Source organism: Xenopus laevis, chromosome 8S (genome assembly GCF_017654675.1).
Source record: "Xenopus laevis strain J_2021 chromosome 8S, Xenopus_laevis_v10.1, whole genome shotgun sequence".
Lineage (NCBI taxonomy): Eukaryota > Metazoa > Chordata > Amphibia > Anura > Pipidae > Xenopus > Xenopus laevis.
In genome coordinates this window covers 89465031-89537119 of record NC_054386.1, presented here as the reverse complement: position 1 = coordinate 89537119, position 72089 = coordinate 89465031, and the positions used below count along the sequence as shown (strand labels likewise).

The following is a 72089-nucleotide window of genomic DNA, read 5'->3' as shown; positions in this document are numbered from 1 at the left end:
AGAGGTTTAAATGACTAAATTTAAGGGTAAAACTTGTTGCAGGGTTGCCAAGGCAGAAAACTGTAGAGCACGAGACTTTGAACAGAGCATTGTTTTCCCTTTCATTCAGTCACTCATTCACAAGGTATGCATTAAAAGGTGACGATGAATATTTAGCCTTTATTGTGTAAACGGTACTAGTGAAGTGAAATAGAATTTATTAGAAGCTAGACGTTTGTGTTCTTAAGAATAATGTACAGAAATTGGAGTATATAGCACCTTCCACCATACAGGAAAGCACAAAAAATGGTGTGCAGGGTCAAGGATTAATAGTAAATATTCAAAAGACAGAAAAGAATGACCCACAATTTGCACCACCCCATTAGTCATTCAGTGAATCCCATGACAGGAGGTAAAGCATAAAACATAACCTTTATTAAATTACTTAAAATCGATCAAGGTGAAAAATTCCCAAACAATTAAAAATACAAAAAGGAGGAGCACATCATATGCTGCATGTAGTCTCGTACCCCCAAAGCTCTAGAAATTGATCGTGTCCGGCCTATTAGGATCATCTAGAGCAAATCATTTGTGGGATAGACTGTATTATGTCCTGTACATAATAGCTAAAGACAACTACAGTGGTATTAAGTACCCGAAGGGTTAGTGCACTTGTATGTGCAGAGGTTGTTAAATGAGCAAAAACTGTGGGCAATGTTGCTATTGAACCCACACAGTAACCGCAACACCCTCTGTATGACAGAAATATAACAGCCAGAGGTCTGTCTTAGAGGGTTAAATAATCGGCGTTGCCCAAATATAACCACTGTCGTGTCTTTAGACTATCCTTTCACAGTACACACCCAGCGTTCCTGGTGGGTCCGTGGTAAGGTGAATTGCGACGCAAGAGGAACTTTCGTTTAAACTGATGTACTACCTGCCTAATTGAGCTAAAATAACTGAGAGGCGCCTGACGCGCGTTTCACTCGCTCTTGCAGCTTTGTCAAAGGCAATCTTAAGGGCAGTCAAAGGCTCATTTAACAACCTCTGCACATACAAGTGCACTAACCCTTCGGGTACTTAATACCACTGTAGTTGTCTTTAGCTATTATGTACAGGACATAATACAGTCTATCCCACAAATGATTTGCTCTAGATGATCCTAATAGGCCGGACAAGATCAATTTCTAGAGCTTTGGGGGTACGAGACTACATGCAGCATATGATGTGCTCCTCCTTTTTGTATTTTTAATTGTTTGGGAATTTTTCCCCTTGGTCGATTTTAAGTAATTTAATAAAGGTTACGTTTTATGCTTTACCTCCTGTCATGGGATTCACTGAATGACTAATGGGGTGGTGCAAATTGTGGGTCATTCTTTTCTGTCTTTTGATTGTTCTTAAGAATAACACATCTATAGTGAAAAACAGAACACTCTTTATAACACAATCCTGTCCACTTTTGGGCAAGTCAACCATCAAACGGGAAGCAGATGTATTCTACAAACTAAAGACATACAGGAGACTTGGAGTCATAAGAGTGAGAGTGAAGTGAAAAGGTGAAGAGGCAAAAAGGCTGCGGAAAGGTGAAAGTGGAGCAATTAGTCAGTGTGCAGATGCCATGACAGCAGATGCCTGAAGTTCACACGACAGGTGGTCAGCGGGTGCAGGTGGCAGAGCTTAAACACATGCATAACCCAGAGAGAAAGAGAACACACAGCAAGGAGACTCAAAACAGTAAGAAGATAGCAAAACATCTTCTTCATAGAATATTGAAAGTCAAAGCCAAGAGCTTCTGGTTACCAAGGCAAAAGCCCCACCCCTCTCCACTTAATTTCCCCCCACTTGACCTAACCCCATCAGCTCGCCTTCTCAATCACGGGGGATGTGCAAGGGTATAAGCCTAGTGTCTTGGTCCCCCCATCATTGTGCCCTGGACATGTGCCTCTTCTGCCTCCCCATAGTTCCAACCCTGATCCCGGCATCAGAATTCATGTTGTTGATTCCATATGGGAGTTGTTATTTCATATGGGACCTTTCAGGCTGCTCTGGTCCTTCAAACACAACACTTTAAAAACATCACTACTCTGCATTACTAAACATCAGCCCACGTTTTCAAGCACAGATACCAACTCTATTTTCTGGTTGTAGGGTCCCTTTAAAGACGAATGCTGTTAAATAATGCGACAATAGATTTCCATTATAATGCAGAGGCAGAGGCTCTCGTTGCTTTAGCCCAGATACTCCCTTCAATTTAGGAAAGTGGTTTGCATTCTGTGCTAACGTTGCAAATCCTCTGCTTATTTATCCATCAGCTTTACACTGCCCCTCATTTTCATGCCCCTGCTGCTGTAAAGCAATATTCCGTCCCAGAGCAGTTGTGGAAACCAACACAACTATACTTCTGTCCAATAAAACATTCATGGCATGTGTTTGCGTATCAGGTTCAGTTGCAGGCTCTTTTGCCTCCTGTTGCTCGGCATTCACTCGCGGCCTTCCCATATTAAACATTAACGCCCCTACTAAAGTTGATAGGGATTATATTCTTTGGGAGAATGTGCCAACTAGATGCTAAGTGTGCACAAGAGAGGAGACAAGGGGAAGCGCCATATGGAATGCGGAGGAACATTTTAACTGGAGAGCTTGTATTAAATACTCCAATTTGATTTACACAAAGAGAAAGTGCTTTGACTTTATGCTCTTTCCATAATGGATTGCACTGGGAATCATCTTACTTACATTTGGTGATTGTCACTGGCTGAGGTTTGCACTCAACACCAGCTCACGTATAAAGAGGAAAATAGTTAGTAAAGGCAAAATACAGCACATACGACTTAACATAATGGCTATAAGTTGAGCACAGAGAGAAAGGCCTTTTATTGCTTCATATAACTACTACCAGTTTGCTTGTTGGGTGCGAAGTCAAAGACAAAGGGTAAATTCACTAGGCCGAATTTTCACTGCAAAGGCTTTGCCACACTCCGTGCCACTTTGCCAGGCGCTAATTTGTCGGACTGGCCCACCGGGATACCAGGAAAACTCCCGGTGGGCCCAGGTGTCAGTGGGCCTCTTGTTTCTAAATATTTGGCCTTTTTCATGGTCATTCCCTATTTCTTTATGGGGAAAATGCTTAATAATGGGAGAATATTGTAAGTATATATAAAATACTAGGAGAATAAAGAGGTTGAGTGGGTAGAGGAGGAATAATAGTTTGGAAAGGTCCACTGTCAAAGTTTTCTGGTGGGCTCACGGTTTTAGGTTTTCCGGTGGTCCCAAGGTCTAAGGCTTTCTGGTGGGCCCCTTGCATCCCAGTCTGACACAGCTACCACTACACTAATTCACTAAAATGCGAAGTTGCGTCTCGAAAGCTGAATGCTGGCAAAGTTTCACAAGCGTTAATTTGTCAGCGCGAGCATTTCTTTCGCCAACGGTCGTTTCTGCCTAGTGAAACTTCATTCCTTCACTTACGCTTTGGTCAATTTGAATAGGACGGGTACATATAGGTCATATATATGTTTTTATTAGAGATGTTGGTGCAAATGCTTGAAGTGGCCACTTATATTACACATGTCCAAGGAAGCAAAATAAAGACAAAAGAGATCCTCTAATGCCCTAGACATGAGCCCACCCTAAAACAAATGTGGCATGCCCCTCAAATTGGTAAAAACAAATTGTTAATGCACAAATTTTTCTTAGTTAGAACTTTTGAAGGCAATCCCGCTTTAAAATATGAAAAAACACCAGTGTTTTCTAGAACTTTTATGACGTTCCGGCATACAGGATATGATGTCACTGATATAAGATTGAGGAGGATGAAGCTTCATCAGTTCGCCTGGTCTAAGGTGGCGAAGGAAACTCTGGCGAAATGGATAACGTTCTGTAATATTCGCACTTTAATGAATTTGCGGATTAACGATCGTTCACCTGAGCAAAAATTTGCTTGCTGATAGGGTGCAAAACTACGCTAGCAACAGTCTCTTTCGCTAGCGAATTATCCCGTGCACTTGTTAGTTAATTACCAATGGGATTTCTGGTGAATTTTCGCTTTGCCCTTTAGTAAATCTGCCCCCATGTCGGAAAAGCGTAAAGCCTTTTTTAACATGAGTTCCATATCTACGTTATGCAGACCATACTTTAAGCCTGTTGCTTTAGTTATGACTCAGCCATGGTGCAACTGAAGTGCTTCCATTTGTTGCAACAGTATAATGAACTCCTCTTTATCTGAAAACCTGAGACACTAGTGGCAGCTGGCAGAAAGGGTTTGTTTATATGGAGCTCATTATCTCAGCGTTACATGGGTAGAAAGAGGGAGGTGCTAATTTCTCAATACAAATGAATAGTTTGCATACAGAAGAATAAAAAGGCAGAATTCAGTTACAGCACAAATCTACCTCCAGATTTCCCTGGGGCTTCTCAGGAATTGGGTTTCCAGTGTATATTGGTCATGTCTTCCCATATAATGTTTCCTGAATTAACTCTTCCCTGTCCTTTAAAAACCAACTGCAGACAGCCACAGTTCCCTATACACACACACACAATGGCAACGTTGTATGGGAGTTTGAGCAGCTGATGGCCAATTGGAACTGCAGAACTTTGGGGCTATTTTCCTCCCTATGTCTCCATTTACTTGTCACCTTTAGGGTCACAATCTAAAACTTTACATTATGCTCCTCCAACTAATTTTTCTGTCCTTAATTATAGTTTTGCACACAACCCCATATCACCTATCCCTATTCATTCTCCTCTCCATAACTTTATATGAACTCTCCCCATAAATCATTCTAATTGTAGTTAAGCAATGCAAAGCCCTTATTGGTTCCACACAATTCCCCGGAGCCTCCATACATCCTCTTCCTATCAGTGCGGCTGAAATGACTAACCAATTAGAACACTTTTTTTTCTAATAGAATATCTAAAATGTTTAAATGTCCAGAGCACAAGTCACCATTATTATGATTGCCTTCAGTCTGCAGTAGGGTTAAAAGGGCCTGAGCCAGCAGTTACCCTGCCATCTCCATCAGAGCGTGCCGACATTTCCTAGCTGGGAAGTTCAGGTATCCTTAACATGTAACATTAGAACTTTGAACTTGATGGACCGATCATCCCAATGAACGATGAGCTATGGAAGCCACGGCTGTGTGTGTAGTGCTTCACAGCTGAAGGGGCCAATGTAGGTAACAAGATAATGGTAGGGCCAAGCTAGATGCGCAACTGCCAGTTTGGGTAAACACTTAGCAATGGCGATGGCAGCTTCTTAAGCTCACAATGGAATCGGATACAGGCTAAATGTGGCATGACTACCCAAGGATGCTATAGTCTTACCTGCTTGAGGCTTGTGGCCATTTTGGAACCTTAGTATTTTTTTTAAACTCAGGGCAGGATGACTTTTTTTTGCATAAATCTGTAGCATCATCAATATAAAGCCTATGCATTCTTCTAACTACAGTCTTATGATTCTTTTGCCATTTTCAGGTTTTCTGAAATGTCCATATTACACCTATAAGCCAGACTTTCAGTTCATTCGATTTCCTTCATTGACTATTCCCCGACCCCGTCAATGTAATAACGATGTCGGTAGAAACCTGCTGTTGCCAGAGGGTAAATGAGATAAAGGTCTTGTGCCTCTAAACTCAGTTTGGGAAATGCTCTTAATGTCACTTATTTCCACAATGTGCATACGTGGCCAGCATGCAATGCCATTGGTCTACAAGGAATAAGGCCGGCTTAAATTAGAGCATTATCCAACCAAGTGGCTATAATTTTCAGGAGTTTCCTGGCTCTTGTATATATATACATATATATATATTTTATATATGTATATACACACACAAACGCCAAAATTTATTTATTGGATTACCAAGGACATTTTCTTTTAAGAAAAAAATGATTTATTGATGATTTATGCACCTGGGACTGTCGTCAGGATTTGAAACAGAAAGTGAGCACATAACTTAAAGGAGAACTAAACCCCCTGCAATACCCACAACCCTACATAGTCCTTCCCTCCCTGCTTCCCCCCCCCCGCATAGGTGATTACCCCTGAAAGTGCCCCTAATTCATTGTCACGTATGGGTGCAGAGTAAGCGCAGCAGAGCTCATGGACGCCATCTTCTGGCTCTTTGGATTTCTTCGGGAATTGAGCGTCGTATTGGCACATGCGCAGTTGGAGACGTTTTCTGGTTCATAGCAACTGCGCATGCGCCAAAAGTGCTGGAAATTGCCGAAGGGAAGGAAGAAAACCCAAAGAGACGGATATTTTTCGCCTTACTTTAGATTGCTTTTTAGGGTGCGAACAAAGTCTTTGTATAATGGATGGCCATTTGAAATGGTTCGAGAGCTGTTTCCTTTACACATCAAGCATGTTAGGGGTCACCAGCAAAGTTTACATGAGAGGTAATTAGCAGAGGAGGAAGAGCATGCTTGGCTGAACGGTTCTTTGGACTTACTCACATCCTCCTCCCCACCTTTACAGAGATGTCTTATCAACCTCAAAGCAATGAAGATTTTATTTCGGCAGATAGGTGGCTGCAACCTTATATATCTCCTGCCTTCAGTTCCCTGGCAACGTAACTATTGCACTTAACGTCCTTACAGCTATTCCATCTTCCAGTGTCACATGATCTGCCGACACATTTGAGAGCATTCAATGGGTTAACCACTTAGCGTCTTGGCGTGTCACCAACATACACAGCTATACGTTTCAGTGTCCTCTTCCCTTTCCTACTTTCTTCAGTTTGAAATAGTCTATACATGACATGATGGCGCTCCCATGCGCCCATTAAACGCATCACACACTAAACGCCCCAATACACGGGCCGATAAAAGCTGCGACAGACCAAGTCAATAGTTTATTGGCCTGTGTGTGGGGCCATCTGACAGGATTCCCTGATTGATATCTGGCAGGTTAAAAGATCCCATCAGATCGCTGCCGCATCTGTGCATCTATGCGGTCCCGTGAGCCGACCGCCCGTATCGAATCCACTCTGATTCGATCGTTGGACCCTAGGGCACACGATCGGATCAGCCCCATATTGCCCACTTCAATGTGGGCATATCAGGGAGAGATCCGCTCATTTGGCGATATCGTCAAACGAGCGGATCTCTACGTCTATGGCCACCTTAAGGGGCACATTTATCAAGGGTCGATTTGAAAATTTCGAAATTTAAAATTCGAATTTTGAGTCTATTTTAGTGTAATTCAACTTGGGAATAGTCCAAATTTGAATCGAGTTTAAAAATACATTTCAATTTATTGTGTTCTGTCTCTTTAAAAATACATATTCGACTATTCATCATCTAAAACCTGCCGAATTGGTGTTTTAGCCTATGCGGGACCTCCTACAACCAATTAGGAGTCATTTGGTGGACTTTGAAAAAAAATGATTTATTTTTTTTTTGGCGCGAAAAGACTCGAATCGAGTTAGCAGCTTGATCCTATTAACCCGTTTTTAAAAATAATAATAATAATAAATATAATAATAAATACATTTTGGTTGTTTTTTTCCCCGAAGTGATATTCTGAGACAATTTGCAATTGGTTTTCATTATTTGTAGTTTTGAGTTATTTAGCTTTTTATTCAGCAGTTCTCCAGTTTTTCAGCAATCTGGTTGCTAGGGTCTGAATTACCCGAGTAACCATGCATTGATTTAAATGGGAGACAGGAATATGAATAGGAGAGGCCTGAATAGAAAGATGAGTGATAAAGAGTAGTATTAACAATAAATGTGTAGCCTTGCAGGGCATTTGTTTTTTAGATGGGGTCAGTGACTCCTATTTGAAAGCTGGAAAGAGTCAGAAGAAGAAGGCAAATCATTTAAAAAAAACGATATAAAATAAATAAGGAAGAGCAATAGAAAAGTTGCTTCGAACTGACCATTCTATAACACATACAGTACTTTCCAACATTTTGGAAACAAAAAGAGGGACAAAAAAAGTTGCCACGCCCACTTTAGTGACCACACCTCCTAATTACCAAGTTCATTTTACCAAATATGGCAGGTTATGAAAGTTTGAACATATTATTTCCATATATTACAGTCTTGCTGATGAAGGTGAATTGCCCTTTAAGCTGTGAGTCTAACCTGTTTATCTAAATTGCTACAATTACTTATTTGCTTATCTCAAAATTGTTACAAAAGTATCTCAGTTGCACCGGGTGGCTGTTCTGGGCTCGCTGCCAAAAGCCAATTAAGTTAGAAATTTTGTATAATTTTCTGGCTGATCAGTGCAGAGAAAGTCGGGACTTTTCAGTACAAATCCTTGACCGTGGATTGAGCTGTCAAAAGCATGACTGTCCTGCTGAAAACGGGACAGTTGGGAGGTATGCAACATACTACAAGCTAACTGAAAGGTGAACAACCCCTTTAAATAATACTGGTGGTGCTATTTCCTCTGTCTCCCTATTGCATGCTCACCAGAAGTACTTCAGTTTGTTTCTGTATCAACATATTTACATGAGACACAAACTCAGCCATGTATAGTCACTTATACAGTTGTGCCACCCAGTGGCTAAATATTTGGGATGCACTGAATGCACTATTTTGGATTCGGCCAAACCCCCAAATCCTTTGCGAAAGGTTCGGCCAATACCGAACCCAATCCTAATTTGCACATACAAATTAGGGGTGGGAAGGGGAAACTTTTTTACTTCCTTGCCCCTAATTTTCATATGCAAATTAGGATTCTGATTTGGTTCGGCCGGACAGAAGGATTTGGCCGAATCTGAATCCTGCTGAAAAAGGCAGAATCCCGAACCGAATCCTGGGTTCAGTGTATTCCTACTAAATATGCATTAGAAATTCAAAATGCTAGAAAGTAGTGATGGGCAAATAAATTCGCCTGCATCAAAAATGTTTTGGACGTGTTTCCGAAAAATTGTTTGCATCAAAATCGCCGCACGTCAACACTATTCGGACGCCCATTGACTTTAAAGCCAGCGTCAAAATTGACATTTCGGACGAGTGTCCAAAATTGGACGCGGGCGTCAATTTTAGTTTTTCACGATTTTTCGTGATGAGAAATTCGCCCATCACTGCTGGTAAGTGATGAGCGAAATTTTTCACGAGTTTTGCTGCAAAAATCACACCCATAGACTCCAATAGGTGAAAAAAATTGTTGCGCAACTAAAAAATGTATGCCCATAGATTTTTGGAGAAGCGAAATGGGTCAGGTTTGCCCATCACTAGAAACAAAAAAAACATGAGTTGTATGGGGGGGGACTAGGACTGCATTCATAGCATATATTACTTTGGGCTGTCAGGAAGCCATCATTTATATCAATACAATATGTCGCTTGCAAGATAATAAACTAGTAATAGAGTGTGTAACATCAACCCAGAGTATGGAGTCAGTGCAAAGATATAAGAGCACCGGTTTTCTTGGGGAGCAATTACAATTACTATATTGTTTTTTCTGGGGGGGGGCATTACTTTGTAGCATAATTCACATTGTTGCTCTGTTAGGGCACACAGGCAGATTCAGGGAGATTAGTTGCCCGGCGACAAATCTCCTTTTCTTCGGAGCGACTAATGTCCCTGAACTGCCTTCCCACCGGCTAAAATGTAAATCGCCAGCCGGATGGCACTCATAGCGATTCGTTTTCCGAAGTTTTCTCGTGAGGCAAGTTTGGTCGGCTTTTGAAAACAAAGCGTTCCGAGTGCCACCCATGCCGACGATTTACATTTTAAGCTGGCCATAGATGTTGAGATTTTTAAAAGATCAGATCCTGATTGTGAGACCACGATCTTCTCAGAACGATCGTACGAATTTACCATCAACTAAAAAGACCAATTTACCAGGAAAACAAAGGGGAGCTGCCTGCTTGGCCCTGCAAACATCGATAGATTGCACTGGGACCGACAAAGATTTTTTGACCTGGCCGATCAATTTCCCGACAGATGTCGGCCGAAAAATCGTAAGATGTACGATCGTTCGAATACTACTAACCACACAATAATTGGTCGGGCTTCCCTAAAATCGGTCGTTCGGCAAGAAGAATCGTCGCGTCTATGGGGAGCTTTAGCCGACTGGAAGGCAGTTCGGAGAGATTAGTCGCCCCAAAGAAGAGGAGATTTGTCGCCGGGCGACTAACCTCCCCAAATCTGCCTGTTAGCCCTGACCCTTAGAGGACAAGGCTCGGAGCGACTGTATTTAGATGTGCTTCTTCTCAAGTCTCCCTGATGAAGCCTGTTTAAATGACTATATTGTAGGAAGCCAAAGCCATTTCAGTGTGTTTGAGGGAATATTGCTATTCCAGCCTAAACAAACATCGAGACCCATTTTTGGTACATGTATGTGACTTCTTTTCTGTAAACCCCACTATTGCCCCTCTCTGCTGAGTTAAAGGAATTGTGCCTATACTGCCCTTAAAGGAATTGTTCAGTATAAAAATAAAAACTGGGTAAATAGACAGGCTGTGCAAAATAAAAAATGTTTCTAATATAGTTATTTGCCAAAAATGTAATGTATAAAGGCTGGAGTGACTGGATGTCTAACATAATAGCCAGAACACTACTTCCTGCTTTTCAGCTGATGAACAGAATCTACATGGGACTCCAGCAAGGAAAGGGACGCATTAGTAACATATTATTATTATGATCATCACATACTAATAAAAGGGAAAACATATGCTACTGCACTGTATAAGAGATGAGTCTAAACATTGAACACACAAATACTGACCAACAAAGGAGATAAATGTTTAATATGCAGAACAGTTCTGGTCTCCGTAACGTAAAGAATTCAGAGAAAGGTTATTGAATGAAGCTAGCCATATATGGACCAAAGTTTGCAGGAAAAGCATCTGCTCTAGAAAGTTACTTGGCAGGTGTATGGGCCCTAGATAATGGCCTCCTGGCTTATATTTGGCAAGGGATATAAACCCTGGCCCTATTATGATCCAAACATTGGCCCTAGGGGCAAACAATCAGATTTTGGACTTTTTTTTACTACATCCTCTGGATCAAGCGCAAGCTCAGCATGGACATACATGTTGTAAGCTCTTGTGCTTCCTTATTTTTTTTTTTTTGCTTTTGCAGCATAACGTTCAGGGCAGTCAAACTTGTGTTTCTTTGTGCAGTTTTGTAAATGTTCAATGTTTTCAGCAAACAGCCAAAAGTCGAACAAAAATACAACCAATACTTCAGCGCCATCTAGTGTTTTCAACTTAATACTGGTGCTTCCCGAGAGTCAAGTAGGCGCCCCACGAAAACATCACAGGGCACAATCAAGTTTTAGAGATCATTCACACCGGTGTTTTTTTTTTTTTTTTAAAAGTCCAGTTTACAACATGGGAAATATGGATATTGAGTTTTTTTTATGAATATTGGAATCAAAGAATGTTTAATAATTAGGGGAGTTTTAAGTTAGGGATGCACGGAATCCATTATTTTGGATTCGCCCGAACCCCCGAATCCTTCTTGAAAGATTCGGCCGAATACCAACCCGAATCCTAATTTGCATATGCAAATTAGGGTTGGGAAGGGGAAACCTTTTCTACTTCCTTGTTTTGTGACAAAAAGTCACGTGATTTCCCTCCCTGCCCCTTATTTACATACGCAAATTAGGATTCCGTTTGGCCGGGCAGAAGGATTCGGCCGAATCTGAATCCTACTGAAAAACGCCTAATCCTAGCTGAATCCCAAACCGAATCCTGGATTCGGTGCATCTCTAGTTTAAGTGATTGCTCGTGCAGGGACGGTTTTGGCAATTTAGCTCCAGACGACACTTTGTGACAAATTTCTGTATTTTTAACTGTACGTTCATTTTCCCCCCACCTCCCAGGAATGGTATAAAGATGAATGCAAGCTTAAGGGGGGGATCATGTCCGCACCTCATATGTAGGAAGGACAGAAGCATCCCTGAGCTCATGTGACTTCGCTACACAACCAATCAAACTTCTTGTTCATGTACCTGTGCTCCCCACTTAGTTCCTGTGCTCCAGAACCAGTCATACCTCTAATAGTTATAGAATTATCAGGATGATGCTTTGAACCAATCCACTCAGATTTTGCTAATGCTGGCGTGAGGACTGTGATTTTTGGAGATTCTCTATTCTTGAACTACAAGAATGCAGGGGTGTGAGAAAATAGAAAACAAACACCAAAAACATTGTTCTACCTCTATGAAGAGCAATCATATTCTCTTTCATTTCCCCTTTGGAGTACAGTCTTCAGATTCCGACTTTCCCAGAGATTGCTGTTGCTGAGATTATAACACGTTAAAGGGACACTTTAAATAATTAACTCTACAATATAAAATTTAATTCCTGAACCAGCAAGTGTATTTTTTTTAAGTTATAATATTGGTGTGTAGGTGCATCTCAGGTCATTTTGCCTGGTCATGGGCTTTCAGAAAGAGCCAGCACTTTAGGATGGAACTGCTTTCTGGCAGGCTGATGTTTCTCCTACTCAATGTAACTGAAGGAGTCATTTGAGAAATGGATTTCAGTGCAGAATTCTGCTGGAGCAGCACTATTAACTGATTCATTATAGAATTTTTTTTTCCCCATGACAGTATCCCTTTAAATTCAAACATTAGTTTCCATGGAGTGTAATTGGTTAATTTAATTTCTGCCTATGTAGAAGTGTGCCACTATTTCTCTTTGTGTGTTTGTTCTAAAAAAAAAAAAATAAAGAGATTTCTAAGCACTTAGAAATTCAGGGAATTGCACTTCTCACAAAAATGAGCAGATTCACAGCCAACAACTATTTTCCACCATTTCACATAGAAACGTGTCAATAACCAATCACAAAATCGGAGACTACAGGGGTCACTTCTTCCTTTCAGTGCCTTTAGCTACTAATGATACAAAAGATACTTCTAGAGACAAAGGGTAATGGTAAGTGAGATAATGGCAACATTTTTCACCTCCATTCACTCTCCATGGCCTGTGTGAAACAAAGAGATTGTTTTTGAAGGGTTATTAAACTTACAGTATATTGTATAGAAGTAATGAAAAGACTAACCCCGTTCAGAGTATCAATAATGAAAGTATCAAGAATGAGATTATTGGACCACTAAATATCTGCCTGAATTTTCTTGAGCTAAAAAAACTCAACATGAGGCAGCTGGGCAGGGAGTAACCCAACACATCTTTTCTTTCCTTTGACATATTTCAAATTACCTTGTAGTGTTTTAATGATCAATGTTCTGGTATTTTATTTCCCCCACTAATTTACTAATTCTCCCGTCTCTGTTTGACAGTTTGTTTTTGTTTCTTTTGTTTCAATGTGCCCACTTGTACAGGTATGGGATATGTAATCCAGAATGCTCATATCTTGGGGTATTCCGGATAAGGGGGCTTTCCGTAATTTAGATCTCCATACCTAAAGCCTACAAGCCTTAAGCCTACAAAAAAAAGCATTTAAACATTAATTGAACCCAGCAGGAATATTTGGTCTCCAATAAGGATTAATTATAACTTAGTTGGGATCAAATACAAACTACTGTTTTATTATTACAGAGAAAAAGGAAATTCATTTGACAATGATTTGATTAAAATGGAATCTATGTGAAGACAGCCTTTCCAATAATTCTACATTTTCTGGATACAGGGTCTCCGGATCCTTGTAGCGACAGCAATGTTTTTTAAGCTGAGCTGCTGCTGTGTGAAAGTGGGAAGCACAGGCGTATCAAGGTTTGAGCCCTGACTCTGACAGCGAAAATATTTAGTGTAAATCAGGAAAATGGGTTAAAAAGAACAGATTTTCATGCTGTATATGAAAACCAGACCAACATCAATAGTAAATGAGGTGCAAGGGTGACCGGAGCAGTAGAAAATACACAAGGCATATACATACAGGTCTTTAAAGGATAAGTAAACCTTTAAAATAAGTGAATGTAAAATTGATGAGGTTGCTATCCTAAGCACTTTTGCAATGTACATTCATTATTTATTATTTTCTCACTCCAAGATATTAAGGGATACATATACTGTTAATATGAATGAATTTTGTTACAACAGCGCCACCTGCTGGTCAGTTTCCGACCAGTCTGACCACCAAGTAGTCAAAGAAGTTGTCAGGAGAAAGAAAGAGGCTGCTCTCATGTTCTTCTACTTAGAAAAAAAAATTAAGCAGAAGAACATCAGAGCAGCCTCTTTCTTTCTCCTGACAACTTCCTTGACTACTTGGTGGTCAGACTGGTCGGAAACTGACCAGCAGGTGGCACTGTTGTAGTCTTATTAACAGTACATGTAACCCTTAATATCTTGGATTTAAAACAGAATAAATAATGAATGTTAATTACAAAAGTGCTTAGAATAGCACTCTCATCAATTTAACATTCACCTGTTTTAAAGGTTTACTTATCCTTTAACCCACTGGCTAAGGAGATCATAGTGGTGCTGGAATGACTATGCTGGATGAGGACATTTGATCAACTGCAACTTTATATACAGAAAATAAACAGATGCAACAACTGATATGAATCATGAACATGAACTGGATACATGTCAGGAAAAACAAGAGATTGAGAAATTAAAGACATGCCCATTCTTGGTGGCAGAATTCAGAAGTCTGGATCATTTCTGCAACTTCTGCCCCATTGATTGTCCATATTCCCAATGATGTTTGCCTAGTGGCAAGATTTCCTTTCATACTTTCTATAGAGCTCCATTCTATCACACTTTTAAGGCAAATATCCCCCCTGGATGCTCACCTAAAACTTTCTTAAAGGGGACTCATCACCCAAAAAAAAATGATTCCAAATCCTATTTTATCGTGTTAGTCAATCAATATGAACTTTAATTACACTATATCAATTATTTGAATCTTGTTTCCTTCAGTCTGGGAGTTCATAATTATAGCAAGCAGGCAGGAGCCATTTTGTGGACACTGTTATTAAGACAAGCCTTGTATCATCTCAGAATCTTGTTTGTGCACCAGAATGGGGGGACCTGATGTCCATCCGCATGTCCTGGTTACACAATTAAATGGTTAAAAGAACTGGGGGAATGTGGGGAGAGCAGGGAAATCTAGGAAGTGCTGAATAGAAAGTGAAAGTAATTGCCTGCCCCGCCTCTATGCCTAAGGCATAGAGGAGGGGCAAACTATTTGATTGACAGATGAGAAATTGGATTTCACGTTTAATTGGAAAAGGACTTTTATTATACAGCTTTTTATGTCTGGGTGACAGGTCCCCTTTAATGAACTTTTATATTATTAGCAAATGTAGTGGGTTTGCTCCCATAGCATCCAGCAAACAAGATGAATGTTACCTGCAGAAGGAAACTTTATTACCTCGACATCTTTTCCTTACATCTCTGTACAGTCCGGTCACTAGGCACACACCATGCTAGCTCCTTTTAAAAGCATTATAGGCCTCAAAGGCTACAAAAGGAAGAGGGTAATGGAAAGAAGAGACAAAAATTAAATTTTAATGTATGGCAGAATATACAAGCAGCCAGTAACATGCTTATGAAAGTGCACTTGATTTTTCCATTAGACAAATAAAATGGAAGTTTGGAGGTGATTTATTTCAGGCAACCTCACAATTCAGAAATAACAGACCTAGGGAATGAGAAAGAAAGGGGGCAATTCTCAAGGGTAAGTTGCAACATACTGTCTCGAAAAAAAAAACAACTAAAAATGCAATGGTGTTTCAGAGAAAGCATCTGATCTGATATTTGGAGTAACATCTGCAGCTGATAAAGTCATCCCCATTCATGCTCTGAACAGTGATTGATTCACAGACAGAATAATCACTAGTGATTCAGTGAAAGAAAACATTCGAGACAAAGGCTACACAAGCAGTGCATGACAAATCGTACAAGTCTTTCATTCATCAACCACTGTAAAATGATTAATGGTCATTAAGGGTTATTAATGTAAACCTAGAGCCAGGAAAGCATCTCCTCCTTGTATTTCTGCGGATCAATGAACGGCTTGTCAATGGAGCGAATCATGAGTTCACCACAATAGGCGCATTCGGCTGCCACAATGTCGTCGATATCCGCCTTGATTTGTTCGCGGCTTTGCTGGATTTTGGCCAGATTTATAGTGTCCTCCTCCTTGGCCTGAGAGCGGCTCTTCGGAGGTTGCACGGCTGCTGCCAGCTTCTGCTGAAGGTCTTCCAGTTTAACCTGTCTGTACGCCGGCAGGTTGGGGACAACGACCTGCATGAGGCAGTCGTAGTGAAACATGTGACCACAAAGGAATAGATAGAAGGGGCGGTTGAGGAGCGGAAAGTCACAGAATGTGCACTTGTCTTGTGGATCCACCAGACCGTACTTGTTTCTCATTTCTTGCATGTCCTCTCGTATACGTTTGGCACTCAGGGTGGCATCTTCCATCTCCCTCTTCAGCTCCTCGATGTGTTTGTTGTAGTCTTCGAGGGAGTTGCAAATGGCCTCCTTGAAGTGGTCAATGGTTACAAAGTCAGGAAAGAATGGCAAGATATCCTCAATTTTCAGTAGGTGGCAGCTGGATAAGCAGGCCATGGCTTTTTTTACATCCTTCTCCTCCTGAACCACATGGCGAGCAATCTTCAGCCACAACTTCTTCTGAAGCTCCTCATCATCCACTGGTAAATCTGCACAAGACTTTGCCAGATCCACATCCACCTGAGAGTTTTAAAGAAAAAAAAACAAGAAGGAGTAATCTCCAATAGTGTTTACGTCTCGAGAAAAATAGAATATGCATCACATACACCATTAAAAAAACCAAACAACTGTCATATTACACAGGCCAAGAGGAGCTTTTCTAAAAGTTCCCTCCTATTTGCAATTCTCATCATATAAAATACCCCATTTACCTTCCTCACCAGTGCTCAAAGGGATTCTGTCATGATTTTGATGATGCAGTTTTTATTTCTAAATTAAATAATTCACTGCAAATAATTCACTCAACAATATAACATTTAGGGGCACATTTACAAAGCTCGAGTGAAGGATTCGAATTAAAAAAACTTCGAATTTCGAAGTGTTTTTTGGGCTACTTCGACCATCGAATGGGCTACTTCGACCTTCGACTACGACTACGAATCGAACGATTCGAACTAAAAATCGTTCGACTATTCGACCATTCGATAATCGAAGTACTGTCTCTTTAAGAAAAACTTCGACCCCCTACTTCGGCAGCTAAAAGCTACCGAAGTCAATGTTAGCCTATGGGGAAGGTCCCCATAGGCTTGCCTGAGTTTTTTTGATCGAAGGATATTCCTTCGATCGTTGTATTAAAATCCTTCGAATCGTTCGATCGTAGGATTAGCGCTAAATCGTTCGACTTCGATATTCGAAGTCGAACGATTTTAGTTCCTAGTCGAATATCGAGGGTTAATTAACCCTCGATATTCGACCCTTAGTAAATCTGCCCCTTAATTCCTGAACCAGCAAGTGTATTATTTTTAGTTGTAATATTGGTGTGTAGGTGCATCTCAGGTCATTTTGCCTGGTCATGTGCTTTCAGAAAGAGCCAGCACTTTAGGATGGAACTGCTTTCTGGCAGGCTGTTGTTTCTCCTACTCAATGTAACTGAATGTGTCGCAGTGGGACCTGGATTTTACTATTGAGTGCTGTTCTTAGATCTACCAGGCAGCTATTATCTTGTGTTAGAGAGCTGCTATCTGGTTACCTTCCCATTTTTCTGTTGTTAAGCTGCTAGGGGGGGGGGAAGGGAGGGGGTGATATCACTCCAACTTGCAGTGCAGCAGTAAAGAGTGACAGAGCACAAGTCACATGACTGGGGGCAGCTGGGACAATATGTCTAGTAGGGGATGCACCGAATCCACTTTTTTGGATTCAGCCGAACCCCCAAATCCTTCACGAAAGATTCAGCCAAATACTGAACCCGAACCCTAATTTGCATATGCAAATCAGGAGTGGGAAGGGGGAAAATGTTTTACTTCCTTGTTTTCTGACAAAAAGTCACGCAATTTCCCTCCCCGTCCCTAATTTGCATATGCAAATTAAGATTCGGATTTGGTTCGGCCGGGCTGAAAAAGGCCGAATCCTGGATTCGGTGCATCCCTAATGTCTATTTGTCTTGTAAAAAAGGGGAATACATCTCCTAAAGCAGCTCATAGTTCACATGTGAACTGGTACAATAATAAAGGCAGTGTGTTGGGAGTTTCCTTAACTGAGAAGGATCTAGGGTTTTTTGTAAATAAGTTCTGGGCAGTGTCAGTCTATGGCAACTAAAGCAAATAAAGTTCTGTCTTGCATAAAAAAGGGCATTAACTCAAGGGATGAAAACATAATTATGCCCCTTTATAGGTCCCTGGTAAGGCCTCATCTGGAGTATGCAGTGAGTTTTGGACTCCAGTCCTTAAGAGGGATATAAATGAGCTGGAGAGAGTGCAGAGACCTGCAACTAAACCGGTTAGAGGGATGGAAGACTTAAATTATGAGGGTAGACTGTGATGGTTTGGATTGTTTTCTCGCGCTTGCGAAGGGACATGATTACACTTTACAAGTACATTAGAGGACATTATAGACAAATGGCAGGGGATCTTTTTACCCATAAAGTGGATCACCGTACCAGAGGCCTCCCCTACAGACTAGAAGAAAAGAACTTTCATTTGAAGCAACGTAGGGGGTTCTTCACAGTCAGGACAGTGAGGTTGTGGAATGCACTGCCGGGTGATGTTGTGATGCTGATTCAGTTAATGCCTTTAAGAGGGACTTGGATGATTTCTTGGACAGACATAATATCCAAGGCTATTGTGATACTAAATTCTATAGTTAGTGTATGAGTATATAGTTTATGCGAGTGTATGGAGAGGTGTGTGTATGGATGCTGGGTTTCATTTGGAGGGGTTGAACTTGATGGACTTTGGTCTTTTTTCAACCAGATATAACTATGAAATAACAAAAAAATAATAATGAGGGACAAATAATTTCAATAGCAATTACATTTACATATAATTTAAAAAAAACAGAACATTTGTTAAAATGTATATTAAAAAAAACTGCTGTACTTTAACTGCTACTACCAAGATTGTGCGTAAAAAATGACATTATTTCCTGAGCTCCAGGATATTCATCTCGGACCCTGGTGTATAATGCCGGTCTATTGGTACTATGGAAAGGCCCCCTTTATGTGATAATGAGGCAACCACGTTTTGAGAATATTCCTCTTTGTCAATTTGATAAAGAGCTCAGAAGATGCAAAACAATGTTGTGCATTTCTTCTTCTAAAGGCAATTTTAATTTTCTAAAATAAGGAAGAGAGATGTCCAACCGGACCTACAAAAAGTAGACATTGAGGAACAGGCCCCAGGAGTTATGAGTGCACTGGCTTTTAAGAATTAACGTGGCAAATCATTGGTTCTCAATTAAATATCCACTAGTTCGTACAAGTTCAGGTCGGATCTCTTTGCCTATTTTAGTTTCATGCAAAGGTTATTGAATCTATATTTTGCTAGCAGTAATGGCTGTGCCGTATAAGGCATTTCTATTTGATTTCACTAATGGGACCCCGAGAGTAGCCTCCTTAAATGGCAGATCAGCAAGAAAGCTGCATGCAGTTTAAGGAAAATGTGTCTTGACTGCATAGAGTTTGGGCCTGGGGTTTATGATCAGTTGGGAATGTACAAATGCCCTGTTACACAAAGCTGAATTACCTTTAAAGCCAAGTCCACTGCCTCCTCGTACAGCTCCATAACTTTGTAGACATGGACACAGGCCCGGTGATGCCCGTGTTCTGCACAGAGACGTAGCGCATACTTCAGATCGTAGTGAATTCGGTTAGTGTTTGTTCCTGCTTTTTCCAGGTAAGAAAGAAGTGAATCGGATCGGAACTGGGCATAAAGAGAAAGCAAGTAGTTGTGGATGGCTTGTTCGGTTTCCTTCATCTTATAAACACAATATTCCATGTATCTTATTGCCTCGTTGATCTGAGTGCCTGCACTCTGACTGTAATTAACCAGAGCAGGAATGAGGTTCTTGGGATCCAGTTTTTTGCCCATCGAGATCCAGGCATCTACAACCTTGGTTGGAATGTGCTGCATCAGGACTGGGGAGAATTTATAAAACAGTTTCTCATCTTTGTACTTTGATAGGACGTTGAGGGCTTCGTTATAGTCATCATGCTGACAATGATGGGCAACCACTCTTTCGTAATCTTGCATTAAAACGGCAAAATACACCATGTGATCTGTATCTCCATGACTGGCTAAGAGATCATGTATTGAAGCCCGGTTGTTGAAGAGGCATTCTTTGTTCTTTGGGCTGTTCAGAAATGACTTAAAATCATCACGGGCCTTCAAATAAAGGCTTCTCTTTGATGCGTCGCTTTCTAGAATACCGAGGTGATTTAAATAGAGCTCAGTCAGCCATGTTGTTAGCAAAGTGACTTGAATTTTCTCTGAAGATTTCAAGTTGGACAGTTTCTTCTGCAGATACTCCATAAGTGCTTCTTCTTGTTTGGCTTCAATGAATTTAAGAGCTACTTCTTCAAAGTATTTTTGCGTGAGGGCATAACACTTGGCACTTTCTATATACTTCTTGCTCTGGAAGCAGTGCTCAGCCTCATTAGCTAGCACAGTGTCCATGCATTCAGGCCGATCCCTGCAGAATTCCTTTGCCAAGTCAAATTTGCCCATGCTCATATACATCTTCCAAACATCTCTCGGCTCTCGCTCCACATGGTATCGAAATACTGCCCTCTCTGTATGAATCCATATCTGACCTATATTGGGATCTTTTAACATCTTTTTCAATGGCCCAAACTTTTCTGTAAAAATATCTTCAAAAACCACTTGGCCATTAAGGATGCAAATTGCCTTTATCCTATCAGGAAGCAGAAGCAGAAAATGGAACTGAGTGAGCACAATAGACATAGGCTTTTCAGCACTGGATGGATACTCCCAGACCTGCACATCTGTTAGTATGGAGTCTGGGCGAGAGAAATCTAAGTTGCCATACAGGACTCCATTTCCCATCATCCAAGCAAAGGAACTGGGAATAGAACGAAGCTTCTGAGTATAAAAGGCAATCTCACTATAACCGAGAGTTCCTGGAAACTCCTGGATACTAGGAAGATCATCTACAGGCTGGTTAAAAAGAGGCGTAAACCCCTGTTGTTCAGTTCCCTCTGGTATTTTAGCAGCAAATTGGAATAGCCTTTTGGGAGTGGTTGCAATAACAGAAAACCTATTCTCATAACCTCGATTTATTTCCAGACAGCAAACTGGGGCAGGACCTGTCTCTTCCTCGAGTGTGTGAATGTTTCGGAAGTACTGGTCAGGGTTGGTGCTAAACAGGCCACCTTCACTGGCGGAAATATCTGCCTCAAATATCAGACCCTGAGCAGTCCCAACTAAAATCGGCCCAGTGCTTGTTTCATTGCCTAAAAGCTTGTTCCATCCAATGCTTTCAACCAAGTGGCCCCTCCAACGAGAAAGAACTCTCACTTTCTGAGCATTTCGATTCAGATAAAGGCATTCGCTGGTATTCAGAGCAATCAGGAGGTGAGACCCTATTAAAAAAAAAAAAAAAAAATCACATTTAAATGATTGTGTTTAATTCACGGTATATACCAATTTGCATTTTATTTACAGATAGAATGATATATTGGATACAATACAGACAAGAGAATATACCGTTTTAATGCCGAATAAAATTGGCCATACACATAAAGGCAGTTCTTTGCACAGTCCGTACACAAAGGGGCAGATTTATTAAGTAGGGATGCACCGAATCCAGGATTCGGCCTTTTTAAGCAGGATTCGACCAAATCCTTCTGCCTGGCCGAACTGTATCCTAAATTGCATATGTAAATTAGGGGTGGGGGAAATCACGTGACTTTGGTCACAAAACAAGGAAGTAAAAAATGGCTTCCCCTTCCCAACCCTAATTTGCATATGCAAATTAGGGTTCGGATTCGGTTCGGTATTCAGCTGAATCTTTCGCAAAGGATTCGGGGGGTTCGGCCGAGTGTAAAACAGTGGATTTGGTGCATCCCTATTATTAAGGAATGAATTGAAAATTCGACTTTTCTAATTTTTTTATGGTCAAAACTCTCAAATTCGAATTGTGAATTATCCAAACTCGATTTGCATTTTAATTTAAATTATTGATCATATTCTGGCCCTTTAAAAACTCAAAGTCGACTATTCGCCTGCTAAATCCTGCGGAGTTCATGTATATAGTGAATAAAGTACCCCCTGTTGTAAAATATAAGGATATTATAAGTTACCAAGGAGTTTCATGACCTGTTTTTATACAGGGCATGAAACTCCGAGGTTACTTCTAATATCCTTATATTTTGCAACAGGGGGTACTTTATTTATTATAATACACAAATTTCAGTGAGTCATGTGACAGAAATGTCAGAACTCACCGTTTATAACTGATGACATCAGAAATCACCGTTTATAAGGATATAATTTACAAGATATTCATGTCTTTTGTGTATTATAAGTCAATAAGAGAGGTCCAGGGACCAATTTGGACATGCTAGTAGCCGTCCTGACATTCAAGTTTTTTTTTTTTTTTTTTCAAGAAAAAACTCAAATCGAATTCAGTCGAATCTAATTCGCTCCGAGTTTTTGAGTTGTAAAATTAGTCAGAGTTTTAGACATTCGATTTTTTTTTATGAATAACCCCCCCAGTTGAATTGAGTAAATTCGAATTTAACAGAGTTTAAAAAACTCACATGAATTTGAAATTCGACCTTTAATAAATATGTCTCAAAAAGTGGTTGGCAAATATTAACCCATTCAAACTCTTTAATCCCAGTCTGACACGGCCACAAAAAATACATTCCTTTAGGCTGCCCACCGCCAGGCCTGGACTGGCAATCTGTTGGGTCTGGCAAATGCCAGAGGGGCTGCTATCAGGTGCCATAGAAAGTCAGTATTTAGAGGGCTGGTGGGGGATGTTTGGGCCTCAGTGTGGGCTGATTGGGCCTCTGTGTACCTGAAATGCCAGGGCCTATTTTAATTCTCAGTCCGGACCTGCCCACCGCAATTACATAACAACTGCAGTTCCTAAGGGTAAAGCTGTATGCTCTCAAGGCATTTCTCTATCTGCACGTCTATTCATTCACCCTTTCCAACACTGCAAAAAGATATTGGTTAGAACACAAGACAAAAATATGTTTGAAATGGAAACTAGCTGCATATTTCCCTACCTGTGGGATCCAAGAAAATCCTATGAACTTTGAAATCATCTTTTCGCCCTAGGTCCACTTGATTGGGCTGATCTGCTTTCATCAAATCAATTCTACAGGAATAAAAAAAGTTATTCATTTCTATCCTAAGATAATTCCAGGATTTGCTTTTTACAATAAGTACACACTTTACTAGGAAGTTATTTGTTTTAAAGGGGTTGTTCACCTTCAAATTAGCTTTTTGTGTGACAGAGACATTGCTATTCTCAGACAACTTGAAATTGGTTCTCATTTTTTTTTTTTTTTTGTTATTTAGCTTTTTGTTTAGCAGCTCTCCAGTTTGCCATTTCAGCAGCTATCTGATTGCTAGGGTCCAGTTAACCATAATAACCAGGCAGAATAGGAGAGAGTCTGAAAATAAATTTAAAAAAAAGTAACAATAACAGTAAAATTGTAAGCTCACAAAGAAATAGTTGTTTGGCTACTGGGGTCAGTGTCCCCCATTTAAAAGCTGGATAGCTGTAGAAGAGGAAGGCAAATAATTAATATATATATATATATATTGCTAGGAATAGGGAATTTTATAACACAATAAACGTTAACTTAAAGGTGAATAACCCTTTAAAATGAAAGCACAAAATCCAAAGACCAAAGAAAAGCACATCACTGTAGCGTTTATGACGTTTCACAGCATTTTTTACAAGCACACAATACTGCTCAACAAAATTCTAGGGCTATCAGTGGGGGACAGGGGTACTCCAGTCATGGGCCATAGGGAAGCCCAAAGGATGCAAAAGTATACTTTGTGAGTCAAAGGGTTTGTGGAGCAGAATTTGAACGTATCAGAGGTTAGGGTTTTGGCATTATAGGGCAGGGTCGAATAAACACAAGACTGTGACTATGGCTAAGCAGGGAATATTTCTTCATTGGGGACCCATTCTACTAGTTGTCAGAGCCAACCATCTAGGGGACCCCTAGAAAAGGAGTGCCCTGCTAACGCAGTAGTATGGGTTGCCATGAACAATGAAGGCAGTTCTGACTCTATATTTAACAAACAATATTCACAAAGGTCACCACTATATATTCTGTAATTCTTTTTTTTTTCATGCAGTTTCAGGTCCTCAAACACGAAAAAAGGAGATGGACTCAGTTTTGGTTCCTAAAATATGAGACTTAAAGGAATTGTTCAGGGTAAAAATAAAAACTGGGTAAATAGATTGTACTTGCAAAATAAAAAATGTTTAATAAATATATGTTTCTAATATAGCTAGTTAGCCAAAAATGTAATGTATAAATGCTGGACTGACTGGATGCGTAACATAACAGAACATTAGTTCCTGCTTTTCAGCTCTCTTGGTTTCCACTGATTACCAGGCAGTAACCAATCAGTGACTTGAAGGGAGGAGCAACATGGTCATAACTGCTGCTTTGAATCTGAGTTACATGCTAAGGATCAATTGCAAACTCACTGAACAGTTATGTCCCATGTGGCTCCCCTTCAAGTCGCTGACTAACTCAGAGTTAGAGAGCTGAAAAGCAGGAAGTAGTGTTCTGTTCTGTTCGACATCCAGTCACTCCAGCCTTTATATATTACATTTTTAGTTAACGAACTATATTAGAAACATGTTTTTATTTTGCACATACAATCCAGTTTTTAATTTTTACACTAAACTGTTCCTTTAAATGTAGCGACATGAAAGATTTCTGATTTAAGGTAAAACCACACAATAATTTTTAATCATTGCTCTTCTGATTTAGGATAAAACCACAAGATAATTTTTAACGATGGCTGACTTTCTTATACAGAACTGCACTACAAAAGTCCTTTTCTGCTGTGGGCTTCCCATTCTCTTGGTTGTTTGCATACCACCTTGAAACATTAAAAAGCTCATGTATCAGTCGGATTACACTGTGAATCAGAATATCAAATCAAAGATTTACCTAAGAATGGAGTCTTTTCCCAAGCTCATACATAGTTGATTGCTACACACAACCAGGCTGTTAATATTCTCTGGAGGGCTGAAATCAATCCTCTGCTTGTTAAATATGGGTGTTTCTTTCTCTAGACGAGCATTCACATAACCTGGAAATAATAAGTTATTCAAATTATAGTCTATTTTAAAAGAAAAAAAAAGGGTTTGTAAGAAAGATCAAATTACACTGAATCAGAAAACACATCCATAGCAAGTATGTATTTCTCATGATCTATGGTAACTCCCACTTATATGCATAAACACAAAACTGAATATCTCTTGTAGCAGCTGGTCCCCTCCAGAATGTAGGTAAATCTAAGCACTTAAAAGATGAGGAAATGGTTTATCAATTTCATAGGCACCTAATGAAAAACACCACGATCCCTATTGAGCAATGCTTTGCTGTGGCCCTGGGCTGTTCAAATGTGCGATTAATGAAAGATATTTTTTTCAGTATTATTTAGAATTTTACTCTACTATGCCTAAGTACCCACAAGTGACCCCTGAGAAAATCAAGAAAATAGCAGTGCAGTTCTCACTAAAATACAACTCCAGGTCGGTGCATTTTTCAAAAAGAGGAGCGCCGCCAGGTTACCGATTATAATCACTGGGGGGGGGGGGGGTGCCTAATGAACTGGCAATGGCTAGTGATTAACCCTTTCCTTCTCCTTTAAAAGAAGAAGGAAAGTCTTATCCGACCAAATGTTAGGCACCCCCAAGTGATTATATTTACTTACATAAAACCCCAGGCCTGTGCTCCTATCAGCAGAAAACTGCACCGGCCCGGGCTATTCCAGCGAGCACCACTGAGAGTGATTCTCTTCCAGCTTCTTCTATCTTCAAATTTCCTGGGGCAAACACATGCGCAGTAGAACGAAATAGTTTGCTTTTTTTGTTAAAGTTTGGCTTTTCGCTCGAATTTGTATGCGCAGCCACGAAAAGAAAGAAGAAGCCGGAAGAGGATCTCTCTGTGGTTCTCACTAGAATAACCCCGGGCAGGTGCAGTTTTCTGCTGATAGGAGCACAGACCCAGAGTGTCAGGTAAGTAAATACAGTGGTGTGAAAAACTATTTGCCCCCTTCCTGATTTCTTATTCTTTTGCATGTTTGTCACACAAAATGTTTCTTATCATCAAACACATTTAACTATTAGTCAAAGATAACACAAGTAAACACAAAATGCAGTTTTTAAATGAGGGTTTTTATTATTTAGGGAGAAAAGAAATCCAAACCTGTGTGAAAAAGTAATTGCCCCCTGAACCCAATAACTGGTTGGGCCACCAACTGCAATAACTGCAATCAAGTGTTTGCGATAACTTGCAACGAGTCTTTTACAGCGCTCTGGAGGAATTTTGGCCCACTCATCTTTGCAGAATTGTTGTAATTCAGCTTTATTTGAGGGTTTTCTAGCATGAACCGCCTTTTTAAGGTCATGCCACAACATCTCAATAGGATTCAGGTCAGGACTTTGACTAGGCCACTCCAAAGTCTTCATTTTGTTTTTCTTCAGCCATTCAGAGGTGGATTTGCTGGTGTGTTTTGGGTCATTGTCCTGCTGCAGCACCCAAGATCGCTTCAGCTTGAGTTGACGAACAGATGGCCGGACATTCTCCTTCAGGATTTTTTGGTAGACAGTAGAATTCATGGTTCCATCTATCACAGCAAGTCTTCCAGGTCCTGAAGCAGCAAAACAACCCCAGACCATCACACTACCACCACCATATTTTACTGTTGGTATGATGTTCTTTTTCTGAAATGCTGTGTTACTTTTACGCCAGATGTAACGGGACGCGCACCTTCCAAAAAGTTCAACTTTTGTCTCGTCGGTGCACAAGGTATTTTCCCAAAAGTCTTGGCAATCATTGAGATGTTTTTTAGCAAAATTGAGACGAGCCTTAATGTTCTTTTTGCTTAAAAGTGGTTTGCGCCTTGGAAATCTGCCATGCAGGCCGTTTTTGCCCAGTCTCTTTCTTATGGTGGAGTCGTGAACACTGACCTTAATTGAGGCAAGTGAGGCCTGCAGTTCTTTAGATGTTGTCCTGGGGTCTTTTGTGGCCTCTCGGATGAGTTGTCTCTGCGCTCTTGTGGTAATTTTGGTCGGCCGGCCACTCCTGGGAAGGTTCACCACTGTTCCATGTTTTTGCCATTTGTGGATAATGGCTCTCACTGTGGTTCGCTGGAGTCCCAAAGCTTTAGAAATGGCTTTATAACCTTTGAAATTGAACTCAGGTGTGATAAACCACAGTTAAGTTATTTTTTAACAAGGGGGCAATAACTTTTTCACACAGGCCCATGTAGATTTGGAGTTTTTTTCTCCCTTAATAAACGTAAACCTTCATTTAAAAACTGCATTTTGTGTTCAATTATGTTATCTTTGACTAATAGTTAACGGTTTTTGATGAGCAGAAACATTTAAGTGTGACAAACATGCAAAAGAATAAGAAATCAGGAAGGGGGCAAATAGTTTTTCACACCACTGTATCATCAAGTGGGATCTGACTTTCCTTCTCTTTTAAAGGAGACATTTTGTGTAAAAAATAAGAATGTACCAGTGTGTTATACTCTTTTAGATATAGAAGAATTGTGTTTAAAAAAAAAGTAGTGTTTCAGGCTGATTTGTTGAATATTTCTGCAAAAACCCTCATAATTCCTCCCTTCTCTTCCACTTCCTGCTCCCTGTATTCCCAGATTGTGCAGGGGAGCCGGCGGCTCTCAGCTCACTGCACTGTAGGACAGGAACCAATCAGCAGCTAGCAGGACCTGATAGGGAACTGAAGCATGTCTGTGCTTGTGTGACTGCAGGGCTGTGATTGGCTGTCCCTCTCCTTACTGTGCCTCTGGCAGGAACCGTTAGGACACACCCACCGAACATTTTAAACAGACAGGGACCAGAGAACATCTTTAGGGAGCTCCAATAAAGGGGCTAATTTTAAAAATAATGATAATTTTTAGCACCATGTAAAAGCAACACCATATATTCCTTATAATTGCCTACAAAATTAGAGTTTTTTCATTTATCCAATAAGTCTCCTTTAAAATATAGCAGTGAGCCAATGCAACATATTTCAATGTTTGATACATAAGGATGCAAACAGCTGTATATATACAATTATATGCCAATATATTTTACTGAAGATTTATAGCAACTTGACAGTTATTTTACGAACATTGCCATCCAACAGTTTCCACAATGAATCACTACAGAACACATGGGCCAATGAATCACTACAAACACATCCAAAGCCCAGATTAAAATCATGTGCTTATGATTGCGAGTGGAGCTCTTGAATAGTATGGGAACCATAAACGTCTCTGGGTGGGCTGGATTTGGCCCATGGGATTCCAGCTTGAAAATGCTAATTTAGGAAATACTGCTTGCTTATAAGGTCAACAGCCACAGGAGAGTAATCAACTGTGAAGTAATTAGGGATGCACCGAATCCAGGATTCGGTTCGGAATTTGCCCAGGATTTGGCCTTTTTCAGCAGGATTCTGATTTGCCCAAATCCTTGTGCCTGGCTGAACTGAATCAGAATCCTTATTTGCATATGCAAAACAAGGAAGTAAAAAATGTTTTCCCTTCCAAATTAGGATTCGGATTCGGTTCAGGGGTTCGGCCGAATCCAGAATAGTGGATTCTGCATCCGTAGTAGTAATGAAACCCTCCAAATTTACCGATACTACTGTCAACATAAAAAGGGTTTTCTTCTACAGATATGGAATCGATAAACCAAAGTCCTTGGGACCTGGGATTTTCTCATAATTTGAATCACCAAAAGTCTACTTTTGTATGACATCAAATGCACATCAGTCTGAGACTACATTATTGTTGCAGAATCTAAATATATTCCTGTTCAGCTGTCCCAGCGTAGGACTTCGTGAAGAAGGAACGATTCCCCACCCTTGCCCTCCTCTGGAATTTAAGGGGTGGTTCACCTTTAAGTTAACTTTAAGTATGTTATAGAATGGCTAATTCTAAGCAACTTTTGAATTGGTCTTCATTATTCATTCGTTTATATATTTTTTGTATTATTTGCCTTAATTTTCCGACTCTTTCCAGCTTTCAAATCCACCAAATCCACTATTTTGGATTCGGCCAAACCCCCGAATCCTTCGTGAAAAATTCAGACTAATACCAAACCGAATCCGAACTCTAATTTGTATATGCAAATTAGGGGTGGGAAAGGGAAAACATTTTTTACTTCCTTGTTTTGTTTCAAAAAGTCACGCGATTTCCCTCCACGCCAGTAATTTGCATATGCAAATTAGGATTCGGTTAGGCCAGGCAGAAGGATTCGGCCGAATCCGAATCCTGCTGAAAAAGGCCGAATCCCTATTTCAAATGGAGAGGCCTGAATAGAAAGAGGAGTAATAAAAATAAGCACTAACAGCACATTTGTAGCTTTAGAGAACATTTGTTTTTTAGATTGACCCCATCTAAAAAACAAATGTTCTATAAGGCTACAAATATATTGTTATTACTATTTTTTATTACTCTTTCTATTCAGGTCCTCTCCTTTTCATACTCCAGTTTCTTATTCAAATGAGTGCATGGTTGCTAGGGTAAACTGGTCTCTAGCAACCAGATGGCTGAAATTGCAAACTGGAGAGCTGCTGAATAACTCAAAAACCACAAATAATAAAAAAAAATGAAAACCAATTGCAAATTGTCTCGGAATATCAATCTCTACGTCATACTAAAAGTTCATTTAAAGGTGAACCACCGCTTTCAGGGAACAAAATTCAAGTTAGTAACAAAACTTGGATATCACTAGGGTTGCCACCTTTTCTGGAAGAAAATACAGGCCTTTCTATATATTATATATAATATATAGAAATATATAATATATATATTATATGCTGAAAGCTGCAGTTCAACTCTAATTTAAGATCCCATAGATCGATACAGACAGATAGAAAGACAGACAGACAGGTATATAATATTCTATACAAGGTCTATTGTACGAGTATCTACAGTTTATACTTCTGGTCGCCCCTGTGATACTTCTGGTCGCCCATGTGATGGCCTCTCTCTGCCCCGCACCCTTCTCACTAGCACTGACACTGGCCTCTGAACAGAGAGGAAAGTAAGCTGCATCCCTTCCCTCTGCCTTCCAGCCGCGTTCCTCTTTCTTCTATCAAGTCCCGTGCATGTGTATATTATCCTCGTTCCTCACCAGACAGCGGGATATCCGGGTTCCGGCCCTGGTTCGGGAAGCTAGCCTGGGACAAGTCATTCTCATACTGCTCTAAAATCGAAGCCATGGCAAGAACCTGGCCTGAGACTGAGAAGCTTTCAACCTGTCAGCTGCTACCCTACACTTCCGGTGTAACCCGCGTCACGTGATACCGCACAGCGCCCCGCTCGCTTCCGGTGCCTACACACGTGATGCTGTTATGGCTTGTGTCCTCGCAAAGGCACCAGGAAGTGGATTGTCGTGTAGTTATACGAGATGAGTCTCTTCAATAAGAAATAGAGAAGTCTCAGTTAATGAGTTTGGTGTCATGTTGGCAGAGTTGTCGATTGTGCTCGGGGTTGCCAGGTCTATTTGTCAAAATTCAGCTGTAAAATCAGCCCAGAACTAGCCAAGAGGCGCTTTAAATGTAGCCCCAAAATAGTACAATATGTGCAAGGAAACAAGGAAAAAAAAGTCTAAAACATAAATGAATATAAGTAAATATACACCTTTTTTACATTTCCACTATAGTTAGGGTTGCCACCTTTTCTGGAAAAGAATACCGGCCTTCCTATATGTTTATCTTTTTTCCCTATTAATAACATTGGGATCAGACATTATTTTTACCAGCCAGGCCTGTAAAATACCAGCCAGTTGGCAACCCTACCCCCACTCCTGTAACGCAGGGTTGCCAAGTCTAACTTTCAAAATCAGCTACAAAACCAGCCCAAAACTAGCCAAGAGGCACTTCAAAAGTAGCCCCAAAAATAGCACAATATGGGCAGTGAAAAAAAGTCTAAAATGAATATAAGTAAATATACGCCTTTTTCAAATTTCCACTACAGTTAGGGTTGCCACCTTTTCTGGAAAAAAATACCAGTCTTCCTATATATTTATCTTTTTTCCCTATTAATAACATTGGGATCAGCCAAAATTTTTACCGGCCAGGTGGCAACCCTAACTACAGTAGAACCCCCATTTTACAATTTTCAGGGGACCAGAAAAAAATGGTATAAAATTCAGGAAAATTTAAATCAGGGAAATGTAGTATGCATGATATATTGGTGGGTCCGCAAATCAACAATGGGGTTCTTATGTATTATGCAAATTTTTCCATGAAGCAAAATGGGACAGATTCACCCCTCACCAGGGGAGTAACTACAGAGTGGGGCCCAGGAGGAATAGGGGCCCCATAAGGCCCTTATACATTATACAATTTCAATCAATATAGTTATAACAGCTTAACCTCTAGATTTTTTGGTGGCCAGCAGATTTTTGCCCCAAAATTGTCTGAAAATTAGGAAAGTCACCAGAAAACCCATGAATGCTTAAGGGTAAGAACTCCACGGTGCGGCTCGAGCCGACACGTCATGCGAAGAAATGCATGTGACGTGTCGGATGCGTTTCGGCGCATGGCGACGAGTCGGCTCGAGCCGCACCGTAGAGTTCCACCCTTAGAGTGACAGGAAATTGGGGAACAGAGCTCAAAATCTAACTCCTGACTTTTACACAAATCAGTCCCATTGCATGCTGGGTATTGTAATTGACAAAAACTTCCATTACCCAACATGCCTTGGGAGGGGCATGCTTGGCACATTAGGGCAAGAAAAAACTTTGTACAAACCAGTCAAAGACCCGAAAAGTATCCCAAATCCGTACCTTGGCTAGTTTGTACTTTCAAAACCCGGCGGTACATTAAATTAGTAGCCCGATTTGGCACGAAAACCGCTAACCTGGCAACCCTGATTGTGTTGTATGGGGAAGCAGAGTCCCAGTTTATAAAGGGACAGTATATGCCTGCCCTGGCTTGCGCTTATCTTTCCATTTAAAGTTTTTAAAGGAGTGGTTCACCTTTAAGGTAACTATTATTATGTTATAGAATGGCCAATTCTAAGCAACTTTTCAATTGGTTTTCATTATTTGTTATAGTTATTTGGCTTTTTCTTGCAGCTTTCAAATGGGCGTCGCTTACTCCCTTTTAAAAAACAAATGGTCTGTAAAGCTATAGTGTTACTTTTTATTACCGATTCTTCTATTCAGCCCCTCTCCTATTCATATTCCAGTCTCTTATTCAAATGAATGCATGGTTGCTAGGGGAATTTGAACCCTAATAAGATTTAAGAGCTGCTAAATAACTTAAAAACAATCAATAATGAATTGTCTCAGAATATCACTCTCTATGTCATACTAAAAGTTATCTCAAAAGGTGAACAACCCCTTTAAAGATTTTTTTCTTGAGCTAAACAGAAACTGGTGTTTTTTAATGTTCTGCTTCGTGTAAGGTAGATAATTAGAATCCCAATGCTTATCATGATAAGCTTTTGTATAAGAAAATCTATGCATTTATTTACAGCCTAAATTCTGTTTATTTGGTCATGTTGATTAAAGGTATATATAAATAAAGTTTAGTGCCAAACCAGTGGCATGTTAGTGCAAACCTATGATGTACCTAGTGTGGTGTTTATATAAATGGCCTGTAAATGTCACTGTGCCCAGACTTATACTGTGCATACTTCCTGACAGCTTAAAAGTGAAAGTTACTGTTGTGTAATGCCTGCATGACTCTGCTAATAAAGCACTGTTATACTCTACTTATCCTCGGCTACCCAAAACATAACACCTAGATATTAATTGGCCCCACAGCATATTATTTTTCAGGCCCCCCAAACTGTCTAGAGGTTGAACTGTTTTACCAATATTTATTGAAATTGTATATGAATTCGGGCCTCACAGGAACCCTTTACATCCTGGGTCCCACTGCAGCCGCTGGGTCTGCTTCCTCTGTAGTTACACCCCTGGTGCAAACCAAGAAACAGTCCTCCACTTCATCCTGCTCTCTGTTTTGTCTGCACTCAGGGAAGCAGCATTTCAGGGTATTAATTGCAAATGCTGGCAGCTACGCTGTGGGCATCTCAATGTGGAGCGGTTTAAAAAGTAATACAGGTATGGTATGGTACCTGTTATCCAAAATGCTCAGGACCAGGGGTTTTAAGGATAAGGGGTATTTCAGTGATTTGGATCTCCATAGCTTAAAGGGATACTGTCATGGGAAAAAAAAAAAATTTCAAAATGAATCAGTTAATAGTGCTGCTCCAGTAGAATTCTGCACTGAAATACATTTCTCAAAAGAGCAAACAGATTTTTTTATATTCAATTTTGAAATCTAACATGGGGCTAGACATATTGTCAATTTCCCAGCTGCCCCAAGTCATGTGACTTGTGCTCTGATAAACTTCAATCACTCTTTACTGCTGTACTGCAAGTTGGAGTGATATCACCCCCCTCCCTTTTTCCCCCCAGCAGCCAAACAAAAGAACAATGGGAAACGAGATAACAGCTCCCTAACACAAGATAACAGCTGCCTGGTAGATCTAAGAACAGTAAAAACCCATGTCCCACTGAGATACATTCAGTTACATTGAGAAGGAAAACCAGCAGCCTGCCAGAAAGCATTTCTCTCCTAAAGTGCAGGCACAAGTCACATGACCAGGGGCAGCTGGGAAATTGACAAAATGTCTAGCCCCATATCAGATTTCAAAATTGAATATAAAAAAATCTGTTTGCTCTTTTGAGAAACGGATTCAGTGCAGAATTCTGCTGGAGTAGCACTATTAACTGATGCGTTTTGAAAAAAACATGTTTTCCGATGACAGGATCACTTTAAGTCTTGTGTTTTGTGTCCAAGGATTAATTATATCTTAGATATTAGAAGTACAAGATACTGTGTTATCAATACAGAGAAAAAGGAAATCATTTTTTGGAATTTGAATTAATAAAGTCAATGGGATATGAATGCGTAATTCAGAGCATTCTGTATAACAGGTTTCCAGATAACCGATTTCATACCTTTATTTCATATTTACATTGCCACTATAATGTGTAAAATTGGTTTGTAGAGTTTTGTAAATATATATCCCTTTGTCTTATGCGTTATTCTTCTAATGTTAATAAGTAGATCCTGAATTGTTTAGCCCAAATTTTACCCTTAAGGACACCAATCACCCAAAAGAATGCTTCCCCCACCTGAGGTGCAGGCTACTACAGCCCACACTCCAGTGGGGGGAAACAATAGTTAAAAAAAAGCCCCCTGTGAGCACTATTTTTTAGGCTTCACTTTGGACCAACCCTTTTGCACTTCCCCCAGGCAAGGGGGAGAAACTGCTCCGTTTGGGAACCTCTAATCTGTTCAGATGGGCATGGCTGACATAGAAATTATAGCAACTTCATGGCTCCATATGGCTGCAGTGAGTCAGGTAGAATCCTATCTGAATTTGAGCTGATTCGGGGTAATTTCACCTGAAAATAATATTCCTAAAATCTGTTACAATTGAATAGACAGCTGCAGAATTTCACTCTGAAGGATTGTGTCAAGCTCCAATCTCAATAAAAGGGCAAATGAATTAAAACAAATAAATTGTCTTTCTGATCACCTCTTTATCCGCTCATGAAATCTTCAGATGGTAATGGGCTTGTATGCTTCAATGCTTTAAAACAGCAGGTGGTGCTATATTTCATGCCACGCACTAATACTTGTCATACAGTCCTATCAGTTTCTGACCAAATGTGTGATCATCTGTGCAGATATGGCTTAAAAGGATTGTTGTGGTTGAAAATCTTCTTGTGGACCTTTAGCTCTCTGGTCACCAAAAGATATGACAATCTGATGTATGGGTCTATGACTAAAGTCCTTAGTTTTGTATCACTAAGGTAATAGGATATTAACGGCATTAACAATGTGTTCCCACCAAGCAGTATGACACTGAGGTGCCTGGAAACACATTCAAAATAGATTTTCCCATGCATCGTAACAGCAGTGTTCTGCTCTTTGAAAACATTTAACCTTGGGAATCATATTATTCCCATGCATAACTCCGGTAATGCAATAAATAATAAAGGCTACATGTCATGTACTTAATATTATAGGAAAAAACACAGATTGTTTATCTAAGAAAGGAATGAAAAGTCATTAAGTTGATTAACATTTACTGTTTTATCCCTTTATTATTCACATGTAACGAAAATCCTTAAACTGTTCTCTCTCTTTCCAGCAGGTGTCACCAAACTGTCAGTGATTTATAGGAAAGACACAGGGCTTGTTATACAGTTATGGCAAGTGGTTTCCACATGAGAACAATTACATAGTTTTCTTGATTCTGTGATTTATTATATAAAAATATATATATTTTTGCATGCTCTAAGACAGTAATCCCCAACCAGTAGCTCATGAGCAACATGTTGCTCGCCAATCCCTTGGATGTTGCTCCCAGTGGCCTCAAAGCAAGAGCTTATATTTTAATTACTTGCTTGAAGGCAAGTTTTTATTATGTATTTACTATGTAAAAACCAGGTGTATTGCCAAACTGACCCTCCGCCACATAGGAAATCACAGCCCTTATTTGGCACCCCAACGACAATTTTCATGCTTGTGTTGCTCCCCAACTCCTTTTACATCTGAATGTTGCTCACGGGTGAAAAAGGTTGGGGACCCCTGCTCTAAGCACACATACAAAGAGAAGAGGCCTTATTAACTGCGGGTCTTTGTTTATCCATATTAGTGGAAAAGCATATGACTGCTCCAGTGAGTTAAATTCATCAACAGACTCCTATAAAGAGTGCTCTCCAGTGGTCAAATTATCATGAACAATAGCAGAATGCTTCCATGGCCTTACCAAGCAACACCTTTTGGATGAAGTAGTCCTTTGAATGTGAGCAGCAGCCTCAAGAATTCATTCAATGTGCACTTTATAGAGTAGTGATCCCCAACCAGTAGCTCGTGAGTAACATGTTGCTCCCCAACCCCTTGGATGTTGCTCTCAGTGGCTTCAAAGCAGGTATTTATTTTTGAATTCCAGGCTTGGAGGAAACTTTTGGTTGAATAAAAAACAGTTGTATTGCCAAACAGAGCCTCTTGTAGGCTGCCAGTTCACATATAGGCAATCATTAGCATCCTCGGGAACTATTTTCATGCTTATGTTGCTCCCAAACCCTTCTTATATTTGAATGTGGCTCACAGGTGGAAAAGGTTGGGGATTCCTGGTATAGAGCAATTTGATTGGGCAGTTTGGGTTACTCCAGTCATATTTCCTGAACATTACTCCAGGCCCAGACTGGTAATGTGTATAGTCTGGCAGATGCCAGGTAGACTGGCTCCTTAGGAGCAGCTTTATAAAAAGGTGAAATACTACTTGCCACAGTTTGAGTGAGGGGAATTTTAAGTTTTCTATTCATTTGTATGGAATTTTTGTGGGAATATTTATTAAGGCAATAACTCTCACTTTCACCCTTTGAAGCACATATACAAGTGAATGTAGAGCTGTAAAATTTCCCTCTGGTGAACTGTGCTGAGCTCTTTTTCACCTGGTAAATATGCCCTAAGGCTAATGCCACATTGGCCTGCTGAAATACGCAATGCGAGAAATAGCCTCTTGTCCTGCCTGCATTCTGAACCAGCCAGGGTGCAGGCAAATTCAGTGTATTTTGGCACAAGAATGCAAACTCTCATGTTTTGGCCCCAAAATCCACTATGTGTGCCTGCACTTGGGCCGACACAGTGGTTCTGGGTTCAGGCAGGACAGGAGGCTAATGCCAATGTAAGGGTGATTCTAGGCCTGTTTATTTCAGCAGGCTGATTTTCAGTCCCATGTGGCCTTAGAGTACTAGAAAGGCCATTGGAATATCAGTTTGTGCATAGTTTCAATGGGTCCACCTTGCAAACCAAATTGATCAAAGTTAAGTGTTCTGTTTGGGAAATCCAGCCTGCAGTGACTCATATTAGAGTGTGTGGGAAGTCATTAGTCATGTCACAGAGACCTTCCTCCCACTTTCCTCCATATTCACTCATCTGATCAATGAATCTACCAAATGTGTGTGCAAAGGAATGTCTCCAGGGCGCACACCTATTGGGGCACTTGCATTGAAAGCTGATGAGTTGATATTGTTTTTTCCATGACAAAGACACTACTTTGTGTCTGTATTTATGTATAATTTAAGTTATTGTCATATTTTGTTTGCCGCTATTGAGTAGTGGGGATCAAACCACAGGGATTTGCCTACAGTTGTGTCCCATTATAGATTGCAATGGAAAGAGCAGCGAGTGGCCCTGGACCTCACTTGTTGCCTGAAAATGCTCCGGATCATCTGTTTGTGCTTACAGTCGAAGTCAATAGTGACCAAAGGCAATTCTCAGTGTTTTGTTTGCTTCTCCCCAGTAGGTATGATCAAGCCCTCTTTGAGCAATGACACACAGAACAAGTCTGAGTGGTTCCTCCACACAAAGGTTAGTAGCTCTGGGGGCCGACATCAAAAGGTTTAAAACCACCACTATTCACTTGCATCGAAGATGCCTGCAAACATGGGTGCCATGTGAAGAACCAGACACCCACTCAATTTACTTTGTACATAACATCATTATTAATCTCTATAATACATGTTGGCTTTTTTAATTTTCTTGATTTTTTTATTCTTTGTTGCAGGAATGATATTTTGTATTTATATTTGTAGCTCAGTCCAGGTCCAGCAGCTCTGTGGAGCCTGCCACTGTCTGCCATGGGCTTTCTTCGGTCTCTAACTGACCTAATGAGCTCTATATAAACTTGCCCTCGTTGACTGGCTTATCTCCCCCTACTCTCATTTAATTCTAGTAGCACTTGCCTGGGTGCTTCAGACAATACAATTGCAGATAAGGAAGCATTTATCTTGCACTGTGCACTCTCCGAGTTTAGTACAGTATCTCAGTCATTAAACCTATAAGAAAAAAAATTCTAAAGTTAAATAAGGGTCAGTCCACACGAGCAGATTAGTCACCCTAGCGACAAATCACCTCTTCTTCGGGGCGACAATCTCCTGCCTCACGAGGAAACTTCGGGCGACTTCGGAAAACGAAGTGCCGCGTGTGCATTGCCTCAGATGATTTTCATTTTAGCCGGCGAAGGGCAGGGGAAAGGCAGTTCGGGGAGATTTTCACCCCGAAGAAGAGGCGATGTCGCTGGGGTGACTAAGCTCCCCGAATCTGCTCGTGTGGACTGACACAAAGGGTAGTGTCAGACGGGGAGATTAGTCGCCCAGCGACAAATCTTCTCTTCTTCGGACGACTAATCTCCCTGAAATGCCTTCCCGCTGGCAAGAATACAAATCGCCGGCGGGGTGGCAAACAAATCGCTTTGCATTTCCGAATTTGGACTTTAGGACTTCAGGACTTTAATTTTGGTTGTTTTCGTGACTTCGGATCTTTTCGCTGCTTTGGGACTTTGGCTGTTCGGGACTTCCGCATTCGGCAACCTGCGCTCGTAAGGGGGGCCCGGCTCTTTCAAAAATGCAGCACTGACGGTCCCCCCTTCAGGCCCGGGCCCGGGACACTTGTCCCCCCCTGATGGCAGCCCTGGATACAGGTAAAATTCTATTGTTTCTACCTGTATATCTGACAGTTCAGCTCTACAGGTGTGTATTGAAATGAATGATCTTTCTTGTTATGTCTATGGCCACCTTTAAGCAGCTCTGTGTTGTGGTACATTTGTGTTACTAAAGTCAAAGAATATCGTGTGACAAAATGCAAAGCACGATTTTAACTGGAAATCCCAGAAATCATTGTTGAGTATATCGCATGCTGGTGATTATTGCACAAAAACACTCTCCTCTGTGCCACAGCAGAAGATCATGTCCATTGATGTCTGAGTTTTGAGGAGGTAATTTAATTTGTGTGTCCGATAAAAACCTTTATACACAGGCTGACCTGTACAGTGCTCATGGGCTGAATGAATACTATACACATGTATTAACCATTTTTCTATTGCTTTCTGTATTTGGGCCTGCTGCTCTGAATGAGAAGTGCAGATAAACCAGTAGAGACACCAATAACCTAATTTTCCATTGTCCCGCAGTATAATGTCTGTGAGGATACGAGAAGCCAGTTCCGTCAGTGCTCAGTATCCCTATGGAGACGCCCTGTGCAACTCTCACTCGTTAACAGATAAAGGAGTCATTCCATTATATCTTTCAATCAGTAGTAAGGGTTTCAGTGTAAACAATAATGGGGATTCATTTAGCCAGATAAGAAATTATCCAGACAGATAACAGCTTGTAATAGATTCCATTAAATACAGTGAACAAAGGCACAATAGCTTTCACTCAGTCCCTATGTAGATTTAATGTGACAATGTACAACCAGGTAATATTTTTCTGTCAGTAGCAAACAATACTCCTTATTCTTATCTGAAATACACCGATGCCAAACATGTGTATCAAAAAGAGGGAAGAGAGGTTTCACCCATTCATAAAAAATGCCTTCTAAAAAAGTCCTGGACTAGTGAGCCCCAATCACACCTGCGTTTTCAAGATGGCGAATAGTTGGTGTAAAGCAAATTAGCATTTAAGAAAAAGGGGTTGTTCACGTTAGAGTTAACTTTAAGGGGGTTATTTATCAAAGTCTGAATTTATCTCAATATTTTCTACAAAATCCGATCAAATCCGCTCCGGTTTTTACTCTTTATTACATTTTCCTTAAAATTTGCTTTGCGGGAAAAAAACTGATATTCACTATTTCTGTGTTTCAATGGAAGCTAAGCACCGGCTTGTTACTTTCCAAATAGACAGGCCTGTTGAGTGACATTGGGTGATTGGATATCTGGTGGAACAGGAACATCAAAAAATTAAAGTGTTTAAAGGTAATAAAAATATAATGCAGTGTTGCCCTGCACTGGTAAGGGCTAGTCCACACGGGGAGATAGCCACGCGTTTGCGGTCGCGGCGACAAAGCGCCGCGCCAGTCGCCGCGACCGGCGCAGGCAACAGTTTTGTATGGGCGCCTATGTAAAAACGCCTGTGCTAACCACACGAGGCGATGCGCTTTTCAACAGTCGCCTGAAAAAGCCTGGCGAGGCATTTTCAGGCGACTGTTGAAAAGCGCATCGCCTCGTGTGGTTAGCACAGGCGTTTTTACATAGGCGCCCATACAAAACTGTCGCCTGCGCCGGTCGCGGCGACTGGCGCGGCGCTTTGTCGCTGCGACCGCAAACGCGTGGCTATCTCCCCGTGTGGAATAGCCCTAAAACTGGTGTTTTTGCTTCAGAAACTCTACTATTGTTTATATAAATAAACTGATGTGTAGCAATGGGGGCAGCCATTCAAAGGAGAAAAGGCTCAGGTTACACAGCAGATAAGCTCTGTAGAGCATAATGGTGTTATCTGTTATCAACAATTTAATCTGTGCCATATAGACTTTTTTTCAATTTCCACTATTGCAACTTGTTTATATGAACTATAGTAGAGTTTCTGAAGCAAACACATCAGTTTTACCAGTGCAGGGCAACACTACATGATATTTTCATTACTTTAAAGGAGAAGGAAAGTAAAAAAATTATTCCTACTTCATTTGGTTCCTCAATATGCCCCCTCCTGAAACGCTATATTGTAAAGTCCGATGTTGCTGCTGTTTCCGCGCACAATCATCTTGAAGATGCGGCGCTTGGCATAGTTTGGCGCCGCCATTTTAAACTTGTCGCGTCATTTCCGCCCTGCGTTTGATCGTCATTGTGCATGCGCTCCCTTGACGTCACCTGAGACGCATCTGAGACGCATCTGCTTGCCAACACGGAATCAACGTGTAAGCAGGAGCGCTATTGGCTGCTTAGAGAATGGGGCAGGATTAGAGAGGTCAGCGATGACGTCAGCATGGATCACGTGATTAAAACTTCAGCACTGAACACGGAACCTTGAAGTTTAATCTGCGCATGCACAGGGCACTGGAGATCCATTCTGCGCATGCGCATGCCCTATTCTGAGCGATTTCTGGACAGCAGACAGGGTATGTGATTTTATACATGTTTAAACTTATTTTTACATCGATTGCTGCTAAAATATTTATGTCAAAACTAAGGAGGGAAAGGATACTGGCACAGATACATATTTATCATTGGCAATACTTGGAGCATAATATCGTTTTTGACTTTCCTTCTCCTTTAAAACACTTTCATTTTTTGGTGTTACTATTCGGCCACATAAAATAAGGGATATCCATGTGTATTATGTAACTAATGTGATCTTGGCACAGGTCCATTTGGTAGGCCATTGGCCATTACAGAAGTGCCAGAAGTGACCATACAGTAGTATTTGAGCATGCATAAAGCAAACTGACAGAAGGAATGTCTATACTGAAGAGAATTTTTTTAAATTAAATAATCTGATGTAAACAGTGTTTTGACAACTACTAAAAATCTGATATTCTGTCCAGTTGCTTTCCCTTTAAATGGCTTGTTCACATTTCAATATAGAGAGTGATATTTTGAGACAATTTGCAGTTGTTTTTCATTTTTCATTATTTGTGGTTTTTGAGTTATTTAGCTTTTTATTCAGCAGCTCTTCAGTTTGCAGTTTCAGCAGTCTTGTTGCTAGGGTCCCATCTGATTTCAATAAGAGACTGGAATATCAAATATTCAGTAGAGGGCCAGAATAGAAAGGGGAGTAATAAAAAGCAACAATGCATTTGTAGCCTTACAGAGCACTTTTTTTTTTAGATAGGGTCAGTGACCCCATTTCAAAGCTGGAAGGAGTCAGAAGAAAAAGGGAATTCATTAAAAACAAACTATAACAAAATAATGAAAACCATATGAAAAGTTGCTAAGAATTAGCCATTCTATAACATACTAAGGGGGTTATTTGCTAAACTACGAATGCAAAAATCAGGAAACATTTTTGATTTTTGTTATAAAATCAGACTTTTAAAAAATCATGAATTCATTAAACCCTGAGTGTGGAAAAGTCAGAATCTGAAAATCCTGCATCTCAGACCTGTCGAGGTTGCAATGGGAGAAGTTCCAATGATTTTTTGATGTGCGCTTGGTTTCGTGCAATACTTCAACGTTTTCGGGTGAAAATTCCAAAAAAATCATGAAATTCGTGAAAATCGGATGAAAAAATCTGGAAAAAATAAGGATTATGGCCATTTAAGAGCAGATAGTCTACCCAGATATTACAGATAAATTCAGTAGAGTCCAATAATCCAGTGGGACAGTTGATTAGATATCCTGCAATTCAGCTCTTTGTCTAATATGTCCACCCCACAAACAATGTGCGGGCAGGAACTGTAGCCAAACCTGGTGGTGCTGTTATACACAAATTCAGCATGCAAATAGCGTGTATAAGGAACACACACCGAGTCCTTTTCTTTTTCCCTTGCCTGAGGTGAGGGTTTTCACGTCCATCCCCAGATCCAGGCGTGAAATACATCAGCTGCCAATTTGTGTCCTTTCTTTCAGGAATATTTTGTTTTTCAGGAAGAACATAAACAATTAGCACCTTCACTGTGTGCTTGCTGTTTAATAGCTAAAATGTGGAAATTAGGCTTCAGAGGAAGTCGTTTTTACATTTCACTATTAAGGCAAGCGTGTAAAAACTGAAAGAGGGGTGGAAGAGGAGATATAGGAAGCACTGAGGCTAGAAAGCTCTTATTCAAAAACTTGTCCCACTTCAATATTATTTTATACAGAGATTATTTGCACAATAAAGTGCAGGAGAATTCCATCATTTGCCCCCATTTTGTTTGCACAATGCAAAATTCTTTCCCAGAATTCCATTACAACAGTGGCTGGCACATGGGCACAAGATCAAGCGCTTATAGGCGCAGCACATAAAAGGAGCCCTGTTCTTGGTGGGAGGTACCAGAGCACACTTTGTAGGCACAAATCAGCACACAGCACTAGAAAAAGTAGGTATATGTATGTTAGTAACATAGTAAGTTAGGTTAAAAAAAAGACATCAAGTTCAACCTTTTAACTTTTTTTACCTGCCTAACTGCCAGTTGATCCAGAGGAAGGCAAAAAACCCCATCTGAAGCCTCTCCAATTTGCCTCAGAGGGGGAAAGAAATCCTTCCTGACTCCAAAATGGCAATGGGACCAGTCCCTGGATCAACTTGTACTATGAGCTATCTCCCATAACCCTGTATTCCCTCACTTGCTAAACACCATCCAACCCCTTCTTAAAGCTATCTAATGTATCAGCCTGTACCACTGATTCAGGGAGAGAATTCCACATCTTCACAGCTCTCACTGTAACAAACCCCTTCCCAATATTTAGGCGGAACCTCTTTTCTTCTAATCGGAATGGGTGACCTTGTGTCAGCTGGAAAGACCTACTGGTAAATAAAGCATTAGAGAGATTATTATATGATCCCCTTATATATTTATATATAGTTATCATATCACCCCTTAAGCACCTCTTCTCCAGCGTGAACATCCCCAATTTGGCCAGTCTTTCCTCATAGCTAAGATTTTCCATACCTTTTACCAGCTTAGTTGCCCTTCTCTGTACCCTCTCTAATACAATAATGTCCTGTTTGAGTGATGGAGACCAAAACTGTACGGCATATTCTAGATGGGGCCTTACCAGTGCTCTATACAGTGGAAGAATGACCCCCTCCCCCCGTGACTCTATGCCCCTTTTAATACAGCTCAAGATCTTATTTGCCCTTGATGCTGACTGGCATTACTTGCTACAGCCAAGTTTATCATGCCATTTTGATGGGCATGCCTAGTTCTGCACATACCATTCATAAATATTCATATATTGGGTATGAAAGAGACACAAACATGATTGGAATTCAAAATAGTTCATTATTTTCCATGCCTAGTAAAGAGGACTGACTCAACAGCTGGTGTTTTTACCAGACCCCTTAAGAGTCAAAGGTGTTGAGGTTGCTTTAAAAGAAAAGTTTGTTGATAACACATAAATGGAAAAGTGATCATGGACACTGATAGAAGTGGGGTTTTTATAGGTTTCCTGGTATGACATATGATAAAAAAAAACTTAACTAAAGTGGCATAATCTTTCCCCGGAGCCCCAATGTCTATTATTGAAACTTGCAAAACAATAACAAAATATGCCTGTTATTCCCTGGGCAGGATGTTTGACCATTTCACCCTCAGTCCAGTGAATATTATACATTGTGAGCCAAACTACTCAGATTGCACTGATCCAACTGCAACTTTATGCCAGTCGGGGTTTGCCCAAGGCTACAAACACATGCCCGTGCGGGTCATTGTTCCACTTTGGGCAATCAACTCAGTTTGGTGCAATTTCTCAAGAGTGAGATTATTCAAAGAACTGCAGGAGTGTTGGAAGGAGCTGCTGCATGTGTGAGTGCCAGAAGGAACCCTAACATCACTCGCAGTGAGATGAGAAGCAGCTGCAGCAAGTTACTACACACCTCACATTCTCAGACTAAATGTGTACAGAGAAGTGACAATGGCGTTTACATTCTGTGCCCTCCCCATAACCACTTGTGCAAGAAATTTGCAACTAATATCCTTGGAAACCTCTGTAAGTGGTTTAAACAGTGAGATTTGAATGTGTGTGGTTATCTGCTTTCTGTTCACGTTGGCCAACAAGTGGTCCCAGAAAGGTTACCTTTGGGAAATAGCAAACATGCCCTGGGGATGTGGTTCATTGCAGGGCTGGGCTTCTCTTTTGTGAGGGAAGCTAAAATTTAGGTGGTTTTATGGGCAGTCATTACAGGTTCTCACAGTCACTCTCATTTATGTGAATGGCAGATAGGAGCTCAGTCATCTCAACCTCCTGCTCCTTGGGCCAATTTGTTCTTTAATGATTTACTTATACCCCAAGTTGTAAAGTTTATGGGGCAAATTCACAAAAGTGTGAATTCTCGCCAGCGACGCTTCGTCACACTTCACACCATTTTGCCAGGCACAAAATTGGTACCACTACCAGGGTCGGACTGGGCCGGCGGGACACAGGGAAAAAACCCAGTGGGCCCCTGGCTCTTGTGGGCCCCGCCGGCCCAGATCTGTACCCAGAACCACAAATAAATAGGCTTCTTCCTGCTGCAACCTCTTTTTGTCAGGAAGAAGAGGCAAAAACATTGCTGGTGATGCAGGAGGGGGGCCCTGGGACAGCAGCCCCGGTGGGCCCCAGGCCCCCCCCAATTCACTAAAATGCAAAGTTACGTCTCAGCTGATGAATGCTGGCGACTTTTCACTAGCGAAACTTCGTCAGTGCAAATATTTCATAACGAAGATTCGCTAGCGTTCGTTTGTGCCTAGTGAAACTTTGCTAGCAGTCTTACACTTTGGTCAGTTTGAATAGGGTGGGTATATATAGGACACATATATATATATATATATATATATATATATATATATATATATATATATATATATATATATATATATATATATGTCTTTTTTAGAGATGTTGGTGCAAATGCTTAAAGTGGACACTTATTATTACAAATGTCCAAGGAAGCTAAATAAAGACATAAAAGCTCCTTTAATGCCCTACACATGAGCCCACCCTAAAATATATATGTGGCATGCCCCTCAAATGTGTTCAAAAAAAAGTTCACACAAAAATATTTAATAGTTTGGACTCTTGAAGGCAGTCGTCAGGGTTTTTTTTTTTTATGACTTTTTGGCATACAGGATATGATGTCCCTGATATAAGATTGAGGAGGATGTAGCTTTGTTTTATCAGTTCACCTGGTCTCAGGTGGCGATGGAGACTCTAGATAAAGAGGTGACGTTCAGTAAAATCCGCACTTTAGTGAATTTGACCATTAGCCAGAGCAATAAGTCGCGAGTGCAAATGAACGCTAGCGACGGTCTCTTTCACTAGTGAATTGTCCTTTACGGCTATGAATTGGCGATGTCCCTGCGGATTGGAATTCTGGCGAATTTTCGCTAGCAATGACCCTTTAGTGAACCTGCCCCAATATCTCTAGTCCCTGCATAATAATAATCGTCAATGTTGTTTGGCTGTGTGGGAATGCTGGGAGTTTTAGTTCAACAGAGCTGGGGGCGAGGCCGCTTAGTTCACAGTGTGGCTCTACTTGCTGATGGGTTTGTATTTATTTTTTATGATTATCCATCCATTGTTATTACACATAATGAATGATAGATCATTTGTCATTTATACATATGCATGGTGGAAACCATATTGCTCTACTCTATGAGACTTTAAGGGGTAATCTTATTTTGTGCCAAGGGAGAATATTCAGGCAAGATACATTTTATATATATAATAAGTAATAATGGAGACAGTAGACAGGCGTAGAGAGGGCTTGTGGTGGTGCTGATTAATATTCAGCTTTAATGCAGAACTCTAACTGGGTCACCCCAGGGTTTGCTTCATTAGTAAAAGCAACATCGGGGGTTAAGCAGAAGACACCCACCTAGGATTACCATGAAAGCCCTTTTGTTTGAAATGAAACTTGTGCTGCATGAACCACATTTAAATGGAGGGAGTTGGCTCTCCTGCAGCTTGAAGTCCATGGAGTGAAAATAGTGCAAGTGAAACCATCATTTGTGCCAAACGGAATGCAAATGAAGTGAGACAGACCTGCCCTTTATTGGGGAAACATACTCTATTCATAAACAGGGCTCACTTTATGTTTTGGGAGATGTTCAATAAACATAATAACATAGGGTATTCTGCACAAGAGAAACAAGTAGCTGCATATTTCTGCTCATTCATATCAGTAGAAGCAGCCATGATTGTTGTGATCTCAACCACAAATGTAAAATGCCATCCAGTGATCAAATCAAAATGTAAAAACTGCCATGTTTTTATATTATTACTTTTTTTAAGATGTATTTATAAAGCACCAACATATTTTGCAGCACTGCTTAATACATGGGTATATCAATTAAACATACAGAATTACATACAAAGTAACCAATAAACAATTCAGGAGGTGAAGAGGACCCCACCCAAAAGAGCTTATGGGCATGGGGTGCTTTTCAGTAACATTTACCATTTGCATATGGCTGATTAGCAGTGGATATATAGAGACAGTTTCACCAGCCATTTTCTGGGGCACTGGTATTGCTGGGGATATATAAAAGGGTATACAAGTATACCATCAGCATAGAGCAAACCAAGGAATACATATGAAACATCTAATTACTACAGGTATGGGATCCGTTATCTGGATCCCATTATCCAGAATGCTCCAAATTACGGAAGGCCGTCTCCCATAGACTTATCCAAATAATCCAAATTTTAAAAAATGATTTCTTTGTACTTGATCCAATCTAAGATATATAATGAATCCTTATTGGAAGCAGAACCAACCTATTGGGTTTATTTAATGTTTACATAATTTTCTAGTAAAATTAAGGTATGAAGATCCAAATTACGGAAAGATTCCTTATCCAGAAAATCCCAGGTCCCTAGCATTCTGGATAACAGGTTCCATACCTGTACTAAATCCTTAAAAGTACATTTATAGCAAAATTGCAATATACAAATGAAAGCAGTATGTGCCTCTCTCTTGCTTTTTGCGACATTCACTGCTGGTTCTGACTATTGAAACAATGTAGCAGCAGCCAAGTTTTCATTTCCCACATGCTTCTCTGCAGGTCTGTTAAGATGTCTCTTAAGCTGGTTTCTGCTACATTGCAGAATATAGCAACATTTATACAAAGTGACTCTCAAACCTCCCATTAAAAATTTTGGCCACCAATTTTTTCTCATGTGGGGTCCTAGCCACCAATATTTTTTAATGGGGGGGCCCTGACCACCAATATCTTTATTTTTTTATTAACATGTGGGAACCTTAGCCACCAATATTTTTTTTTGTTTTTTTACTGTGTGATGGGGGGCGGACCTGTGGGGTGGGGAGGGAGGACCTGTAGGTGTGGCTTGCAGTGGGCGCAGCCCAGGGGGCCAGGAAATTTTGTCGTATGGGGCCCTGCGATTTCCGATGGCGGTCTTGTGTATATATATATATATATATATATATATATACATTTAGATATATATATCAATATACACACTTAGTCATTGACATAGGTTCTTTAGACTATATCGACAAGTTTTTTCATGATGGCAAAGCAATCATTTGTCTTGTGTAAGAGACATTTTTACAAATTAACCTCCGAAATAATAATAACAATTATAATCATAACAATCTTCTAAACATAATTTCAAATTAATAATAGATACATACACAAATAATCTGTACTGGTTCCATGGAAGTGCTGCATTTAGACACAGAGAGAGGATATGTAAATTCAGGCAGATACTGTGGCTGTGTGTTGGCTGGGCCGGATCCAATTACAATTACATGCTGAGAGGGAGGATATAAGTAGGGTTGTCTCAGAGGTTCACACCAGACAGGGAATTAACTGGAAGACTGTCACACCTGTCCTGAGTGTCAGACTAGTGAGATTTACAATTAGGATTTCCTGCAGGGTCATGAATAATGTGATTCTCCCAGAGTGAAGCCTTTTGCACGTTTAGGTGGCTGGGACATTATCTGCAATTTGGATTCCTACTTGGATTTACTTTGGATTGGTGGAGGCTACTGGGCAGCTACAAAATGCCACCTCAAGTGATGCTGGACTGTACTGATCAGAAGAGACTGAGTCCTCAAATCTCCGAACTCCTTTGCAAACAGAACTCAAGGCCCAACAGCCAGGAGCTGGGCATCAAATGTGTCCTGGTGGGTGATGGAGCAGTGGGCAAGACTAGCCTGGTGATCAGCTACACTATAAATGGTTACCCTACTGAATATCAGCCAACCGCCCTGGATACTTTTTCTGGTAAGTGTCCTCACAACTGCCCTGTAATGGTCATTCGTTTTCTGTTATTACAATAAGATACTAATTTTTTTTAATTCCGATATTATTTGGGTTTAAAGCGACACCGTGACACACAGGAGAATCCATTTGCGACACATGTCCTATATAGGGTTGCCAACTTTTCTGGAAAAGAAAAATACCAGCCTTCCCTATATATTTATCTTTTTCCCCTATTAATAACATTGAGATCAACCATCATTTTTACAGGCCAGTAAAATCCCGGCCAGGTGGCAACCCTAGTCCCATAATAAAGCATTTAGAAAGTTGTTTGAAGGGTATATATGGGGTGGCATAGTTTCCAGCGATCTCTTAATTTGCAGGAACTGCTTCCCATGGTTTTGAACATTGGATGTACCAGTTTCTGCCCAGTGAAGTTAACATCACCTACTTATAATATTTGTCTATAGTTCTGCTTAGAAACATAATTAGGCTATTATTGTCATAGTCAACACATGGATAGTTTCTTTGTCCAGCAAACTGGTAACTCTGGAAGTTATTGCCAGCTTTGGGTTGAGATGTATTTTTTTTCTGTAGATGGGTGCTCCCATGATATATGAATCTGTACATGTATAGAAGTGAATGTGGCTTTAACTAAAGATATTGAGTTAACCGGGCATCAGATGTGTATGTGAAGAGACTGGTCATTTCCTGATTAAGGCTGGGCAGGGAGATTTTGTTGGCAAACCTGTAATGTCAACCACTTTGAGGCTGTTGAGGAATCCTTTCCTTGGAAGTATTGGGTAACTCTTGTGTTCTTACAAACAAGGCTAAGGCTGATATTTTGGGGTTGGTGGAAGTGTCTGGCCAATGGGGCTTTATGTTCTTACAAAAACGGCTCATGCGAAGGGTGATATTTTGGGGTTGGTGGAAGTGTATGGCAAATGGGGCTCTATATTCCTACAAATGAACAGGGCTCATGACGAGGCTGATATTTTGGGGTTGGTGGAAGTGTCTGGCCACCATCTCCTGACTTCAACGAACAGATGCGGCCGCGATCTGACGGGATTTGTAGTCCCATCCGATCGAGATCTGGCAGACTTTCGGCCCCTGGGATCTGGGGGGCCCCAAACATGGGCCAATAAGATGCCAACTCGGTCTGTTTATCGGCCCGTGTATGGCCACCTTTAGTCCATGGGGGGCTGTGCACTAAGGCTCCCAGTGGAGAAGCTCCTGGAGTTGCTCCACTTATTTTACATAAAGGCTTTATAGGATCTTTTTTTGCATTCTTCTTTAGGCCCACTATCTTAATTGTATCCCTGATATAGGTTGGTAGTAGCAAATGGCAGCCAGTATGTCTCCTTAGTAATTGCCATTTTGGTTTATAACTAAGTGTCTTCCGTGTATTGCTGTGTGTCTTTTATATTTAGGTTTTTGTGGAGAGTGGAAGAATGTCGTTTCTCAGCAATAACTCTCTACAGTATATTGACGAACCTGTTTCAGCCCAACAACTTGATTTTTCTAACCTGCCACGTAGGAATGTAACTTTGTCAAAAGTTCTATCTCATTGACTTAATTATATCCACCAGAATGTGACAAGAGTGTCTTCTGGGAAATGTAACCATGTGACTGCCAGCTGGGATTGACCATACTTAAACTTTGGTGCATTCCTGGAATGTGTGTTACAGTATATTTATTGTATTCCTTACTATATAAAACGTTATGGTTACTAGGGATGTACCGAATCCATTATTTTGGATTCGGCCGAACCCCCGAAGCCTTTGCAAAAGATTCGGCCAAATCTGACTCCTAATTTGCATATGCAAATTACTAGTGGGAAGGGGAAAACTCTTTACTTGTTTTGTGGCAAAAAGTCACGCAATTTCCCTACAGCCCCTAATTTGCATATGCAAATTAGGATACGGTTACGGCCGAATCCTGCTGAAAAAGGCGGAATCCCGAGCCGAATCCTGGATTCGGTGCATCCCTAATGGTTACACTGCAAAAAATGGGTCTGGGTTCTCCTCTATTCTAAATATAATAGCTGATTTTGTGATGGTGTGCAAACAGGGCCACTTTGGGCCCCAGAGAGCAGCAACTGTAGGTAGAAAGAGTGATGGAGTATTGTAGAGCAATTGCGCAACACTAAAATCCAGTCTTCAGTTTTACCACTTGCAACTTGCCAGCCGATGGGCATTCAGCTTTTTTGGCTGTTGGTGGGTGCTATAGGCTCTGATGGTACACTGTCCTCTTGTAAATAGTGAACACACTCCAAGCACCTCTTACTGGAAACCAGAAATCATTTAGAACGTAGAAACAGCAAGCACTCCACATTTGCCCTGAGTTCACAGCCTTACAAGTATCGGTTAGGGAGAGACCTTCCGGTTAAACAGGTTCCAATATGTCCTATCAGCTCTTCACTTTAATGAATAGATTTTTTTTTTTTTTCCCAGCATTGCAGCCTGAGAAGTGACAGTGCCTCACCCTTCCATTGTACTATTGACACTACTGTGTAGTGTTCTGGCTATGGATTGTGCTCGGGAACAATTACTAGGAAGAAACCCTATTTGATTGCATTTAGGAGCATGCATGAGACATTGCACCTTGAAATGTATACATTGATGTACCACAGAATGGGGCCCATGTAAGCAGCTTGTACATAAGTGCCCTGATGCAATATATGTTATATAGGGTAGAGCTTTGGGCCCAAATTCACCATATGGGTTTCTTTCTTGTTTAATATCCTGGCTCAGATGCCTTTGAAATTAGGGTCAACTTCTATCGGGCAGGACCTTTGAAGGTTCCCAAACATCATAACATTAATGCTGAATCATCAGAGCTAAAAATATTTTTTTTTGTGTTTACCTGCATATCTGACGATTCAGCTCTTAGCGTGAGTAGAGTGGACGAAAGATCTTTCATAAGACCAATGGTCATGGGAAAGATGGTAATTGTAGCATGTATGGCCACCTTTAAGGAACAGTAACATCAAAAAATGTATTTAAAAGTTCGCTAGTATACCTCGAAGAAAAAAAAAAGACAAATTTAAACTTTAAAATTGAAAAGTCTTTATTAAGACATAAGCTACTGACTACTCCGCTTGTGCTCCTCTTCAGAAAGCGATCGGGTGATCCATCGTGCGGCGCTCTACTTCTCCTCCCTGCCTTCCTTAGAGGAAATAGCCAGGTAGGAAAAATCGAGCGATGCACAATGGATCGTCACAGAGAAGCAGAGTTTTGGTAAGAAATTTCAAATTTAAATTCTTTTTGATGTTACTGGTCCTTTAAAGCTGCAGACAAGTGTGTGGTACTTATCCTGTAGCAACTCACTATGGGGGCAGAAGTATCCTCAGGCCTTTATGATGGAGTTGTAGTCCTGCTTGATTGCTGCATTTACCTGTGCCCAGTAGTAAAAAAAAAAAAATACACTAATAGCAAAAACAATGAATTTATTGCTTTACACCTAAAACTGCAGAGGACAGTTAACAAGCCTTTCCCCTCCCTTGATTTTGTATCTGGAGGTCATGCTTCATAATACACATTGTTCTGAGACAGAGGATACTTGTCAATTGAGTTTGAAAGGGGTCCCATTCTTATTCTTATTGCTAGCCCATTGTTCAGATCTCGAGGCCAATTTACATGTCTTACAGTAGATTCTGTTATTTTCCCCCCACTGGTTTCACACTTTCCCGCTCTCTGTTTGGCTCAGCTGGAGGTTTCTCATCCTGATTTACCTTTTCTTATTTATTTTTGATGCCGGGGATTTCGTTTGGCTTTCTCATGCATCCGATTCCATTCAGCCCGCAGATAATCCTTTCATGGCTGGAAACTACCTTAATGCTAATTAATTTATTTCACACTCATGCAGAGAGTTGTGAAATCCGGTATAAGCTTATTCGATAGTGTTTATAAACTTCAAATTTTTCTCACCATTCAGTTAAACTGGCTCAGGTGCCAAATGCCCCGAGCCTCTCACTTAAGGAAGGGGGGAGAGAGAAAAACCATCCCCAACTTTGATATCCCCCAATCTTCAATTTGGTATTTAGCTTACCGGATTTCTGCTGTGACCCGGGTGCAGCCGCCCGAGTCCGGTCGCCAAGAAATAAACGCCAAGTTACGATTATTGATGTATGGCAGCGCACTCCAGACCACATTCAATAGTCACCAACACCGCAGTCGCTTGTTAAAAAGATAAATTTTATTTGAACATTAGGCTAAAAAGCGTCTGAGGTCTGACGGCGTTTCGTGTTCACACACTTCCTCAGAGGTCTCTGAGGAAGTGTGTGAACACGAAACGCGTCAGACCTCAGACGCTTTTTAGCCTAATGTTCAAATAAAATTTATCTTTTTAACAAGCGACTGCGGTGTTGGTGACTATTGAATGTGGTCTGGAGTGCGCTGCCATACATCAATAATGGAAACTTTACCTTCACAACTTTTTTTTTTTTTCCCCTTTGCTTTCATCAAGCTTCCTTTTTATCCAGATAACCTTTCTTTGAAATTCTCCCCTGATTGTGTATGTTGAAACAACAATGGTGGGAAAACTGATATAAGGAGCGGTAAATTTTCAAATTCATCCCACCTGGGAACTCCTGGTATCACTGAGTGGAGCTTTGCCCATTGCTTTAACTCCACACCTAGGCTTACCTTACACTTTCCGTAATGCATAATAAACAGAGAAATGGCTTTTGTAGCCTAATCTTGTAGTCTGACAAAACACAACAGTTTTTATAGTTTAAGCACTTTGTAATCTGTATCTTTAAAGGTACACATATTGGATTAGTGATCAAGAAACCTGTTATCCAGAAAATTCATTATATAGTGAATAAAGTACCCCCTATTGTAAAATAAAGTATATTATAAGTCACCGAGGAGTTCCATGACAATACGAGTGCTTTGGTCATGGTACTCCAAGGTTACTTCTAATATCCTCATGTTTTCAAACAAGGGGTACTTTATTTATTATAATACACAGTTTTAGTGAGTCGTGACAAAATGACATCACTACTCCCTGTTTATAAATTATTACATCATTAGTCACCGTTTATATAGTGAATAAAGTTAATACAAGGATATTATAAGTTACCGAGGAGTTTCATGACCATATAAAAACACTAGAAGCTTGTGTATTATTTATTATAATACACAAGTTTCAGTGAGTCATGTGACAGAAATGACATCAGAACTCACCATTTATAACTGATGACATTAGAACTCGCCATGTCTAAAGGTGGCCATAGATGCACAGATCCTATTGTACGAATCAAGGATTCGTACGATTTTCGGATCGTGTGGAGTGTGCTGACATCTTTCGTCCGGAGATCGGTCGGACAATCCCGCCGGAGCCCATTGCGCATCGTAATCGGATCGTTCGGCCATACGGCCGAACAATCAGATTACCCCCAATATAGCCATGCTCGTTAATGGCATATCGAGGAAAGATCCAACATCACCAAACAAGCGGATCTTTGCGTCTATGGCCACCTTTAAGGATATAATTTACAATATATTCATGGCTTTTGTGTATTATAAGCAAATAATTCCTTGTACTGGATCCAAACTAAAATATAATTATCATTGGCGGTAAAACAATCCTATTGGGTTTGATGTTCAAAAGATTTCTTAGTAGATTCAAGGTACAGTGATCCAAAATACAGAATGATTCTTATCCAGAAAACTCCAGGTCCCATGCATTCTGGTTAACAGGTGCCATACCTGTACAAGGCAGTTGCGGCTTCCCCGAAAGTCGGCCAGATCTCGATCAGATGGGATTAAAAATCCCGTCGGATCGCGGCCGCATCTGTTCGTTGATGCGATCCGACCGCCCGTTTGCGAACGCTAGGATCCAATCGTTGGGCCCTAGGGCCCACGATCGGATCAGCCCAATATTGCCCACCTCAAGGTGGGCATATCAGTGGGAGATCTGCTCGTTTGGCAGATCTAGCCATGTATGGCCACCTTAAGTGTTACTGGCTCGGTCACTGCAGTTGTGGCAAATTTTGTGGAGATAAAAATACTACTTTACACAGTTGAAATATCCTCATACACTTCGTTTTCTGGGGGCCATTGACCGTAGGAACTAGTATGGAACTGGGACAAATAATACAATATACACTGTAAAATCTGTAGGCCTTTGGGCATATGTAATGCTTAGTATCTAGAAAACTATTATATAAACAGTCAGCTGTGTTCGTCTTGTTCTAATACACCATCATAATTATGTAATTGTGCAAAAGAAAAACATAATGCGTTGTGAGCTGGAATTGGTACTGGAACATAGTACAGTGTTTAGTCACTTCATCCTCCTCCAAGACCTGTTAACTAACTAAATATTTCTGTGCATCCAGAGCATATAGACCTCTAAGGTTCTAATGGTTAAAGTGACGCAATTTACATATATAATAAAGTCAATTGCAAATCTCATGAAATGTCAGGGGTTACAATGTACAAATACGCCATCCCGATAAGACAGATGTTAGTCACTGGAAGTGTTTGTAGACATCTCCTGCACGTAGCTCCCAAAATATCACTTATCTAACTACCCTTTGGCTGTGTGACATCACCTTTGTATATAACCGTTCTTTAGCTGGATGAGCCATTATTTTCCTGCTCTGGCTTGAGCTGGTCATAGACACATTCATCATAGATGATCGTATTGCCCCGGTCCAGTCATTTGGCTCTTGGAATAAATGAGACTGTAAGTGTGACACCATGAGATCTCATTGGCCAACCAGCTTCATGGATGCCCTGTATTGGACATTCCAATAATATTCCAATAATATGCAAATAATAATAAAATACAAATAATTAGGAATGCACCGAATCCAGGATTTTGCCTTTTTCAGATTATGCAAATTAGGGCCAGGACAGGCAGAAGGATTTGGCTGAAACAGAATCCTAATTTGCATATGCAAATTAGGGGCGGACGGAAATCGCATGACTTTTTGTCACAAAACAAGGATGTTAAAAATATTTTCCTTTCCCTCCCCTAATTTGCATAATTTGCAAATTTGGATTCGGTATTTGGCCGAATCTTTCGCGGGGGTTCGGCAGAATCCAAAATAGTGGATTCAGTGCATCCCTAAATACAGTTTGCTTGTTTTTTTGAGCTTTTCTACTGTTCTTTACACTTCATTAAAGCCTTTAAAAACGTGTTTTTCCTGGTCCACTTAATAAGTTGTGCACAGAACTTCACGTGTATCGTTTTTTTTTTTTTTTTTTTTTTTTTTTTTTTTATGAAACCTTTTACATGCTTCTGGCTGAATGCTCAAACGTGAAATGAAAGCAATTTGTTTAAACTGTACACATTAAAGTTGAGACTGTATGGCAGTTGTTAAGCTGTTGGGGCCAAGCGTTCGGTTGGACAGCTGTTCTTGTGTTTTTCCCAAAGAATACTGTACACTAGAATTATTCCAAGTGTCTGGGATCTTGTTTTAATTTTGTTTGTTTTGTTCCTTTCAGTTCAAGTTTTGGTGGACGGGGCACCTGTTCGAATCCAGCTTTGTGACACTGCAGGACAGGTATGTAATTTTTTTTTTTGTTACAAAAAAAACAAGAAAAATGATCTCCAGCCTTTCCATTAAAGAGTCACTGAGCAACCGGTGCTCTTTAAAGTGAATATATGGAGTCTATTGCTTGCGCAGCCTTCTTAGGTCAGGTACTCGCAATAATAATACAGGTATGGAACCTGTTATCCAGAATGCTCGGGACCTGGGGATCTTCATACCTTTAAGGGATACTGTCATGGGAAAAATTTATTTTTCTAAATGAATCAGTTAATGGTGCTGCTCCAGCAGAATTCTGCACTGAAATCCATTTCTCAATTTTGAAATCTGACATGGGGCTAGACATTTTGTCAATTTCCCAGCTGCCCCAAATCATGTGACTTGTGCTCTGATAAACTTCAATCACTCTTTACTGCAAGTTGGAGTGATCTCAACCCCTCCCTTTTCCCCCCAGCAGCCAAACAAAAGAACAATGGGAAGGTAACCATATAGCAGCTCCCTAACACAAGATAACAGCTGCCTGGTAGATCTAAGAACAACACTCAATAGTAAAAACCCATGTCCCACTGAGACACATTCAGTTACATTGAGAAGGAAAAACAGCAGCCTGCCAGAAAGCAGGCACTAGTCACATGACTGGGGGCAGCTGGGAAATTGACAAAATGTCTAGCCCCATGTCAGATTTCAAAATTGAATATAAAAAAATCTGTTTGCTCTTTTGAGAAATGGATTTCAGTGCAGAATTCTGTTGGAGTAGCACTACTAACTGATGCATTTTGAAAAAAACATGTTTTCCGATGACAGTATCCCTTTAAGTCTACTAGAAAATCATGTAAACATTTAATAGTCTGGTTCTGCTTCCAGTAAGGATTCATTTTATCTTGTTTTAAATCAAATACAAGGTACTGTTTCATTATTACAGAGAAAAAGGAAATCATTTCTAAAATCTACGCACAATAATATGGCCATACACTGTGGTGGTTTTTATTTGTTTTTTTTTTTTTTTTGGACCAAATCGCCAGACTATTGCTTTGGACACTATTTTGTGACCCTGCTGGATTGCATTTGTTCTCTAGCCTACGTTCTCCCTTTAAAAATATAGCATTTTAAGTGTAATCCTAGCAAGCCATTCTAGGCAATTAAGGCCTTCCATTTGTTTTACTTTACATTGTGATGTATGATACCATTGTTAAATTGTGTACCTTGGGCATTGCTTTTTATTGCCATGTAGAAGGTGCCATATTTTAATAATTTATAGATTACACATTTAGTAACTTTTTTTTCTTTTTCTTGTTTATTTAGGAAGACTTTGACCACCTGCGATCCCTGTGTTACTCAGAGACTGATGTTTTCCTGGTGTGTTTCAGCGTTGTGAACCCCAGTTCCTTCCAGAATGTCACTGAGAAATGGATCCCTGAGATCCGAACACACAGCCCCCACACACCTATTGTGCTGGTGGGAACCCAAGCGGACCTTAGAGACGATGTGAATGTCTTGATCAACCTGAGCCGTTCCCATGTAAAACCCGTGAGTGAGTCCCAAGCTCAAGCAGTGGCACAGAAAATCCGGGCTCAGACCTACATTGAGTGTTCTGCTTTGACGCAAAAGAACCTTAAAGAGGTGTTTGATGCTTCCATTCTCGGTGCAATTAAACACAAGGCACACCTGGAGAAAAAACTGACCAGCAAGGGCGTTAAAAGACTCTCAAAATGCAGATGGAAGAAATATTTCTGCTTTGTTTGAGCCAGTTTTCTTTTCTCTTCGATCTGGCCTACACTAGTTGGACAGGGCACTCCCTGCTAATTTCTGAATGGAAGAAAGGACGTTGGGTCCCTGTCCTTGAGAATGACGACCACAAGGGCAGAACTGGTTTTTCAATAGGGACAATGGAGCTGGTGACGTGCTCTATCAGATAAAGGCATAGCATGAACGCTCTCGTGTAGAACTGCTAGTGTAAAAGGAGACGGCCGTTCTTGGTGCATGGAAATTGATGAAACTCTCCTGTATATGTGCAGGAATTTATTGTACAAAAAAAGTCCTAAAAAGGTGAAAGGATACCAGAATGTGTATATGGTCAGACTGGGGTCATTATGTACCTGGATAACTCTGCCTGACTGTGTTTAACTAAATGGCTTAATTATTATGTCTAAAATACTGCTGAACCTTAAAGCAATTACCGTAAAGGAAAGTATTGCCAAAAAATAGATTTGTTATTTTATTTCCTTAAAACAAAAACAGGATAGTGAACTGAAGACCAGAGAGGGTAAAAAACCATGCTAAACAAATAAATAATTTCTGCAGAAAAAAACATTTCAAACATTATCAAAACCAGTGTAAAGGTTGACTTGTAACTCCCAGCAACCAATCCGAATATTGTTTTCATTTGTTCAATTGGACCTTACAGATCTGAGCTCTTTGCTTATTGGCTGCTAAGGGTTATTAGTCCTGAGTTAATTGTTAATAATGGGCAGATGGTTGGCTTCATTTTTGTGGAATGATTTTTAACAGAGTAGATTTTTACGACTTCTGTTGCAGCGATTTCCTGCATATGGTTGCCCCCTCCAACAAATATGGGTGTTTGGGAAAAATGCTCTTAGAAGTATATGTTTATCAGGCCATGTGTGTTTTACTGGTATCTTTAAGGGTGCAGAGATGATTGGTGTGTCTCAGTAGCTTTGAGAGAGCCATGAAGAAAGTTGTAATGAAAAATTAAAAAGGGGTTTGTGCACGTGTGTAAATTTTCGGAGGAAAATAGTAAAGTATTAGACAAGAATAATGGAGAATGAGTTAAATAGATTTAAAAGGTCTTGTATGTGTCGCATATTTACACCTACCCCAGTACTTTAATATAGATAGATGTTGTGAGAAGGAAGAAAAGGCTCCCTGAGCACAATGGTGCATACAGGGTTCTATTCTCTCAGTGATCAGATTTTTTGTTTTTTACGGTTTTCTTTTCATCTCAGCAATGGTGTTAATATGAGCCAATCGGATGTAAAGTTGCCTGTGTGTATAATATAGGGCCTAGGACATGTCTGATCAATGTGAAGCAGAAGAAAGCGAAAAGTGAAATGTGTATAGAAATGTGGCAGACTAGGGCTTTGGCTAAAATAACATGAGACAAGGGTAAATAAATACATTAATTTCCATATGTTGCAAGACTTTGTCATGTGATACGACATCAGCTGTTTCTCAGCAGACTTGGGGAAGCCATTATTGCTCTTCATTTCCTTATTGGGAAGTAATATTCTTCTTTGTTGACCAAGTTCCTTAACCTAAAGGCCATCCATGTGTCATACAAAGCTGACCTTATGGGGCCAAGTTGCAATTGGATCATAATGAGGGGAAGCTCCATGCGGAGTCTAGGAGCAACTGTTGATACGGCAATATCAACAGCCGCTCCAGTAAACAGTCTCATAGCAAAGGTTGACTTGTCCCTTCTGTATTCAGAACACTACACACCCCAGGAATGCAGTAAAGTGGTACCTCCCCAATCCACTGAGAAACAATTGGTAATTATTTTCAGTTAGTCCAAGGTTTGGAAACATGTACAGTTAGAACTGAACGACACACCATTCTCTCTGGAGAAGTCAATCACTTGATGGTTTATTTCCTCTGACTGACCCAACCAGGCCCATACTGGCAATCTGTGGGTTCTGGCAAATGCCAGAGGGGCTGCTATAAGGTCCCATAGAAAGTCAGTATTTAGTGGGCTGGTGGGGGCTGTTTGGGCCTCTGTGTACCTGAAATGCCAGGGCCTATTTTAATTCTCAGTCCAGACCTGGACCCAACTGTAGGGTTCTGGTCTCATAGGTCTATAGAATTCTTTAATAATGGGTATAATATGGTTTAAAAACTCACTCCATTAAGAATATTTTTTTTTTCTAAATCCCATCTAAGACAGGGGTCAATCTATGAGTAGTTACACATGCAATTAATATGGAGGATTTGTCCTTTTTGTAGACTACTGGGTATATAGTTCCTACAAAACTAAGGGTTTCCGTTTCAAGAAATATCCGATTTAGTAAATATTCATTCCATGGAAATCCTTTTGGCATTTCAGGTTTTTACTTGCTGTAAATCATAGTTTAAAAAATATATGAAAGGCTGCTCAACAATGTTCTAGACTAGAGCTATAATTTATACCATCCTTATCCTAACATACATTTAATTGTAAAGGCTTTTACCCGACCCTCCCTCTCTGAGCCTGGCTCCTGTTCTACCATCATTGCCTTGATACATGATACCTGTTGTGGAATCTTGGCAGCGTCAAAGTTAAACAGTTGCTCAATGCTCTAGGCCCCTCCATCAGTTAAACTAACATTTCTGGTTCTCCGGTATCCTGTCAGGTGCAATATTTACATCTTCGAGCTGGAAGGATTTCAAAGGGTTTGACAGGTTGATCAGTTTCAAAAAAGAACTTTTAGCACACCTGGTTAGTTAAATATTGAATCTTGTTCAAGAATCGGTGCCTGGCTTCATGTGATCGCTTCCTCTGTATATATTTGTATAAATGTCAATTGTTCAGTCCCACAGAGAGATTTGTATATGTGTACAGAAATCTATATATTATTATTATTTGGATTTGTAAAAAAATTGTAAATAAATGTGTTTTTTTTTTTTAATAAGAAATCTGTGATAGTGAGTGATCTTTCTCTTTTAAAAACTGGGCTGGGAGTACTGGGCCTATAAACAGGGGCTCGACTGTAGATGAGTTTCTACCTTATCCCTTTAACATGGACATAAGTAAAATCCAAATGTTTTATGTGAAATTGGGTCCCTGTTATTTAACTCTGGGTCCCCGGATATTGATTAACATGATGACGACATGTAACCTCCAACCAGTGTTAAAAAAAAAAAAAAAAATTAAAATGGCTCAATCCATTTTTTTGGATATACTCATGGATTTTGAATCTGCAGACCAATTTGATTGCACACTGGCATCCAACTGTTTTTTTAAAATAAGATCGCATTTGAAAAAAAAAAATTGCAAGTTTTGTTGGCTCTCTATTTTTTTTTTTTTCCCCCCCACAACTCTTTTTTTTTTTATTTATTTATTTATTTTTTCCCTCCCAAAAATGCTTCTCCACCAGCAATAATTCAAAGTACCCGGTGGTAAAACCTACACAACGTTTTTTGTTTTTCCAAAGTTGCCCTGCAAGGAAACTTTGGGCAACTTTGCAACACATAGGATTTGCCATCAGCGATTTCTATTATTGCTGGTGGAGAAGCGTTTTAGGGGCAAATCTCTCTGTCATCCATGGCCCTTAAGGGCAGAGACACATGTGGAGATTCGGGGAAATTAGTCGCCCGGCGACAAATCGATTCTTCTTCGGGCGACTAATCTCCCCGCAATGCCTTCCTGCAGGCTAGAATCTAAATCACCACTTCTGATGACCTTGGAAAAGAAGCGCTTGGAGTGCCATCCTGCCAGCGATTTTAGATTCTAGCCGGTGGGAAGACAGTTTGGGTTGAGATTAGTCGACCGAAGAAGAGGCGATTTGTCCCCGAATCTCCATGTGTGTCTCTGCCCTAAAGGAGAAACAAACCCTTATTAATAAAAAAAACCTACCCTTCATAGACCCCCTCCCCCCCCCCCCCAGTCTAGCTGCTACCCTGGGCAAATGCCCCTAACTCTTTACTTACCCCTCCGTGCAGATTCTGTCCAGCGGAATTCACGGGCTCCATCTTCTTCTCTTCTGTAATCTTCAGAATGAGACTTTCGGTGCATGTGTAGTTGTCGTGAAACAGAAAATTGCTTCAACTGCGCATGCGCCACTTCGCTGGTCTCATTCTGAAGATTACCAAAAGAAGAAGATGGCGCCCGTGAACTCCGCTGGACATAATCTGCACGGAGGGGTAAGTAAAGAGTTAGGGGCATTTTCCTGGGGGGTAGGAGGAAGGGGGATCTATGGAGAGTAGGGGGTAGGGTTTTTTTTATTAAGGGTTTGTTTCTCCTTAAAGTCTATTTAAAAATCTACTAAATATTTTACTTTTTTTAAATAAATATTTGCACAGAACTTTTTACCATAAAAATGCAAATATTAAGTCCTATCTGGTCAGACAAGAAGGGTTGAAACCATCATTTTAAACATAAAGAATCATGGCGCTGTTTTCACAAGGGAGACGTCAAAGCAACTTTCTCAACAATTATCGGGTTTCTTTATTCACACACACTCCTTTAATGGAATGTGTAAAACAAGCAATGCTTGAGGTGATGGGTGGCATTTCCTTTCATGTCTTTGACTATTTATGTGGAATCTTAATCTGTAGCTGAATTTTCCTCTGCTTATCAGGTTCAGTAAAGTAGCTTCCCTAAGGGCTATGTTAGATGTGCCATTTTCTTCCCTAAGTAGGGCCATATAAAATGTCTTCCAGTATGTGAAGCATTATTGCTTTACATGAAAATCTAGATTGAGTGTGCCATTGGATAATCCCATAATCAAACACTGCTATTTTTAGTATTAAATGCCCATCCTTGTAGCTCATATAAGGCACTTTGCTCACACACAAGCCAAGGGAATTTATGATATGCATGTCAATTGTATAAGATCACATAACGGTCATTCTTTAATGCTACTGTTAGTACCCTACAAAGTTGCATTTGCTATTGTTGTGCCCTTCTTGATCTCTAGCTATGGACCACCATGATCCCGCTTGGCTTCAGTTTGGTAGACCAGTTCCATAACTCTTACTAATGGTCAACCTGACCATAACTTACTGGTCCGCTATCAAAGGCCCTGTGCCTGCTACATCAACCTGGCCAAAATGTTTAACCCAACCCAGGACCTGTGCAAACTGAAAGTGATGTCAGTGGTGGGTGGAAATAACATCACTCCGGGGCAGATCAACCAGATCAGGGTGGGAAAACTACTTTTAATGTTGGGAGGTGGGGGCAATGCAAGCCTGCAATCAGCAGGGGTACTCGGGCAGGGTACCCACGAACCATGGTTTTTACACCCGAAACCCAACAATTTTGCAGGACTCTAACAAACCGGTTTTTCACACAAGGAAAATGTAGCATCCCTAAATATTTCCCTACAGCCAGTGTCGGACTGGCCCACCGGGATACCAGAAAAACTCCCAGTGAGCCCAGGTGTCAGTGGGCCTCTTGCTTCTGACAATTTTGCCTATTTCATGGTCATTCCCTATTTCTTTATGGGGAAAAAGAAGCTTAATACTGGAAGAATAGAGTAAGTGTATATATAAAAGACTAGAAGAATAAAGAGGCTGAGTGAAGAGCGGAGGAATAATAATTTGGAAAGTGGGCCCACAGTCTAAGGTTTTCTGGTGGGCCCCTGGCATCCCAGTCCCACACTGCCAACAGTCAAGTACAGCTGTAAGAGGACTGTGCCATCCACTACAAACCAAAATAAAAACAAACTCCCCCTTCCTTAAAGGTCGAAGTGAAAAATCAAATTTAAAAAAATTAGATTTTCCAGCTATTTTTTGTATACCTATTTTGGGCGAAAAACATCGATTCGTACAATTTGAATTAGATAGAAAATGGACCTATTCGGCCAAAATTTTGGTTGGTCTTTTTGAATTCGAATTTCAAAGTTTTTCAAATTCGAAATTCAACCCTTGATAAATCTCCCCCTAAATGTCACCCTTTTGAATGCGGTATGGCCAAGAAGCCAAAACTCAGCCATTCTCATTAGTTAAACATGCTATGAGGACAAATTAAAGAATGGTTTAAACTTGGAAGGCGGCGCATATGACTTTATTTTGGTCCTTCAGCTTATTGTGACATTACATGACACAGCGGCCCAGCATCTGGGGAATTCCGAATATGTCCAAGATAGCTGTGGGTGTGCACAACAAAGCTAATTTAGGAGTAAGTAATAGTGCTACTGATCTGGCCAAACTGTCTGGCTACATCATTCATATCTATTTTAGCTACATGGCTACGATCATACAAGTTTAAAGTCTAGAAACCATATTTCACAGCACCTCATACTGTGCACTGTTGGCTTCTGGTTAGAAATACAACCATCCTGGGCACTGCAGAAAGAACAGGGCTCCAAGTCTTAGGGTAAACCAGCTATTGCTACACAACCATTACTAATCCGAGAGAGAGAGATAGATAGATAGATAGATACACATATGCATATACAAATATATAACAATGTATTTACATATTTGCCCCAAGAAGTCACTGGGATTGAGGGCCTAGGACTAATGCCCTCTGTGCCCTTCTTCATTGTTTGGGAAAATGGTTCCCCAAATGATCGTGTATTTGTGCCGCAGATTCAAGCTGCCCCTTTAAGTTGCGGCTTTTTATATATGGAAGAAAGATGCCCAAGGCCAATCTATTACGTATAGAGATGGACTGCAGCTCACCGTTTAATTGCTTGATTGGTTATCCTGCGGGGTATCCTGTGTCGATCCCCCAATAGAGTCAATCAATAGAAATCCAAGTGTAGGACAAATCCACAGCAGTTTTCTTTGACTGCAAAATCTTTTATTGGGAATGTACAAAACACCATTCCCAATAAAAGATTTTGCAGTCAAAGAAAACTGCTGTGGATTTGTCCTGCACTTGGATGCCCAAGGCCAACACATATGGGTCAAGGATTAAGACACACTAAAGGGGTAGGTGTAGGTACTAAAAGAATTACAAATGTGTCCAATGTTTCTGCAAATGAAGCTAAATACATGTGTTTGTGAAGCTAAAGAAGTCTGTTTAAATGTGAATTTATGTACAGTACATATACGTACAGTAGGTGAGGCTTTTAAATATTTCACATGGAATGCAACAATAAAGATCAAAGAAGATGAACGTAATGGTGAGATTGGCACAGTCTTTGGTACCATGTTGAATGCGACATGACATGCCACTCTGCACAATATCCAGGGAATTCAAAAAAACACACCAGAGGCCTAAGATAAAATATCCTCCTGTGTTCAAGATCAGAGCTTGATTCTTTTTCAAGACCAGAGTGCTGTAACTAGTGGCTTGTGGTACGGATTGAGATTGAGGTGGATTCTTAATGGGGCTGGATTGCATAAGAGCGCATACTTTGAACTGTTACGTAACTTATAATGGCTTTTGGCAGATGCTCTCATACATTCAAAAGACACTGCCCTAATAATCAAATGGAGAAGTTCATGTTGGTTCTTCTATTTGGCCCTGCTATGGATTTCAAACAATAACAGCCCCACACCTGATGGAGAATCTGACTTTGTACTGTCCCTTCTTTTAGGAACAGCAACCAGTTCTTGGGTTTTTATAGGTATATACCAAATCCATACATGTTTGTATTAGAAGGGATATAGAACAGTCCAACAGTTTAGTCCTAGCTGTGCAGATGTACATAATGTTCCTTGTTCCCTGTTTTTAAAAATTTTGAGGTCAGTCCACAACAACAAATTGTGACATGCAAAGAACTTGGTTTGAAAAACACAACATTCTGTATCCATTCTGACCTGAGCACAGCATTTTAAAAAATGCGAGCATATGTTTATGGGCAGATTTATCACATTTTCATGTATTTTATCAAAATTCCGAATTTGTGTGAATTTTTTTACTGTGATAAATTCAAATATACTCACACCTCTAATTGGAGGTTTTAAGAAAAAGTATGAACTGATGTAAAAAATCTCACATTCGAATTTACATTCAAATTGGGGGATTAATGGGGATGGGTATTCAATGTGGGAATTTTGACACCAAAAAAAAAAAATTTAAAAAATTCTAAATTGAATTCGAATTTACTATTCGATCCTTAATAAATCTGGCCCTTAAAATGTAAGCAGAATATTTTTTTTTATCCAAGAAGGAAGAGAGCAGAGAGCTACAGTATCTCTGCACTAGCGATACAGCCCCTCCCAGACTCCCTACACTGAGCACCCCCTAAATAAATGTCTCCTTCCCTTATTTTTGTGTTCCTATAATTTTAGAACATGATGTAATATTATGTCCCTGGATTGAGAGCCTACATGACAGACTGCATGAGTCAGCTAAGCTTTTAAATAACTCACACTGTCTGTCAGGTTGCACCAGGATTAAAATAAGCAGCCAGACGAATTCTGCATCTCATCAATTAGGGACCATGCCATTTACTGTATATTTATACATATACAGGGCCGCCATCAGGGGGGCACAGGGGGTACAAATATACCGGGCCCGGGTCTGAAGGGGGGCCCGGCAGTGCTGAACTTTTGAAAGAGCCGGGCCCCCCTTGACAGTGCCGAAGCCGTGCCGCCCTTCAGATGTCCAGAACAGCCGAAATGTGGAAGTGCCGTACAGCCGAAGTCCCAAAGCAACTAAAAGACCCGAAGCCACGAATAAGCCGAAGTCCCGAAGCGGTGAAAAGACCTGAAGTCACAAAAACAGCCGAAATTGAAGTCCTGAAGTCAAGAAAACACCTGAAGTCAAGAAAAGCGCAGAAAAGATCCAAAGTCCCGATAGGAGACGAAGTTAAAGTCCTGAAGCCACAAGTTCAATTCTACTGAACGTGTGTTTTTTTGTGTTTTTTTAAATCCCCGGCCACTAATGTATTATTTTTTTAACTTGTGAGGGGGGCCCATGCGCCAATGTTTTTTTAAAAAATATTCTTTAAAGCCCCAATTTATTCTTTACTTGTAAGGGGGGCCCTGGCGCCATTGTTTTTTTTATCTTATAGGGGGGCACAGACCATCAATAGCTTTTTATAACTGGTGTGTGTCGGGGGGTTACCTTTTTTAGCGCTGATGTCTGTGTGGTCTTTTTACTGGGGTATGGGTGGGATCTGGGGTGGGGCCTGGGGGACCAGGTGGGCGGGGCCCCAACAATTTTGTTGTACGGGGCCCCGTGATTTCTAATGGCGGCCCTGTACATATATATACATATACATAGCTGTATACATAGCCGATAATGCATTTGTTCTCTCTACAAGTGAATCTTCAAACAATGCTTGACCTTTTATGATCCAGTACAAGTGTGATTATTCACTGATTTCCTCCGTGAGGCAACTTTGTTCGACTACGGAAAACACATCGCCGCGTGTTCTTTAGCGCAGACGACTTTTCATTATAGCCTATAGGAAGACACGCTGAGGCAGTTCGGGGAGATTGTCGCTCAGAAAACAAGGCGATTAGTCGCCAGGCGACAAAATCTTCCTGAATCTCCCCGAATCTCCTCTTGTGAACTAACCCTTAAACAAAAATTTTTTTTGTCCATATATTGCAATATATTTAAGCTGGCCAATTTATTTTCCTTCGTTGATTTAAACTGCAGATGGAGATTTCTCCCATGGTGGAATCTTTTTAAATTCTTTGTAAATTCTTTTAATCGTACACATTTAAATTACATAAAAGTTTTGTAAATTGTTTACAGCATATTTTCCCTTGAGTTTTTTTCCCCTGAGGAGGAAACATAAAATAGATCAAGTCATTTTACAGATTTTTGAGGAATCTGTTACAAAAGTGCAATTATTCCACCTGGATGTATCTATCATTAAAATCCTTTTTCCCTATAACAAATAACACAATGCCTAAACCTGATGACACACAGATAAATGGAGAGATGCAGTGGTGGGATAGGGTACATTTAATCGCTAAATTATGCAAAAATGTTTGTCTGAACACGTAGATGATCTTTTATGCTCAACAAAAGAAAATGACATTGTCAGTTACACCTCAATGAATGTGAAACTTCCCAAAGGAAAAATCATTAATTACAGACCGCATATACATTTGAGAAGATCTTAATCTATACAATCTTTGTGTATTGCAAGCACAAGTTTAAATGGGCGTGGGTAGGACTATTACAGATCAGGAGTATGATTTGTTAAGTGGAATACTTGGGACCTGGAGTTTTCTGGATGAATAGCTGTATCAGCCGTATTTTCCATATAATCCAGGACAGGAAATACTGTTTTTACCCTAAATCTTATTCTTTATGATGATACAGTAGATCAATTATCCATTAGGAATGCTGTTTTGATATGGATTAAAAAATGAGACGCAAAGTATAGGAAATAGCATTAATATATTTTGGAGCTTTCTGAATAATAGATCCCATAGCTGTACATGTATTGTCTTTAATAGTACTGTAAATATATGTTGGAAGAATGGATATATATTTCTTTTTTTTTCCCTGTAATTCAGAATCACATACATATGTGTTCTTTCTATTGTTCTCCGAGTGGACCACCAGGAGAAGCCCTGCAGGGACCAAGGACCATTGACGCCCTGCAATTAGCCTGGTTGGTCTCCCCACAACCCATTTCCCTACGGCTTGAACATTTATAATGATATTGGACAAAGTTGGATGGAAGTTTGTAAACACAGCCACAGCAGGGGGTTGGCTTGAGGGTATGTGAGTATTCCGTTTCTCAGATGTGAAGGGAAAATTGTGGGTAAGGGCAAGACAAAATTTGGGTCTAAGGAGCAGGGAGAGAATTAAAGGGAAGACAGTTTTAAGAAAAGAGACAGACAGGAGGGCAAACAGGAAAGACAAAGGAGAAAGGGAGAAGCAATAAGGAGAGGAAAGTAAAAAAGAAATGAGGCTACTGGAGTCAAATATTTTAAACTAATTTCACGTGTGGTATGGTTCCCGATTGTCATATAGATAAGAAGTGTGAGAAGATAAGAGTAAAGTTGGAAATTATATTGTGATGTGGTTTCCCATGTTTTAGGTTTTACGGTAGCCCCCCCCCCAAAGTAACGTAACTATTTAGAAAGCAGCATTAAAATCCCCTCAGGTAGGGGCAGCTTTGCACACTTTGCACAGATTTTTTGCCGGGGGGCCCAGCTCATTCTTGTTATGCCACTGCCCCCCCCCATACCCCAATTAGGCATTTTTTAAACTTTGGTTGGATCCCATTAGAATATGTCTATTATGCAGTCATCAATAGTAAGCAATATATTGTCAAGTACTGACTACTAGAACTCTCTATTGGCCAAACCCACCCCTTAGAGATTGTCTTATTCCAGTGCATAATAAATCCAGCTGTTGGGCTCACGCAGCTCACAATCATTCGTCCATGTCAATCCCTTGCTTCTGCTACCATTCAGGATTAAAATCATCTTGATTCACAACTTTGCCTTAACTTATATCTGCAAGTTTCTGTGGTATTCACTAGTGATGGGCAAATTTCTCCTGTATCGCTTTTTTTTTACACCGGCAGCAATTCCGACGCCAGCGGCAATTCCAACGCCAGCGAAACTTTGATGCGTATTAAAGTTAATGGGTGCCTTTAATTGTCGCTGGTGAATTTTCGCTGCAATTTCGCAATTTTATTCGTCACCGCCGAATAAATTCGCCCATCACTAGTATTCACCTAATCACTAATTCAGCTCTTTTCAACAGTCTATTCCTCAACACTTCACTCATTATCTCTTAACATACATGCATTGAAGATCTCACTTGAGCTGCACCCATTCTCTAGAATCCCCTTCCAGACTTATATGTTCCCATATAATCCAACGGTTTTCTAGAAAAGTCTTTATTCGCGACATATTATATTTACCTTCTAAGCGCAATGATCAGTGCCAATCTCCAGGGGCGTAACTACAGAGGAAGCAGACCCTGGCGATAAAGGGGGCCAATAAAGTTCCAATCAATGAGCAATTTCAATATATATTGGTAAAACAGGACAACTCTGCATAAGTTGAGAGCCCTAAAATGAATTTGCTGTGAGCCCAGTAACATTGAGTTACACCACTACTAATCATCATCATCATCATCATCATTTATTTATATAGCACCGACAAGATACGCAGTGCTTTAATCACTTTCCTGGCTCCTGAGTTTGCCCATCCGCACACCAAGTCTCATACCCCTTTAAATTATAAACTCCAAATTAGCAGGGACCTCTTAACTCCAAAACCGGTCAGTGATTGGTATACATATACACCCTTCTATTATACAGGGCTGTGGACTATCTTAGGTTTATAAATACCTACTGCTAAAAATAATAATCAAACCATCTTTAATACAAAAAGCAATGTGACCAAATTTTACAAATCAGACCGGAGACATATTTTGCTAATTACCATAGAAGTGTATGCGGAGAGTCATTTCATGTATTTTGTCCCCTGTTGCCCTTAATATGTCGAGCCAAAAAAAAACCTTAGGGTAAAAAAAGACATGTTCCTGCTTTCAAATCTGGAGCTGTCATATCCCTTTCTCTATCACTGCTCTATCTTGTACTGTAATAAGGGAATCTTATCTCTCTTGCAGCATAGTTAGAATTCTATCAGGCTAAGGCAGCACTTGGTGTTCTCTCTGCAGACTGGTATGAACTGGGACACAGAGCAGGCACCAGTGCCTTAAATAGTCATTCCTATGTCCAGATATTTTTGAGGGTCGTGTGCTGCATGTGACATTATCACTGTACTATTCTGTTTCTGAGACTTTAGTGTTTAGTGTTCATGGCCTGCAGAAAGCTCAGTTGGTCCCACCCATGTATGAAGAGTAAAGTATCATTGGGCCTCCTCTGGAGAGCTGATGCCTCTGTAGCAGCAGTTTCCATCACTTTCCTTTTTATTTTGGAGAATAAAAGAGGATACTAATGGGTAAAGTTTGAAGACACTCACATACACACATTCAAACATACATATTTTAACAAGAAAACACTTCTACATACTGTAAATGCACAAGCACAACCTAAACTTTACAAAGAAGCATAAAACAAACAAGTAAACACACACACACACACAAACATGAACACACTTATATGCACATACATAGACCTACACACTATTGGGCAGGGTCGGACTGGGGGGCCCCCCCGAGACCGCTGTCCAGGGCTCCCCTATTGTTAGACGCCAATCAGACCACACGCATGAATGCGCACCCGGCATGCATGCGCAAATAGCGGCACACATGCGCAGACAGTGCTGCACGGTCGGGCCCACTGGGTTTTTCCCCGGTTTACCGCTGGGCCAATCTGAAACTCCTATTGGGGGAATGTAATATGTTTCTTTATTGCAAGAAACATTTGCAGACACCTTTGCGAGCGTTAGTGACCATGTTTGCGGCATTTGTGACCTCAACAACTTCCTTGCATAGCTAGCCACTAAATTACATTTGCAAACGTTCGCAGTGTATGTAATAAAATTTCGCAAACGCAGATTATTCCTCCCACACATAAATGACAGGGCAAAATGTTGGGCTCTTGTGGAAATACATCCCTCATTTTCATCAACAGTCTGCTTTGCATTAGCATAACCTGTAGTTGTGCTACAAGAAAAGAAAAGGAAGCCTCCAATTGAAAACCGTATTACTTTTCAATTAAAAGGCAACAAAAAAAGTATTCTTTATGTTGCTGCTGGTGAAAGCTCAAGAAAGCAATGCAGGAAAGCTGGGTCGCTCGTCTGTGGGGCAGGAACTATGTGTTATACACAATACATTGGGCTGGCAAGGGTTAAGCACATTAACTGGAGGCCTAGATGTTGGGTGGACAATGCTGATGTATATACTGTATAACTGTACCAAACATATTTAATAATATCCTCTGTATATGTTTGGGACCTTGGATAACAATTTCGAATTACATTCCTTAAAGGAGAACTAAACCCCCCACCCACCAAAAGCCCCCTGTTGGCATTGCACCCTCCTCGTGATGTGCATTAGTTAAACCCTTTAAAAAAACTGAATGCAGAGAAGGGCAGCGGGGCTCCCATCGCCATCTTCCTGTGCTTAGTATTGTTTTCGGGTCTCAACGCCGACGCAAAGCCTGCAGGAGCATGCACCGTTGGGCCAAGTCAGGAATCGGCTTCAACTGCACATGTGCAAATCGGCATTGAGACCTGAAGGCTTAAGCTGGGAACTCCGCAGCGCTTCTCTGCATTTAAGGGTCAGATTTTTTTTAAAGGGATTTATTTAAAATTAATGCACATCGCAGGGAGGGAGAGGGGCAATGCCAGAAAGTTTAGGGGGGGGTTTAGTTCTTCT

The 72089-nt window shown here is 40.5% G+C and overlaps 2 protein-coding genes across 3 annotated transcripts; one reads left to right on the top strand and one right to left on the bottom strand.

Moving 5' to 3' along the window:
* Positions 1-15190: 15190 nt before the first annotated feature.
* On the bottom strand, positions 15191-48249 carry vps18.S (VPS18, CORVET/HOPS core subunit S homeolog). 2 transcript variants are annotated; one of them, NM_001092176.1, is given in 5 exon segments: positions 15191-16538; positions 19538-21393; positions 23050-23141; positions 24970-25111; positions 30177-30270. In NM_001092176.1, coding segments are annotated over 5 exon segments (2907 nt in total). In that variant the 5' UTR covers positions 30265-30270; the 3' UTR covers positions 15191-15809.
* A 60-nt stretch (positions 48250-48309) lies between these two features.
* On the top strand, positions 48310-58567 carry rhov.L (ras homolog family member V L homeolog). The gene is given in 3 exon segments (NM_001095566.1): positions 48310-48726; positions 56163-56221; positions 57509-58567. Coding segments are annotated over 3 exon segments (708 nt in total). The 5' UTR covers positions 48310-48518; the 3' UTR covers positions 57950-58567.
* The last annotated feature ends 13522 nt before the right edge of the window (positions 58568-72089 follow it).

Excerpts from the sequence above, each read along its gene's own strand:
- vps18.S (XM_041574212.1), bottom strand. The coding sequence starts at position 48,168 with ATGCAGCACTTCCATGGAACCAGTACAGATTATTTGT. Across the intron at positions 21,394-23,049 it reads GATTTTCTTGGATCCCACAG|GGTCTCACCTCCTGATTGCT; the intron begins GTAGGGAAATAT and ends TTTTTTTAATAG. Across the intron at positions 16,539-19,537 it reads CAGTGGACTTGGCTTTAAAG|GTGGATGTGGATCTGGCAAA; the intron begins GTAATTCAGCTT and ends TAAAACTCTCAG.